This window comes from Xenopus laevis, chromosome 5S (assembly GCF_017654675.1).
Source record: "Xenopus laevis strain J_2021 chromosome 5S, Xenopus_laevis_v10.1, whole genome shotgun sequence".
NCBI lineage: Eukaryota > Metazoa > Chordata > Amphibia > Anura > Pipidae > Xenopus > Xenopus laevis.
Window position 1 is genome coordinate 93,240,576 of NC_054380.1, and position 72,089 is coordinate 93,312,664.

Sequence of the window (72,089 nt, forward strand, 5' to 3'; positions counted from 1 at the left end):
TAACTAAGAAAAAAGGTAATGTCCTTTAATACACAGCCTGTTTATCTTCAGCGCTCTTTAGGGTACTGTCCCTTTAAACAGGATACTCACAAATCCTCTTTGGATACTTCAGAGCTCTCTTTAGGTGAATCCAGCACATTCAGGCACACAGTGCGATTACTAACCCTTTGGATGCTCAGATAGGAATCTCCTGCTGTTTGTTCCTCCAGTCTGTATTCCTTTCACACTCTCTGTCTTTCCAGGCACAGTATGTGGCTTCCCTGTGCCAGCCTGATCCAAATGAATGCCTTTGCTGCAGCCTCTCAGCTCTCTGGTCCCACCAGCAGCTCTCTGGCTTCCTTCTCTGTCCACCATGCGGCTCTATGCCAGGCTTTCTTCTTTTGCCAGTCTCTGTGACTTCCTTTTCCTGCCTGCCACTCCTTAGCTGCTGTGTCACTTCCTACTGCACTGAATAGCTGGTTGCTAGGTAACAGCTTACAGCACACAGACACAGGCTCTCTGCCCTTACAGGGATAAGTGCAATGATTTTGCACGGATTCCCTACATACTTGTCAGTGAGAATGCCCACTGGTCTGTGCCACATATGCAAGGTGTGAATGCAGCTCTGCAATTTGTACCAACATGCCTTGTTCTCAGCTCCATAGATGTAAACAGTAGCAAGCATTCCTGCAAACTACATTTCCATAAACCAGGGATCCATTAACCACTGAGCCCCTTTGTCATAGTCCTATTTATTCTACCATTTTATAGAAGGTGACATAAGAGAATAGCACACAATACATACTGTATAACATTCATTTCTATATGAAGAAGAATGTGGCAGTATGTACCTAATATTTTAGTTAAGCCAGTTATTCCATGTGTAGAAGTAGATGGCTTATTTTTGCATTGCTCTTCATCATTAGCCACGTTTTTTCAAAGAACAATTGCATTCAATCTTATTCAGGCAAGAATTTATATCACATTAACTCATAGGGCTGGACTCCTGGATAATGCTTTCTGTATTGTCCATTTCCTCATCCCAAAACTTGAAAAAATAGAAATATAGTGCACATAGAGAAGCCATACCTGCAGTGCACGCATGCATATTGTGAGAAAGCATACATAAACACTAGAGGGAATAATCACTAACAATCAGTTCATTCTCAGAAGTCTGAAATATACAAGAGAGACTTATCTAGCACCCGCATACTGCATCCTGTAGCACATTATCTAAACTCACCACTAGACTTGGGCATGTGCACAAATTCAAACATCTTGACGTTAGAGACTGCACACAGAAATGCCCTTATTTTACAGTGCAAAATGTATACCCTTTGCCTCTATCAGCATGTAACAGAATGTAACAGGGACACTCATGAACACTTAAAAGACATCTTTCTATTCAGAGTTATGGAATAAAATTAGTAATTTTTTAAATGACAAATTGGACATTGATCTTAAGTTGTCTTCTGAATTGGCATTACTTGACTCTCAGGCCACTCTTTCGAGTTGCACGGGTACACTGGGGGTCCGGGGCACTCTACAAGCAGTTTTAGCCTGGCCACAAAGCCTTAATACACAGCAAAAGTACACTCAAGGGTGTGCTACACTGGTATACCAAACTGTTACCGTTATTAGGATAATGAGTCTCTATGTGGCAAGGTATGGACTGAATTTTTATGTTATCATAGAAAATGAATATGAGTAAAATCCAGGACCATATGACTGTTTCATTTTGGGATAAAGGACACCTACTGTATGTGGCAAAACACATGCCTTGTGCAATTAACTTGACCATTGTCAACCAAGCCATATAGTCAATATATAGTAATATAATGATTACATATGCTGTTTAACTTTGGAAGCAATGGGCTATATTTTGATTGCTATGACTTGTGTTGTACACTCTACCCTGGATATCACATAGTGGAAGAGCATTAGCCTATTTCTGAGAATTACAAGTATTTTGCTGGTATGTTACCCTTGCAAGTATTTGTAAGAGTTGCTTAATTTATTAAAGCAGGGTCAGACTGGACTGGCAGGACACTGGGCAAAAACCCGGCGGGCCCAGCAGACCCAGGCCCATTCCAACACTGGAAACTGTCGGCACCGGCATCCCCCCCCATCTCTGCAGTATGCGATGTAACAGTTGGGGGGGGTGTATGTGTGTATTGGGTGTTGTTGTGTTTGGAGGAACTGGAGCTTGTGACTGGTGTTGGGTCCCCCATGCAACAGCCCAGACGCCCCAGTCAGACACTGGTAGAAAGGGACAGTGTATTTCTTAAATGCTGATGTACTTGTAGTATGGCTGAATAAAATAGAGTAAGCTGCCTTATGTACTGTGGGCACTTATACTATTCGCTACTTAATTATTCAGATTTACATTTGGGTCCAGCATGACCACATAATGTACAGGAGTAGGTGCAGCTAAAGGCTAACTGTTGGACTTTCAATCTAGTTTGCTTCCTACTAGCACAATAATACAGGGTCAACTTCATCAGAAGTCACTTGCTCATTTATCTGCACATATTTGAACATGCTCACACATTTGAGTGGGGAAATGATCTTATGAACCATGGCTCCATCATGTGGACAATCCTAGTAATACATGGATAACAACATTTTAACTTAGAAAAAAAAACCCTGCTTTTAATATTGTGTTGCAATGACTGGAGTATACTAATAAAATTATGGACTAGCCTCCATGCACTTAAATAATATTAATGTTTTGAGCTTAATTTTGAATGTAAACATTGATATACAGCATGCAGATGCTTTCAGGCTTGGCCATTCTGTATAGTTATATGCTTATCAGACCTGTGAGATGGCAAAACTGAACAACACTGCCAGCTCCAAAGGAACATATATGTATGTTAGTTCCTCAGCTAAATTATTCTGGCAGGGAATAAGCAAAGAATTATTTTATTGTTTACTCCTTTGTACTTATTTAACCCTTCTCAGCAGCATATGAAGCAGCCTGAAGTGAGAGTTTTGCACAATTATTAATTGTTCTGTCAACAGGGACAAGGATATAACATTAGGATAACAGCACATGGGACATTTTGGCAGTCAAAATGCCTCTGCTCATCTGTCACCCCTTGTAATGTTATTGAATGTAAAGTGCCCAGTCAGATGGACCTCCATGCTAAAAATGTTCACTTATTTTCTTTGTGTGGGGGTCAGACTTTCTCTTTTCCATATGCAATTTTCATTCAGTAGCATAATGAGTATAGATAGGAGAATATGGTTATTTTGAAAGCAGCAGTTTTAAGCCACATGGCATGGAGACCCTTTTAAGTGCCAGCAGACATTAGCAAAGGAGAGCTCACATTCTCTTCATATGTAGAGACACAGAGAAGGTCAGTGATATTTAAAATGACACTGAGGTCTGCTATTGTTTCTTCCATAAACTAAGCTGCTGTCAGGTGAAGTAAGGGATTCAATATAGGGAAATCTGGGGTAAGTAGTATGTACTGTATGCCTTGGTTTCCCTTAGCTGAGGACAAGGGAGTGATAGTAATAATATAGCTGGCGATAGAAATTGTGTTTGTTTTTCTGTTCACCTTTGAGTTTACTTCAAGTACGTTATTATTTATATCTTATTAGCAGATTTTCAAATGGTCTGGTTGCTAGAGTAAACGTGACCATAACAGCCAAATAGCTGCTAAAATTCTAAACTGGAGAGCTGGCGTAAAAAAATCTAAATAATTCAAACACTGTAAAAATTAACAATTAAAACCAAATAGTTAAAATAACAATGAACCAATTTATTTACACCATATGAAAGGCCATGTGCACGTCATCTTTTTTCAAAATTCATAACTGTTCAATATAATGTCCCTTTAATCGTAATATTTCCTGTTTGTAAATACAAAGGTAAAACCCAGCAAACAAAGTAATGATAAACTCCTTTATAAATGTACCTAGAATCATTGTAGAGAACACAATTATGTTTCATTGTAATAACTGTAGCTTAGTTTAGAGTACAATACAGTCTCTTTGCCTCCATGATTATTCCAAATTATTCAGATAATTACATTATTATTTTGAGGCACTAATAGTTTGTTTCCTCAGATTAACAAACACCAATTACCCCTTTTCTGGTCAAAGGGGCAGAGCTTTGGGTTATGTTACCACTTGGTCTTTTGGACATATTTTTTCATGACAAGAATTTTGCAACAAATTACCCTTATAAACCATATATTATATTATAATAGAATATTATATTATATCATAAACCATATATTACCCTTATAAATATATATATAAAATCATATCATGTGTATGTTTAAAGGGATACTGTCATGGGAAAAAAATAATTCAAAATGAATCAGTTAATAGTGCTGCTCCAGCAGAATTCTGCACTGAAATCCATTTCTCAAAGGAGCAAACAGATTTTTTTATATTTAATTTTGAAATCTGACATGGGGCTAGACATTTTGTCAATTTCCCAGCTGCCCCTGGTCATGTGACTTGTGCCTGCACTTTAGGAGAGAAATGCTTTCTGGCAGGCTGCTGTTTTTCCTTCTCAATGTAACTGAACGTGTCTCATTGAGACATGGGTTTTTACTATTGAGCGTTGTTCTTAGATCTACCAGGCAGCTGTTATCTTGTATTAGGGAGCTGCTATCTGGTTACCTTCCCATTGTTCTTTTGTTTGGCTGCTGGGGGGGGGGAGGGAGGGGGTGATATCACTCCAACTTGCAGTACAGCAGTAAAGAGTGATTGAAGTTTATCAGAGCACAAGTCACATGACTTGGGGCAGCTGCGAAATTGACAATATGTCTAGCCCCATGTCAGATTTCAAAATTGAATATAAAAATCTGTTTGCTCTTTAGAGAAATGGATTTCAGTGCAGAATTCTGCTGGAGCAGCACTATTAACTGATTCATTTTGGAAAAAAATGTTTTTCCCATGACAGTATCCCTTCAACAAACCTAATTTTGTACACTAGTGGCTACAGCTGAATTGAACAGCACATCATAGTAAAGGGAAGGCATACAGCCATAGGCAGAGTGTGAATTTTTTGTTTGGGGAGGCTAAAAGTGGGCCATTCATAGACTGACCTAAAACTACTGTGAGGCTTAGTGGATGTGCCACTGGAATGAAAATTAAACCCCCCCAACTACCTCTAGTGGTTCTGTTGGTTTCAAATAAAGTCATATTATAGTATATGGGTTCTCCATCCATTTGTGTTCACAGATGTCCCCTTAATTTTAACAAAGGGGTGATATATTGGTGAAGAGTTAAAAAGTGCTTAGCTTAGCTTATGGTTTCCACCTACCCAATATTTTACAGGCCTGGTTGGTAAAAATGTTCTCCTATACCAATATTATTTATAGGGCAAAAGGTTAAAAAAATAGGAAGGCTGGTATTTTTTTTCCAGAAAAGGAGGCAACCCTATATGACATCAGATGTAGTCTATGTTTAAATAACAAGCATATGCCATGCAGTGAGTTGCAGTAGATACTGCCCCTCAGGCACATTATATCCAGTGTAATGCAGTGGTTACTGATGGCAGATATTCAGATATTTATGTAACATTGCCTATGAAATGCAACACTGGCTTGTTCCCCAGCCACCTTAAAGGGGTGGTTCACCGTTAAGTTAACTTTTAGTAGTGACATACAATGGTTAATTCTAAGCAACTTTTAAATTGGCCTTAATTTTTTTTTTGAATTATTTACTTTCTCTTTCTGACTCTTTCAATTGGGGTCACTGACCCCTTCTAAAAAAACAAATGTTCTGTAAGGCTACAATTTTATTGTTATTTGCACTTTTTATTACTTGTATTTCTGTTCAGGCCTCGCCTGTATTGGCTTCTGGCAGATATTATTTAACTTGTGCTGTTAATTTATGACAATCCCTAAGCAGGCCATGCCACACTGAGCATGTGCACAGTCTTGGTCTTGCAAAGATGCTTTACAAAGTTACAAGATGGTGACCCCCTGTGGCCAACTGTGAAAGCATACATCATTTGATTGGACTTGTGGTGCAGTAAGTTCATGTTTATGTTTAGTATACAAAATTCAGCATTTCTAGCCTTATTCTATTTTAGACTTCCCCTTTAAGGTGTATTCCTGAAAAGCCTAGCCTTCATTTTCTTTTGTGATTCCTGTTGCCGTTCCTGCTTGTTATTCTGCTTGTGACCCGACTCTGAATGTATGCTGCCAGCCGTTGACCAAGTTTTTCACCTACCCCTGGTACCCTGCTTATCTGTTACTATAGCCTGGCTTCTCTCCACACACTGTCCTACTTTCTCACCTTCGTGTAGGATGTGTTTTTGTGAGCCACTTGTGGGTCATTATCAGCTTAATTTAATCTGTCTTCACTGGAAGCTCTGGTAAGCATGACATATGCCTCCTTCTGGGGCTCCTCCTATAAACCACAATGCTGTAGGTACCTTGGTGGATACACATCAATGCTGTTGCTTACTCTTTTCCTCCTATGCCAAGTAACTGTATTCAGGGCCAGAACTAGGGGTAGGCAGAGTAGGCACGTGCCTAGGGCGCAAAGCTGAGGGGGCGCCAGGCACGTACCTGCTCTGTCGCCTACCCCGTGTCTGGTCCTGTCTCTCCCCGACTGCCGGTGGTGTCTTTCGCATAATTTCGCTTCTGCGTGCACGCATGCGTGCTGGAGTGAAGTTTTGTGCATGCGCAGTCGTGCGCGCACTGAGCCGGCGCCGTGGCCCGCCAGGTTGCCTTGGGCGCCTGGCTGGGTTGGCCCAGCTCTGACTGTGTTTGACCTCTAAAAAATTGCAAGTCGTTTCCAACAAGTGCTGTGAGGTCCTCAATGTATTAGATAAAAGAGGAGCATATATAGTTGCATTGCATTAAAGGTCGCCCCATTGATCTTCTTTCTGGGTATCTGGAGTTAACGGAACATTAGGAGAAGGGACTATACCTTCTATTCTTGTATTAACCATGTTTGGGTTTGTTAACAAAAGGGGTCTCATCAAAAATTCCATGGTCCGTTCAATTATCATTATGATTAGTCCTCTCTAGCCAAACTAGAGACTTAAGAAAATCAAAATAAAATGAAACTAGGGAGCCCTGTCAGCTTGGCCCAGCCCTGAATATAGTAACCCAAGAAAAAGTCCAAAAAGTGAAAAATCAGCAGAAAATGACCTGCCCCAGTTGGCTGTATACAAAAAAGAATTTGTCAAAATACTGAAAAATTAAATTAATTTCTAGAAGGGGGACGTGTCCTCCATGTCCAGGTCACCCGATTCCAGACTCAGACTAAACTGTTCCAATTATAGGCTAATATCAATCATGAATAGTGATGTGCAAATTTATTCATCAGACATGGATTCGCAGCAAATTTCAGCAATTTCATGAAACTGCTGCAAAAATTTGCTGCAACAAAAAAAATTGTTGCACACCAAAATTGTCACACGTCAAAATTATTTTGACAGCCATTGACTTTAATGCATTTGGACAAAAGAGTCACGCGTGTAAAAAATGTCACATTTTTCACAGTTTTGCAAATTTTTTGGCAAAGTGAAATGTGACAGATTTTCTCATCACTAATCATGAACATAGATGTAAAAATAGTTAATAATGAAGCCACTTACTACCTTACCTAATTTGATTCATATATGTAGTAAATTTGCTGACTTCTCAGGCTTTAGGATTAACTGTACTAAAACCTACATCCTGTACATCAATCTCCCCCCTATGGTTAAGTATGAAGACTCACCCTGGTGGTCTAGTGGGCCGGCGGGGACGCCCACCACGCTCTCAGCAGAAACATGATAGAAACTAGACAAGACAAAGCAAGGCAAGGTAAGGCATGGAGCATACAGGGGCAAAAGCACGGGGAAAAGTGCCAGGGATAGTGTCACAGTACACAGTACTACAAGTTAGGCCAATGCTCAGGCACTGGTGGTGAGGAGGGCTGGCTGACCCAGCAATTAGGCTCCTGTTTGGAATAGGCTGAAAAGGCCAGGTGATATGTAATAAGCAAGCCAGGTAGCTGCTCATCTGACCCAATGGTTAAATTGTGGAGCCCGACTTACATTGTATCCCTCCCCCTCCCTCCCTCTTTCTACCCCCTTGAGTTCTGTCTCCCCTTTCCCTCCCTTAAGAACGAGATATAGGACAAAGGAATTTATTAATACAGATCTGTACTTTATTGATGTTGTTTCATACAAATTCATGTAAACCTGTACTTTTATAAACAACTAAGCAATGATTGGTTTCAGTCCACCCACCCACCCTTCCAATCTTTGTGCAGCTTTGTTGTATATCTACGAACACCACTGTGTGTTTATGGCTCTGATTTGCCCCACTCTCATGCTGATCCATCGAAATACAAACTAATTTTTTAAAAATCATTTTTGATGTTACTAGTCCTTTGATGTATATTCCTAGTTGTCTATCTAGGTTTTTAAAAATATTTTTTGATGTTACTGGTCCTTTAATGTTTCTTCCTAGTTGTCTATCTAGGTTTTCTTGTTACTTCTTGATTGTTTCAGAAAACCAAATTAGTAATTCTGACAAGAAAAGCGCAAAACGAACAAAGTAAAATAGGGCCATTGGTTTGTAAATGACCTCTTTAGCTTTTCCATCTCTTTTGGCTCCTTCTTTAGATTCGCTTACAGCCTCTAGGGTCTTTATGGCTTGAGCACCAGTATTGGCTGCCGTTGCTGTGATTTCAGTTTTTGGGGTGAAATCAGAAATGGATAACTGTTCAAGAGCATCAAAGAACAGTTCTTCGTCTGAGCTATCTTTGGCTTGTGAGACCGGCTCTGTAGCATCAGATGTCTCTATATTGCACTCAGTGACCTTTTCCTCATCATTGGATAAGGCGTCACTCACCTCCTTTTTGTCTACTGAAGCTGGTTCCTCAGCATTTGCTGAGTCAATTTCAGCTTGTGAGGCCAACTCTTTGGAATCAGTAGCATCTTTTTTTGCTTCTGCATTCAGATTCTCAGCATTAGCATCACTTTTGTTGCCCCTCTGGAAACTTTTAAGTTCAGCCATTGCTTTCTCAAAGTCTCCCATTGATATATTTTCTGGTTGTTCTTTAGGTTTGACATCAACTAGAAAGAGAGAATACATTTATCTAAATATATTATTTAAAAGCCAACACCGAAGTTCCTTAATCTAATTCGGATCAAGTTGCTGGTGTCAATAATAGGCATAAGCATGACATAGAAAAATAATTTGTATGCTCCTTAGAATATAGAAGAGAGAAGAGAGAGATAATTACACCTAACACTGTTTTAAAATACAATATTGCCATAGAATCTATCAGTCATGCTTTGCCAACTATATGAAGTAAATAATATCCTGCTATATGTCACATCAAATAAGTGATAAAGAGAATGCCAACTATTTACCTTTCTTAGATTTGGCTGCTCTAACCCTACAAATTACAGCTTGCATCTCTGCTCTGACCATCTTTACATTCTCTAGGTTCCTCACAAATGGATGTTTGAGCAGCTGTTTGGCACTATGTGTAACTTTTGGGTCCTTTTTAAGACAGAGTCCCAAAAAGGAGTTAAATTCAGTAGACCTGTAAAAGCATGGAGCAATAACATAAGTATCTGTACATACGTAACGCTTTCTTTACATATACATTACCTTAAAATATCTGTTGCATCTGCAGGGGGTTACATTTGAATAGTAGTTTTTTAAATCATTTTTTTAAAGATTCAGCTTGCACACTGATGACTGTAGCACATAGATTTTCTTTAAAATAGGTTTTACTTTGCAACACTTTAGGGATTATTTATAACAACCCGGCACTTACATGTCTCACCTTCCGGCCATTATAAATATCGTGTTGCCAAACACAGGTGGTTGATTGCACCCCTATTACCTCTTTTGTGCTACAGCCAGCATGGAGCCACAGTGCATCAATTGGTAAAAAAATAATATGTTGACTTACCACTTGCTTGGAATTCTTAGTTTGGGAGGATCACAACGTTTGATGCCAGCTAGCAAGCCATCAAGATTGGCCAGTGCTAATGGAAAAAGAAACAATATTTTAGAACCATTTTTGTTTTCAATAAGGATTGATTATATCTTATTTGGGATCAAGTACAACTGTGTTAATATTAATTAAATTAATTATATTGATTAAAATGGAGTCTATGGGAGATGGCCTTCCCGTAATTCTGAGTTTTTCCGTAAGATGTTTCTGGATAAAGAATCTTGTACCGGTACTACTATGGATAAACTCAACTTATCACCCCAATGTAATGTATAAATTATAAATATCCGTCTTGTACGACTTACAGTCATATGGCAAAACCCCCCCCCAGCAAATTAAGTAATGCAAAGTTATTCAAAAGCTCTTTCTCTTCTCTGATTTTCTGCTCACAGCTTTATGTTTTTTGCTTTGCAGCACGTGAGGAATCATGTAACAATACTACTCGCCACAGACACAGATACAGTATAGCCAATTGTTATTGTCCCTAGTTACAGTACTTCAAACTAACAACATATACTGCAGGAAACAAAGTCTGGCTTTTACTTACGGTCTCTTCCTTCTGCCATCTCTATGGCCGTGATCCCCAAAGACCATAAGTCGCACTACAAATGAAAAGGAAAATTACTAAATACAGTAGTTTGGCCTTTAAATAATATTCAAATAATTTGTCAGGAATCCCATGTGTCTCCTGTATCCTGAATTAATCTCACTAGTATTGATTTCTGCAAGTAGTAGCTATGTAGGGCTTACATGAGCTAACATTTCAATTTAAAGGGACATTTTACAGTCCTTACTACTGCTCATTTGTTTTGCTATACTCCACAATGTGAAAGTCATAATGGCCCTGATAAGAGACCCGAGACAGATGAAAATAATTTTTATGTCCCATTTGCTAGAAATTTAGATAACATAAATAAGTCAGCACTTATATACTTCAGTAAACTACTTTGGCTTTTATACTTGCAATCCACACACTTCTTCTATTACCAGCTAAACTGAAAAGCCATTTGCAGGCCCAATGGCAGTATGGTATGTAGTAATTATCTTACCTTGCAGCCGTATGATTCAGTATCATCCTCTGAACATGTCCAAACCTCTGGCGCAAGCCATTGAGGTGTTCCAACTGGGTCCTTACAGGCACCACGTAGGCCCTTCAGCTTCTGGCTGATTCCAAAATCAACTGAAATCATAAATCATAACATAATTATATATCCCAGATGCCAAATAGAACATTTGAGAAAAATGTGCAAATAATCAAAGGCAAATCCCCCAATATAGTGATTTATACAGGTAGTATTAAAAGGGCATCAGCTAATTGTTTTTTCTGTATTTAAAATGACAAAACAAAGTGGACTAGAAATAGTATGCATTATGTTAAGTGTATTTTCCTTTAGCAAATTTTCACTTACTCAATCGAACACTAGCATCTTCGGTTAGTGCGATATTATGACCCTTTACGTCGTTGTGCACAACACGATTATTGTGAAGGTATTTCAAGGCCTGGTAGAGTTAAAAAGAAAAAAGTCCAAATTAAAAAACATATATTTCCTTCTACTTAAACTATAATAGACCATAATAGACATAATAGACCGTAGACTATAATAGACATATTGTTCTAATGCCAAGAATAATCCTAAATAGGTGAAAATTGACATACCTTTAAAACTTCCCGAATTATGTAGGCAATCCAATGCTCAGGAAGTGTCCCTGTGATTGTATTCTCCATGATGTCTTTTACTGTGCCACCTCCGCAATATTCCATTGCAATCTACAGTATAGATTAAAAATATACATATTTTTAAGGTATGGTTCTGATTTTATTTATTAATTAACACAAGGTAATAAATGTTTTCATTTAGTTAGTCAACCTTTATAGCTGAATAACATCAGAAGATAACAATGTCTTACCCATAGGTTACCCATTGGTTGCAAATACACTCCAAAGAACGATGCTATGTTCTCATGCTTTGAATATTTTTTGAGGAGTTGAATCTCGTTGTTGATTTCCTTTTCGGTATTCTAGGTAAAAGAAATTCCAGTTAATCCAGTGCAAATTTCTCATATTTCAAAGTATAGTAATAATGTATCACACATACAGTACTCCTTACAACTAGACTATATTTAATGGAAGAATACCCTTCTTAAAATATGATGTAATATTATCAATTTAAAATTCATACCGTTTTATCATCGAGAACTTTGATGGCTACTGTTTCATTGGTTTCAAGATGGCGTCCCTGTAAAAAAAAAGATGTTTGTTATTATGTTCATCTATACATATTCATCATTCATGAATCACTTTATTTAATATATTAAACGAATGACTAATAAGGGGGATAAAAGGATTTGATAGAAGGAAAAGGATAATCAATTGCAGGTTTCTAGCTTCATGCAATCTTCTATAATAACAACTTGATAAATTATTTTTAAATTTAGAGCACCACAAATATGGAATGAAGTACAGGGTTGGTGTGTAGCCAGGCATAGCCCAACTGAAAGCAAAAAAATTTATTTTTAAACTATTAAAATTCAGCATTTAGATGCTGGCTTAGGATGCTCACCTTGTAAACCTTGCCAAATGCACCTTCTCCAACAATGTTTTCCAGCTCTAGTTTTCCACTAGGATCCTAGAAAATTAAAATATGTCAATATTGTCAATGTTTTTATACTTTGAAACAAAATGAAAAAAGGTCACCAAACTCTGACATGCACTTATTTATATAAAAACTTTTTGCATAAGTTGTGAACAAAAAATGGTTGCAGTCAGTAATTAATCACCTTGATTTAACCGCATCATTAAGGATTTTATAAAGTCTTTTATTGTTATAGAAAAGAACAGTCAACGCGTATCTGCTCACCTCATATTCAGTTATGATTTTTGATGACTTTCTTCTTGTAGACAAACAGGAACGAACTATCTTTCTAAGTCTTCTTAGCATTTTTTCTTTGTAAAGTCTCTTTTACAGTTTAAATAATATAACAAATAAAAGATCTGTAAAGGAAAAAAACAATAATGTTTATGTTTTCAGCTTTATTTTTTAAACCTAAATAAAGTTCCATGATTAATATAGATGAGAGATACCATAATGCTTAACTGCAGGCACCAAAAGCAAATTATCATTGCAAGAACAAAACTGATATTGTGATATTGTGCACACAGATATGGTATCTATTATCCAGAAAGCTGCACAATAATAAGTTTCCTACAGAGTACACTGAAAGCAAACAATGATTCATATTTGACAGATTTTGGGTTTTTGTTATAATAATAAAATAGCACCATGTCCAGGTAACAAGAAGACCATCTTCCATAAAGCCCATTTTAAGTAAAATAATTGTAATTCTTAAACATTTCCCTTAGCATAAATACTTTCCATTTAGTTTTATGAAATGTCTGAATATTTATATTTTATTAATATAGTGTAGAATGAGTATCTATCACCTATCATTTATCTATCTATCTATCTATCTATCTATCTATCTATCTATCTATCTATCTATCTATCTATCTATCTATCTATAGTCTATCTATCGATAATTTATTTTTCTATCTATATTCTATTTATATCTATCTATTATCTATCTATATTCTATCTATCTATCTATTGTATCTATCTATATTATCGATCTATCTATCTATCTTTTATCTATAGCTATCTATATTCTATCTATCTATTATCTATCTATCAATCTATCTATCATCTATCTATCTACATGCTATATCTATCTATCTATCATCTATCTATCTATCTATCTATCTATCTATCTATCTATCTATCTATCTATCTATCTATCTATTGTATCTATCTATATTATCAATATATCAATCGATCAATCTATATATCATCTATCTATCTATCTATCTATCTATCTATCTATTGTATCTATATTATCGATCTATCTATCTGTCTATCTATCTCTCTATTGTATCTATCTATTGTATCTATCTATCTTTCTATCTATTTATCTATCTATATTCTGTCGATATCTATCTATCTATCTATCATATGTCTGTCTATCATCTATTGATATTGCTGTTAATAGAATTATATTCCAAATCATATTTAAATAATTAATAATATTACCATTAAACCAATATTATAGTTACAGTATATATAAACTGTAGACTAATAAACTTTTTTTCTTAAGTCTTATTAAATCCCTGGGTGCATTTATTATTTTTGTATATATATAAATAGTATATATAGGTAATGATTGCATTTCATTTATTTTATGTTGCTTAAAGCAATAGTCAAAATCAATAGTGACATAAAGAGCTATAAAGTATAAACTTATATCACAATTTAGTCTGTTTAATCAACACAATATGTACTGTATATAGAGAGATTTTGCTAAGGTCTTTACCTTTCCTGTGCAAGACAGAAATGATCTCTGATCTCTGATAATGATGATATCTGTTGTATTTCAGGCATCAAGTTAACTCTGTTGACTCTAGGCTCCGCCCCTTACATTGTGATATCATAATGATGACAATCCATTTGCTCTGAATGATCGTCACATGATCGTCACATGATCGTCACATGATCGTCACATGACCATTCCATTGTGATGTCATAATGTCAAAATGCATGATGTAATACAACATTAAAGGGGCTCTTTATTGAATTTAAATTTTTTCTAGTCATGAGTTTTTATTGAGAAAACTCAAATTTTTGGTGAAAAAAAGTCATGTAAAAGTCATGCTTAAGTCATGTAAAACCAATGGGAGATGATCCTTTTACAATTAGAAGATGTTCTTTGCCTTAATGATTTTTGGCTGTTTGATACTGGTTTTCGTTTGAAAATTTGAAAAATTCTAGGTTTTCAGGAAACATTTCAAAAAAGTCTCACGATTAAAATTGTTGCACAACTTTGGGCACGTACAATTTCTGTTTATGTTTTTTAAGAAATTAAGCCAAATCCTGGTTGGGAGTTAGGTCAAATATTTATTTTTAAAATAATGAGTAAAATTTGGGTATTAATAAGTACCCCCCTTAATGTTTTGCTTTGCCAAACCAAGCTACAGCCTTAAAATAGCAGAGTTTTACAAAATTTTCAGTGGTTTCATAAAAATTTTTGTGAAGCAAAATGCATTGTAGTACAGGTATAGGATCCGTTATCCAGAAACCCATTATCCAGAAAACGTACAGAATTTAAAAAAATAATTTCTGTTTACTCAGTCTTAATAAAACAGTACCTTGTAATTGATCCAAATGAAAATATTATTAATCCTCATTTGAAGCAAAATCAGCCTATTGGGTTTATTTCATGTTTAAATGATTTTCAAAAATTTCATGATTTATCAAAATGTAAAATTAGAGCTCACCGCAGAAAACTTTATTTACTTTCTTTTCATTCCTATGGGAATTTTAGAAGTGTTTTTATTGATGGCTGGAGTTCACTGTTTGATAAATATACTTCTAAATATCCCATAGGATTAATGGATCGCTGGAGCGAAGTTTTGTGCATGCGTAGTCGTGCGCGCACTGAGCCGGCGCCGTGGCCCGCCAGGTTGCCTTGGGCGCCTGGCTGGGTTGGCCCAGCTCTGACTGTGTTTGACCTCTAAAAAATTGCAAGTCCTTTCCAACAAGTGCTGTGAGGTCCTCGATGTATTAGATAAAAGAGGAGCATATATAGTTGCATTGCATTAAAGGTCGCCCCATTGATATTCTTTCTGGGTATCTGGAGGGAACTGAACACTAGGAGAAAGGACTATACCTTCTATTCAAACCCACACAACACGTATTCTTGTATTAACCATGTTTGGGTTTGTTAACAAATTAAAAATTCTCATAACTCCATGGTCCGTTCAATTATCATTATGATTAGTCCTCTCTAGCCAAACTAGAAACTTAAGAAAATCAAAATAAAATGAAACTAGGGAGCACTGTCAGCTTGGCCCAGCCCTGAATATAGTAACCCAAAAAAAAGTCCAAAAAGTGAAAAATCTGCTGAAAATGACCTGCCCCAGTTGGCTGTATACAAAAAAGAATTTGTCAAAATACTGAAAAATTTAATTAATTTCTAGAAGGGGGACGTGTCCTCCATGCTCAGTTCACCCGATTCCAGACTAAACTGTTCCAATTATAGCCTAATATCAATCATGAATAATGATGTGCAAATGTATTCGTTAGGCATGGATTCGCAGCAAATTTCAGCACTTTGCCAACTGCAATTTTTTTCGTGAAACTGCTGCAAAAAATTGCTGCAACAAAAAAATTGTTGCACACCAAAATTGTCACACGTCAAAATTATTTTGACAGCCATTGACTTTAATGCACTTGGACAAAACAGTCGCACGTGTAAAAAATTTTCACAGTTTTGCAAATTTTTTGGCAAAACGAAATGTGACAGATTTTCTCATCACTAATCATGAACATAGATGTAAAAATACTAATGAAAATTCTAGTTGAGCGCCTGAACTCCTTCTTGCCTGTTATAATACGTAGAGATTGAGTGGGTTTTGTACTTAAACGCCAGGCATCGAACAGCATGAGGAGGGCCCTGAACTTATGCATATACATATGATCCATTCCAAGACCACTCCTGGCTTATTGCTGTCCTTCGACCATTCCTTTTATCATCAGGAGACAAGGATACCCGCTATCCCCAAAACTGTTTATCTTGGCCCTGAGCTCCTGAATGTACTCATTTGGGATAAGATTAATGGCACGGATCATTTCAAAGTATGCAAATTGTATCCTCATGTTAATAATGAAGCCACTTACTACCTACCTAATTTGATTCATATATGTAGTAAATTTGCTGACTTCTCAGTCTTTGGGATTAACTTTTATTCCATTGCCACACAACATGTAATTGCCTAATTGCAGTTAAGCTGCGTTTGTGAGTGTTTCCAAACTTTGCTACAAATTGAATCTATAAGGGATGCCAGAGGCGGAGCATCCAAGGAACCACCACAAGAATCGTTTGAATTAACGCTAATCAGTGTAAAAACCCTTTTTGGAGAAATCCGTATTCCGACCGGTGCCTGTCTGACTCTTCTGATTGATAGTGTCCAAAAAGAGATCTGGCTCTCGCACACCCTTGTAAGAGGTAATTATAATGCTGTCTGGTGCACAATGGTAGAGGTCCAGGAACCCCAAATCCAATCTAGAAGTCAAACAATCCAGAGGCACACAGAACTGATGCAAGCAAGGAACACCTTGCATGTTTATTGCGGAATAGCAGTGCAATTCCACAATAAACATGCAAGGTGTTTGGAATAGGCTGAAAAGGCCAGGTGATATGTAATAAGCAAGCCAGCTAGCTGCTCACCTGACCCAATGGTTAAATTGTGGAGCCAGAAATCCAAAGGTCTCTGGCTTGAATCCCAGCAGATCCTTACACAGACCACACACTATCGGTTAATAGAATCCTGAACATAAATAGATATACAATGATTCTTATCACTCAAATCTTCACTGCAGTAGAAGTTAACCATTGCCAGATAATAGAAATCCCCACTATTACCTATACAGTAACTAAATAATCAGGGGTGATCCTGGCCCCTCCGCTGCCTGAGGCAGCTTGGTGTTGCTGCCCCCCCCCCCCGGTGCACTCACTTTTTTGGTACGGGGGGGTCCACGAGGTCGGTGGAGGGGCCAGGACACTAGCGCAGAGAGCATAATTGCGCTCTCTACACTAAATTTCTGATTGAAAAACCAGAAATTCAGCTCTTAAAGTACCAGGAGCGGCATTTTTGGTGGAGAGCCCCAGTAAATAATATGTTTAATTGGAAAATGGACAAGGATCCTAAATAATGATGGGAGCTCTGTTACCTCTTTTGGTATGAGCTCTACCTTCCACTCTAATTAAATACTTGGGGAAAGAAAGACTGGTTACATCAGTGTGGAAGCTGAAATCCTGCAGAATAAAATATACTGCATACATTTTCCATGCAACTTTACGTGCATTTTGGGAAATCTTTTACTGATATATGCTCTATTAATGATTGATTTTTCATGTAAACCCTGTGACCTAAAGCTGGTGGAGGCTCCCTTTTGTTTTGATCCAAATAATTTTCTTCTTTACTCCTTTACTTCCTTAGTATTTGCCCTCTAGAACTAGGGGAAACAATTTTTTTAGCTCTTTAATTTATCAAAAAGTTTATATATTTTAAGCCTTTGTTCTCTGTTTTATATAAATGCTGTAATCAAATGAATCCTATGCTACCAGATACTCTAAACTTTAAATCTTTTTGTCAGCTTGGCACTTTGAAGCTCCCCATAGAAGCGACGATTCTTCTTGCCGAACGACCGATTTTAGGGAAGCTCGACCAATCGTTCGAAATTATCGTGCGGTTAGTGAGATTCGAACGATCGTACATCTTACGATTTTTCGGCCGACATCTGTGAGGAAATTGTTCGGCCAGGTCAAAAAATCTTTGTCGGTCCCAGTGCAATCTATCTATGTTTGCAGGGCCAAGCAGGCAGCTCCCCTTTGTTTTCCTGCCAAATTGGTCTTTTTAGTTGATGGTAAATTCATACGATCGTACGATCGTTCTGAGAAGATCGTGGTCTCATGATCAGGATCTGATCTTTTAAAAATCTCAACATCTATGGCCAGCTTTAGTATAAGAATAATCCCGACTTACATTGTATCCCTCCCCCTCCCTCCCTCTTTCCACCCCTTGAGTTCTGTCTCCCCTTTCCCTCCCTTAAGAACGAGATATAGGACAAAGGAATTTATTAATATAGATCTGTACTTTATTGATGTTGTTTCATACAAATTCATGTAAAACTGTACTTTTATAAACAACTAAGCAATGATTGGTTTCAGTCCACCCACCCACCCTTCCAATCTTTGTGCAGCTTTGTTGGATATCTACGAACACCACTGTGTGTTTATGGCTCTGATTTGCCCCACTCTCATGCTGATCCATCGAAATACAAACTAATTGTTTAAAAATCATTTTTGATGTTACTGGTCCTTTGATGTATATTCCTAATTGTCTATCTAGGTTTTTTAAAAATATTTTTTGATGTTACTGGTCCTTTAATGTTTCTTCCTAGTTGTCTATCTAGGTTTTCTTGTTACTTCTTGATTGTTTCAGAAAACCAAATTAGAAATTCTGACAAGAAAAGCGCAAAACGAACAAAGTAAAATAGGGCCATTTGATTGTAAATGACCTCTTTAGCTTTTCCATCTCTTTTGGCTCCTTCTTTAGATTCGCTTACAGCCTCTAGGATCTTTATGGCTTGAGCACCAGTATTGGCTGCCGTTGCTGTGATTTCAGTTTTTGGGGTGAAATCAGAAATCGATAACCGTTCGAGAGCATCAAAGAACAGTTCTTCGTCTGAGCTATCTTTGGCTTGTGAGACCGGCTCTGTAGCATCAGATGTCTCTATATTGCACTCAGTGACCTTTTCCTCATCATTGGATAAGGCGTCACTCACTTCCTTTTTGTCTACTGAAGCTGGTTCCTCAGCATTTGCTGAGTCAATTTCAGCTTGTGAGGCCAACTCTTTGGAATCAGTAGCATCTTTTTTTGCTTCTGCATTCAGATTCTCAGCATTAGCATCACTTTTGTTGCCCCTCTGGAAACTTTTAAGTTCAGCCATTGCTTTCTCAAAGTCTCCCGTTGATATCTTTTCTGGTTGTTCTTTAGGTTTGACATCAACTAGAAAGAGAGAATACATTTATCTAAATATATTATTTAAAAGGCAACACCGAAGTTCCTTAATCTAATTCGGATCAAGTTGCTGGTGTCAATAATAGGCATAAGCATGACATGGAAAAATAATTTGTATGCTCCTTAGAATATAGAAGAGAGAAGAGAGAGATAATTACACCTAACACTGTTTTAAAAGACAATATTGCCATAGAATCTATCAGTCATGCTTTGCCAACTATATGAAGTAAATAATATCCTGCTATATGTCACATCAAATAAGTGATAAAGAGAATGCCAACTATTTACCTTTCTTAGATTTGGCTGCTCTAACCCTACAAATTACAGCTTGCATCTCTGCTCTGACCATCTTTACATTCTCTAGGTTCCTCACAAATGGATGTTTGAGCAGCTGTTTGGCACTATGTGTAACTTTTGGGTCCTTTTTAAGACAGAGTCCCAAAAAGGAGTTAAATTCAGTAGACCTGTAAAAGCATGGAGCAATAACATAAGTATCTGTACATACGTAACGCTTTCTTTACATATACATTACCTTAAAATATCTGTTGCATCTGCAGGGGGTTACATTTGAATAGTAGTTTTTTAAATAATTTTTTTAAAGATTCAGCTTGCACACTGATGACTGTAGCACATAGATTTTCTTTAAAATAGGTTTTACTTTGCAACACTTTAGGGATTATTTATAACAACCCGGCACTTACATGTCTCACCTTCCGGCCATTATAAATACCGTGTTGCCAAACACAGGTGGTTGATTGCACCCCTATTACCTCTTTTGTACTACAGCCAGCATGGAGCCACAGTGCATCAAATGGTAAAAAAATAATATGTTGACTTACCACTTGCTTGGAATTCTTAGTGTGGGAGGATCACAACGTTTGATGCCAGCTAGCAAGCCATCAAGATTGGCCAGTGCTAATGGAAAAAGAAACAATATTTTAGAACCATTTTTGTTTTCAATAAGGATTGATTATATCTTAGTTGGGATCAAGTACAACTGTTTTAATATTAATTAAATTAATTATATTGATTAAAATGGAGTCTATGGGAGATGGCCTTCCCGTAATTCTGAGTTTTTCCATAAGATGTTTCTGGATAAAGAATCTTGTACCGGTACTACTATGGATAAACTCAACTTATCACCCCAATGTAATGTATAAATTATAAATATCCGTCTTGTATGACTTACAGTCATATGGCAAAACCCCCCCCCCAGCAAATTAAGTAATGCAAAGTTATTCAAAAGCTCTTTCTCTTCTCTGATTTTCTGCTCACAGCTTTATGTTTTTTGCTTTGCAGCATGCGAGGAATCATGTAACAATACTACTCGCCACAGACACAGATACAGTATAGCCAATTGTTATTGTCCCTAGTTACAGTACTTCAAACTAACAACATATACTGCAGGAAACAAAGTCTGGCTTTTACTTACGGTCTCTTCCTTCTGCCATCTCTATGGCCGTGATCCCCAAAGACCATAAGTCGCACTACAAATGAAAAGGAAAATTACTAAATACAGTAGTTTGGCCTTTAAATAATATTCAAATAATTTGTCAGGAATCCCATGTGTCTCCTGTATCCTGAATTAATCTCACTAGTATTGATTTCTGCAAGTAGTAGCTAGCTATGTAGGGCTTACATGAGCTAACATTTCAATTTAAAGGGATATTTTACAGTCCTTACTACTGCTCATTTGTTTTGCTATACTCCACAATGTGAAATTCATAATGGCCCTGATAAGAGACCCGAGACAGATGAAAATAATTTTTTATGTCCCATTTGCTAGAAATTTAGATAACATAAATAAGTCAGCACTTATATACTTCAGTAAACTACTTTGGCTTTTATACTTGCAATCCACACACTTCTTCTATTACAAGCTAAACTGAAAAGCCATTTGCAGGCCCAGTGGCAGTATGGTATGTAGTAATTATCTTACCTTGCAGCCGTATGATTCAGTATCATCCTCTGAACATGTCCAAACCTCTGGCGCAAGCCAATGAGGTGTTCCAACTGGGTCCTTACAGGCACCACGTAGACCCTTCAGCTTCTGGCTGATTCCAAAATCAACTGAAATCATAAATCATAACATAATTATATATCCCAGATGCCAAATAGAACATTTGAGAAAAATGTGCAAATAATCAAAGGCAAATCCCCCAATATAGTGATTTATACAGGTAGTATTAAAAGGGCATCAGCTAATTGTTTTTTCTGTATTTAGAATGACAAAACAAAGTGGACTAGAAATAGTATGCATTATGTTAAGTGTATTTTCCTTTAGCAAATTTTCACTTACTCAATCGAACACTAGCATCTTCGGTTAGTGCGATATTATGACCCTTTACGTCGTTGTGCACAACACGATTATTGTGAAGGTATTTCAAGGCCTGGTAGAGTTAAAAAGAAAAAAGTCCAAATTAAAAAACATATATTTCCTTCTACTTAAACTATAATAGACCATAATAGACATAATAGACCGTAGACTATAATAGACATATTGTTCTAATGCCAAGAATAATCCTAAATAGGTGAAAATTGACATACCTTTAAAACTTCCCGAATTATGTAGGCAATCCAATGCTCAGGAAGTGTCCCTGTGATTGTATTCTCCATTATGTCTTTCACTGTGCCACCTCCGCAATATTCCATTGCAATCTACAGTATAGATTAAAAATATACATATTTTTAAGGTATGGTTCTGATTTTATTTATTAATTAACACAAGGTAATAAATGTTTTCATTTAGTTAGTCAACCTTTATAGCTGAATAACATCAGAAGATAACAATGTCTTACCCATAGGTTACCCATTGGTTGCAAATACACTCCAAAGAACGATGCTATGTTCTCATGCTTTGAATATTTTTTGAGGAGTTGAATCTCGTTGTTGATTTCCTTTTCGGTATTCTAGGTAAAAGAAATTCCAGTTAATACAGTGCAAATTTCTCATATTTCAAAGTATAGTAATAATGTATCACACATACAGTACTCCTTACAACTAGACTATATTTAATGGAAGAATACCCTTCTTAAAATATGATGTAATATTATCAATATAAAATTCATACCGTTTTATCATCGAGAACTTTGATGGCTACTGTTTCATTGGTTTCAAGATGGCGTCCCTGTAAAAAAAAAGATGTTTGTTATTATGTTCATCTATACATATTCATCATTCATGAATCACTTTATTTAATATATTAAACGAATGACTAATAAGGGGGATAAAAGGATTTGATAGAAGGAAAAGGATAATCAATTGCAGGTTTCTAGCTTCATGCAATCTTCTATAATAACAACTTGATAAATTATTTTTAAATTTAGAGCACCACAAATATGGAATGAAGTACAGGGTTGGTGTGTAGCCAGGCATAGCCCAACTGAAAGCAAAAAATATTATTTTTAAACTATTAAAATTCAGCATTTAGATGCTGGCTTAGGATGCTCACCTTGTAAACCTTGCCAAATGCACCTTCTCCAACAATGTTTTCCAGCTCTAGTTTTCCACTAGGATCCTAGAAAATTAAAATATGTCAATATTGTCAATGTTTTTATACTTTGAAACAAAATGAAAAAAGGTCACCAAACTCTGACATGCACTTATTTATATAAAAACTTTTTGCATAAGTTGTGAACAAAAAATGGTTGCAGTCAGTAATTAATCACCTTGATTTAACCGCATCATTAAGGATTTTATAAAGTCTTTTATTGTTATAGAAAAGAACAGTCAACGCGTATCTGCTCACCTCATATTCAGTTATGATTTTTGATGACTTTCTTCTTGTAGACAAACAGGAACGAACTATCTTTCTAAGTCTTCTTAGCATTTTTTCTTTGTAAAGTCTCTTTTACAGTTTAAATAATATAACAAATAAAAGATCTGTAAAGGAAAAAAAAATAATGTTTATGTTTTCAGCTTTATTTTTTAAACCTAAATAAAGTTCCATGATTAATATAGATGAGAGATACCATAATGCTTAACTGCAGGCACCAAAAGCAAATTATCATTGCAAGAACAAAACTGATATTGTGATATTGTGCACACAGATATGGTATCTATTATCCAGAAAGCTGCACAATAATACCGTTTCCTACAGAGTACATTGAAAGCAAACAATGATTCATATTTGACAGATTTTGGGTTTTTGTTATAATAATAAAATAGCACCATGTCCAGGTAACAAGAAGACCATCTTCCATAAAGCCCATTTTAAGTAAAATAATTGTAATTCTTAAACATTTCCCTTAGCATAAATACTTTCCATTTAGTTTTATGAAATGTCTGAATATTTATATTTTATTAATATAGTGTAGAATGAGTATCTATCATATCTATCTATAGTCTATCTATCGATAATTTATTTTTCTATCTATTCTATTATATCTATCTTTTATATCTATCTATTATCTATCTATTGATTTCTATCCATCATCTATCTTATCTATCTATCTATTCTATCTATCTATTCTATCTATCATATATCATCTATCTATCTACATGCTATATCTATCTATTTCATCATCTATCTATCTATCTATCTATCTATCTATCTATCTATCTATCTATCTATCTATCTATCTATTATTTTTGTATCTTATATTATCGATATATCTGATCTCTATCTATCTATCAACTCTTCTATTTATCTATCTATTTGTATCTATTCTCTTTCTTATCTATTTATTTATTCTATTATTCTGTCTTCTATATCTATTATTCTCATACTATTATCTATCTATCATATATGTCTGTCTATCATCTATTGATATTGCTGTTAATAGAATTATATTCCAAATTATATTTAAATAATTAATAATATTACCATTAAACCAATATTATAGTTACAGTATATATAAACTGTAGACTAATAAACTTTTTTTCTTAAGTCTTATTAAATCCCTGGGTGCATTTATTATTTTTGTATATATATAAATAGTATATATAGGTAATGATTGCATTTCATTTATTTTATGTTGCTTAAAGCAATAGTCAAAATCAATAGTGACATAAAGAGCTATAAAGTATAAACTTATATCACAATTTAGTCTGTTTAATCAACACAATATGTACTGTATATAGAGAGATTTTGCTACGGTCTTTACCTTTCCTGTGCAAGACAGAAATGATCTCTGATCTCTGATAATGATGATATCTGTTGTATTTCAGGCATCAAGTTAACTCTGTTGACTCTAGGCTCCGCCCCTTACATTGTGATATCATAATGATGACAATCCATTTGCTCTGAATGATCGTCACATGATTACGTCACAATGATCGTCACATGATCGTCACATGACATTCCATTGTGATGTCATAATGTCAAAATGCATGATGTAATACAACATTAAAGGGGCTCTTTATTGCATTTAAATTTTTTCTAGTCATGAGTTTTTATTGAGAAAACTCAAATTTTTGGAGAAAAAAAAACTTGAATTTTTATAAATGTGTTATGCCCCAAAGTTGTCTGAATCTGAAGAGGCTCCATCTAAAACCTGTTGAGTTCATGAACCTTCACGAATTTGGGGAGTTTTGGGGTGGTTTTGAGTAGGGATGGGTGAATAAATTCACCAGACACTAATTTTGTGGCGAATTTCTGCATTTCTCCACAAGAAAATTAATTCACCAAACTGTGGTGGCAATTAGCTGGCAAAAAAATTGGCACGTGCATAAAAATTGTCACGCGTCAAAATTATTTGGGCGCCCATTGACTGTAATGCATTTGGACCAAATAGTCGCGCATATAAAAATGAACACTCACTGCAAAATTGACACGCGTTAAAATTATTTTGATGCCCATTGACTTCAATGCATTTGGACCAAATAGCCGCATAACTAAAAATGAAATTCTATGTAATAATTAAATGTTAACTAAGCGATGAAAATTAATTAATGTAATATGTCTCATTGATATTCCAATAGCGATTGAGCAGAACAGGCTTTTTATGAGCCTTATTTTTCTGGACGTTTTTACAGGGGAATAGAATCTGCTCAAAGCTCAAAATCTAAATAAAATTCAGTAAAAGCTGCTTAATCATTAAACCAATGGATGAATACAATTAAGAGTTCTTACTAATTTTGGCTGTATTGAATGCGTTATAAATCTAATTTTCCTAATCTAATTTTATCATTTTAAATACTATCCTTCAATAATTAAGCAATGCAAATGAAATCCTCACAGTATCAAACTCTGAACTTAAATACGGAGTGAGATGACACATGACTGATCTTAGAAAGCTAATGCCATAATGATAAAATGCAGGCCCACAAAGTTTAATGTAAAAATAAAATGTTCTCAATTATATATTCCAAATAGTGATGAGCAGAACAAAGGGGCCTATTTATGAAGCCTCACATTTTTCTGGTGAGTTTTTAAGGGGAAAAATCTGATGTATTTATTATGCTCCAAAGCTGCTAAAAATCTAGATCTGAAAATACTCCAGCTAAAAGCTGCTGAAGTCATGTAAAACCAATGGGAGATGATCCTTTTACAATTAGAAGATGTTCTTTGCCTTAATGATTTTTGGCTGTTTGATACTGGTTTTCGTTTGAAAATGCGAAAAATTCTAGGCTTTCAGGAAACATTTCAAAAAAGTCTCACGATCAAAATTGTTGCACGACTTTGGGCACGTACAATTTCTGTTTATGTTTTTTAAGATATTAAGCCACATCATGGTTGGAGGTTGGGAGGTCAAATATTTTTAAAATAATGAGTAAAATTTGGGTATTAATAAGTACCCCCCTTAATGTTTTGCTTTGCCAAACCAAGCTACAGCCTTAAAATAGCAGAGTTTTACAAAATTTTCAGTGGTTTCATAAAAATTTTTGTGAAGCAAAATGCATTGTAGTACAGGTATAGGATCCGTTATCCGGAAACCCATTATCCAGAAAACGTACAGAATTTAAAAAAAGAATTTCTGTTTACTCAGTCTTAATAAAACAGTACCTTGTAATTGATCCAAATGAAAATATTATTAATCCTCATTTGAAGCAAAATCAGCCTATTGGGTTTATTTCATGTTTAAATGATTTTCAAAAATGTCATGATTTATCAAAATGTAAAATTAGAGCTCACCGCAGAAAACTTTATTTACTTTATTTTCATTCCTATGGGAATTTTAGAAGTGTTTTTATTGATGGCTGGAGTTCACTGTTTGATAAATATACTTCTAAATATCCCATAGGATTAATGGATCGCTGGAGCGAAGTTTTGTGCTTTAAATATAATAATTTCTGTTTACTCAGTCTTAATAAAACAGTACCTTGTAATTGATCCAAATGAAAATATTATTAATCCTCATTTGAAGCAAAATCAGCCTATTGGGTTTATTTCATGTTTAAATGATTTTCTAGTAGACTTAAGTAATGATGAAGATCCAAATTATGGAAAGATCAATTTTGTGGATAAACCAGGGTACAGAGCATGCTGGATAACAGGTCCCATGATAGCGGATTTAACTCATCACTATTTAAGAATCATGGTTTTTGTTCATTCAAGCTGAAGGGTAGAAATAGATATTGAGCCCTGTTTCTGATGTAGAATAAAATTGTTCAGTATGTTTTACATTGAAGATCAAATCTGGCTTCTGTACCAAAACAAAAGGTCTACTGGTTCTGTAAACCCTTCCCTTTGGAAAGGAGGTATAATACCCCACTGGACCATGAGTTGTACCTCATTCCTGTCCCTTGTTTATATGAAGGGAGGAAGAACATGTTGTGCATCTAGTAGCAGGAGTGTATGTACTGGGAACTTAGAGCTTAAGGCCCCAGTATCAAGTCCTAATGTGATCAATTTAAGAGAAGTCAGGAGGAGGGACCTGATGCATGAGGTAAAAAGAGTGGGGAGTCAGTTATCTTCTGCAAACTCCAAGGAGATGATGGGGCAGATTTATCAAAATGTAAAATTAGAGCTCACCGCAGAAAAATTAATTTACTTTCTTTTCATTCCTATGAGAATTTTAGAAGTGTTTTTATTGATGGGTGAAAGCTGGAGTTCACTGTTTGATAAATATACTTCTAAAAATCCCATAGGATTAAATGAAAAGTGGGTGGATTTTTCTGTGGTGAGCTCTATGACTTGGCAGTATCAGCAGGGGAGGGTAAAGTGGGTAAAACCTCCTAACTCTGATCATAATACCCCAACTAGTGACGGGCGAATTTATTCGCCAGGTGCAAATTTGCGGCGAATTCCCGCGATTCGCGAAACTGCCGCAAATGTCCGCCGGCATCCAAAAAAAGATGCCGGCAGCCAAAAACAGACGCCGGCATCAAAAACGACATTGTAAACCGGAAATGAAATCATCGGAAGTAGGCGTGATCAGAAATAAAGGAGTAAAATATGAAGTCATGTCATTGTAAACCGGAAGTGACATCATTGAAAGTGGGCCTGATCAGAAAAAAAGAGTCTATACCCGTACCCGGAACTTCTACCCGCAGGGTACCGCAGGTTTTTGTGGGTAACCCGCGGGTACCTGACCCTCTGCAGGAGTCTACCCTCTATTGATACAATTGTTGCTAATGTTCCAGCTGAGAAATGTATCAACTAATGTAGCCACTAAGGGGGTTATTTATCAAAGGTCAAATTTCCACGTTATTTGAATTTTTTTTTAACTCTACTAAATTCGAATGTACTCATAAATGGAATAGGAGGTTATTATGTAAAAATTCGAACGTCTAATATTCAATCAAAAATCCGAATGGAATTTGAAACGAATTTGCCTCCAAAAAAAACTTCAATTTCAGGAAGGCAATTAACATCTTCAAAAGGTTCTACGGACCTCTGCCATTGACTTCTACATGAACTCGGCAGGTTTTAAATGGAGATAGTCGAATTAGAACTGTTTCCAGGGTCGAGGTGTGATAAGTCTCACATTCAAGTTCAAATTCGAATTGGTGGTTTTAAATTTGAATTTGTGCGTCTTGACCAAAACAAATAACAAATTCGAATTTACCATTCAAACCGTAGTAAATCTGGCCCTAAATGCAGCAAATTGTAACAGTTCAGACGCTTCTGGATCTCTGAGCTGCCAGAGTGAAACACCAGAGACAGGAACATTAAACTATAAACTTCAATTTTGGAAAAACAATAACATAAAAAATGGAAAGCAACTGAAAAAAGTCTTTGTTTATGATCTGAAAACAACTGAACTGAAAAAAGTTTGGAAAACACAAAAACCATATGTTTGTATGAGAATGAGCTCAGTGATGTTCCAGAAAGCTTGTCTAGATAACAATCCAAGCTAACAACAAGATAAAGTTTTGGCGCACAAGACTTCTTGCCAAATCACTCAACCCGGAGAAAAACTTCCTGGAATAAAATATAATTAAAGAATTTCCCAACTGCCCATTCTCTGGTCTAAAGAAAATGAAGCAGCTGAAAGTGTTTAATAATATACTTCACAAATTTCCAGATCAAATGACAGATCATATGCCCCTTCTCTCAGAACCCGATTTGAAGGAAAATAAAATCAGAACAATTCCACATGGGGAGTTTAAAAAAACTTCAAATCTTTAAACAAACTGATTCTTTCTTCCTACAACATTGACTATCTCAACAAGAATATGTTTTTTGGGCTTCAGAATCTAAAGGAACTAAATTTAGAAAAAAATGACCTCAGGTCTGTACAAGATGATGCTTTTTCTTTGCTCCAAAATATGAGGATTCTGAGACTCGGTGGAAATCAGTTTAGAAATTTGCTTTTGGGTTTTCTCCAGCCCTTGCCCTTGCTCTCTGCTCTTTATTTAAAGGATAACCCATGGGTGTGTGATTGTCATCTGAAGAGTCTTCATAACTGGATACAGAATAATAAAGGCAAAGCTAAAGAAACAGATGAAGTTATATGTGCTAGCTCAGTTCATCTCAATGGAGCAGCGATCACATTCTTAACAAGACAAATTCATTTGTTTGACCACACTTTTTGAAGCCACAACTATGAAGACTACAAATGTCTTGCCCACAACACTTCCACTTATTATAACAGGTCACAACTCAGATTACATCAAGATTACATCGTCTGCGACCGAAACGCGTAAGGCCGAGTGACGTCAATGGAGAGCGTCCCACCGACAGACACGAAGAAAAGACACTACAAAGCGTGCGGTCAAAATATACATCAAAATGGGAAGCTCCATTCTAAATTATTAATAGATTATTTTCTATATGCGAGCATAAAAGCAAGTGTTTGTGAGTACCCATCTGTACAGAAATAGGATTTTCTAAGGAAAGTTATTCCTACTATATCATAGTTACATAGTTACATAGTTAAATTGGGTTGAAAAAAGACAAAGTCCATCAAGTTCAACCCCTCCAAATGAAAACCCAGCATCCATACACACACCCCTCCCTACTTTTAATTAAAATTCTATATACCCATACCTATACTAACTATAGAGTTTAGTATCACAATAGCCTTTGATATTATGTCTGTCCAAAAAATCATCCAAGCCATTCTTAAAGGCATTAACTGAATCAGCCATCACAACATCACCCGGCAGTGCATTCCACAACCTCACTGTCCTGACTGTGAAGAACCCCCTACGTTGCTTCAAATGAAAGTTCTTTTCTTCTAGTCTAAAGGGGTGGCCTCTGGTACGGTGATCCACTTTATGGGTAAAAAGGTCCCCTGCCATTTGTCTATAATGTCCTCTAATGTACTTGTAAAGTGTAATCATGTCCCCTCGCAAGCGCCTTTTTTCCAGAGAAAACAACCCCAACCTTGACAGTCTATCCTCATAATTTAAGTCTTCCGTCCCTTTAACCAATTTAGTTGCACGGCTCTGCACTCTCTCCAGCTCATTTATATCCCTCTTAAGGACTGGAGTCCAAAACTGCACTGCATACTCCAGATGAGGCCTTACCAGGGACCTATAAAGAGGCATAATTATGTTTTCATCCCTTGAGTTATCTATTCTCTAAAGGTGGTGTTGCATCTGGGAGGAGTCTAACACAAAAAGTGGTGTATTTACCAATCCTTTTGAAAGCACATTTTGTTTAATTTATCAAATAATATTACCCTATATTTATTTTTTCTTGTTTGCTCCTATGCCTTTGGTGCTGGCTTTTATTTTTAGATATTGAGTTTTGGACTTGAAGGGATACAAGTACTAGCCGGACAAGGAGTGTGAATTTGCCTGAACCTTGGGACTTTTTTTTTGGACTTTATCCATTCTGGATATACATAAGCTCCGCAAATCCATAAAGTCTTTGAAGAAGCCAACACATCCTGTGAGGCTGGTCTATATGTACATGATAAAAGAGAAAACCTAGGTATATGATTATACTGTATGTGTATAGGATATATCTATTGTATACACCTTATTTGGATATTAACATTATTTCTTTGCTTTACAGCAATGTACACAGCTTCTCTCCAGATACAAATGAGGGCAGTGATACCAGCTTAGCAGTGCAACCACCAGGAATCACAGTTACAGCATATTAATGGATGTTTTCCTAACAGAGAAATCCCTAATGATGTTACTCACTTGTTAACAGTGATGTTTTTTTTTCCGCAGAGCAAACATCAAAAAAGACAAGGCACCAAAAGTCAATGGGACCTGGCCTGGGGCTGTTAGTGCATATTTCTATGTTAAGCCACTCCCAGATTTATTATCTTTATACAACTCTGCTTGTCATTTTTGGGGGGACCCCAATTTACTGTGGTTTAGAATTCATTGTGCATTTTATTTTAATTGGCATTGTCTATTGTAGCTGGGTGTTAAAGGGGGATCATGGAGACCCACAAAAATCACTGGGACCCATAGGTTAAGAATCACTGCATTTGAACGATGCATAATAGGATCTGTTCTGTTTTTTTATACAGTACACTATATACGGTATATCACATATTTCTGTAGATATAACTAATAATATGCTAAACAGCATAAATTATAAAATATATAATGTTGTATTTGGGTTCCATGATCATAACAAGACACAGTGGTTCAGCCTTTTCAGTGTTCTGTATGCTGGCACCAAAACAATTACAAATGCAGACTCTTCTTCTTCTTCTAATTAACTGCTAATTAGGAGTGAGTTGGCAACCATAACAGTAGTGGGATATTGTGGAGTGTATATGTATGCAGACATCACACGTTTAATGTTACATGATTAGGACAAAGTATTATTTCTAAAGAAATATCAACATTGATCAACAAGCTTTACATATATGCCATATGCTAAAGCTAAGGAATCTATTATCTGAAACCTGTTATCCAGAAAACTCAAAAATACAGGAATGCCATCTCCAGGCCCCCCATTTTAGTTAAATAATTCATATTTCTTTATGATTGCCTTTATTCTGTAACAAAACATCAGAACCCTGTACTTGATCCTAACTAAGCTACATGAATCCATATTGGTGGCATGGGGGGGGGCATAATTGTCCTTATGTTTTTTTTGAAAGGGAGAGTAAAGATTATATAATAACAATATTATTATGGAGTATAATGACACTCGCTTCAAAAGCTTTGTTTTGTAATCATTAAGATGCCATTAGTGCTCCATATATCAGTTTTTTGTGTGAGTGTAATACATAAGGTTTCCATCTTTTAATAACAATATGTGGATAGTGTGTCTTCTTTATTCCATTGATTACTAAATGTTTTTTAGGGTGCAATACATATGGTTTAAATCTTTTAACAATAACATATTAAAACATAGTGTGTCTTCTTTATTCCATGGATTAGTAAAGGTTACCACAAGATGGCGGTACAATCCAGCATTTCACAGTAACGCTCCAGTTTATAGCTAATGCAGGTATGGGAAGTTTATAATCCAGAAAAATGCAAATTACAGAAAGAGCATCTTCGATAATGCTCATTTTAAACAAAGTAAACAAATTTTTAAAATGATTTCTTTTTTTCTCTGTAATAGTAAAACAGTACATTGCTCTTGATCCTAACTAAATTGTATGAATCCTTATTGGTGGGGAAAACAATCCTACTGGCTTTATTGGTTTATTTAATGTTAAAATGATACTTAGCAGACCTAACCATAAGGTATTGGTGATCCAAATATTAAAAGATCCCTTAATCAGTTCCTAAGCATTCCTGATAATAGATTGCATACTGTTACAGTGCAAACATCAAATATTATAGTGTAAACTAAACTATACCTGCACTATACTTTCATTTTGGAGCTATGGCTAAATGGCTGAGAACAATATTTTATTATTAAATATAGCATCAAAATGTCCAAACAAAAATGATATGCAGAAAGCAGTTTTTAAAGTGTCCATTGTTGCTTTTGCACTTTATACACCTTATGGTATTTGATGCTGGAAGCTGAACAAGTGTTTTAGGCAACTTGCTTGCAACGTTTTTCAGTTGTGGAAAGACTTTGCATATTGTGCCTCCTATAAACCCATATTTGTTTATGTATAATGGTGCCATGTTGCTTATTCCATTATAGTTAGTTGGCTAAGTTTATTAATAATTGTCTTATCTTTTGACTGCTGGTTGATTCTAGCCCTACCCATATTAGAATATGGATGACGATTAGTTTCCAGAAAGTCTAGAACACTTCAGGACATCCTGTTGTTGAGTATGATTTATACATAAAAACTGTCCATCTGTCTAACACATAAAGTATCATATAAATGTGGCTCAAAGAAATGTATAACATGTCAATATATAGTTCTTTGCAATGCGTTTTCTTCCTTCAACACTAAAGAAACCTTTAAGATTAAACAATACATTAATTGCAACACAAGAAATTTGATTTATTTGATTTCATGTAAGAAGAGTACAATATGTTGGCCAAACAAGCTGTACGATAAAAGAGAGAGCACGAAAACACATCAATAATATAAGAAATAATACAGAGATCATTTGTAGCTAAACACTTCCCCACCTGTTGTAATAATGATCTGGACTGTTTCAGCATATGTGGAATCAAGAGAGTTTATCTGAACCAAAGAGGGGGAGACATAGGTAAAAAATTACTTCATTTGAAAACAAAAAAAAAAAATCAAATTTCAAAAAACAAAGTCGGGTGAATAGGATCAGCCCACAAACTCAAATCGAATTCTAATTGAATAGAATTTTAAAAACTCAATTCTATTTTTTTCTCTCATACAGCCCCCCTACCTGTGCCAGCATTCCCAGCAGCCACCCATCATACAGCCAGCATATTGCCCCCAATCTTTACCTGTGCCAGCAGCAGCCAAAAATAAAACAGATCACAATTATTGCCCCAACTTATGGACCTGTGCCAGCAGCAACCAAACACAACTCAGATCACTGTGATCACATTATATTGCCCCCAAATATTTATTACCTGTGCCAGTGACAGCTCAGCAGCAATAGAAAATATATGGCCCACATCTGGAAGTGTTGAGTAATAGAAGAATATAAATCTTCCTTCAGGCAGGCTGAACTCAACTCAACTCTGAATTCTGAGCCTGAGAGGAAAGCGAACGGCACCGCAAACCACACCAATGCACCTAGGCTGCCAGCTCTGTGCCTCTCTCCATCAACGAAACGCGTTAGTGACGTCATTGACGCACGTACGTACGTTGCGCCGGCAGGAGCCGTTACTTGCCGGCAAGAGGTGGGAGGAAGAAGGTGAGGGAGGAGAGGGTATTGGATGGATGGATTCTGCCCATGCCCGGCCAGGATTACTTCAATAAATTATCAAATAAGCAAAACGAAAAAAAACCCCCCAAAATAATAATAATAGTAAAAAAAACAAAAAACTCAACTTAAAAGTGCGCCCCTCGGTGATGGCGCCCTAGGCAGCTGCCTACCCCTAGTTCCGGCCCTGGGTCACAGTCTTGCAAACCTTAGTACTTTAGCACTTTCACCATGGGGTACCCCTGTTGTCTTTTCCATATTCTTGTGTAGGGACCCCTACTGGGTAATCTGCCCTGCAGCTTTAAGGCCCCCACCTTTTTTCTTAGAGTGATCTGCCAGGAGAGAATGACACTCCCCTGCTACACTGCTATATAGTGTGTGTAGGGAGTGGCCACTTCCTCTTTGGCCTGTGGATGGTGATCCAGCTGGGTGTGCTCAGGGGAGCCTGGGCACAGCTAGGCCCAGAAAGGCCCATGTGCTTTGGAGAAGAAGTCGGGGACCAGGTAACCCCGTGAATGAGGAATAGTTGCACTAGGGCAGACTTGTTATAGTCTCTCTAGGAGAGAAAGGCAGAGAGGTGAGAGAGAAAGAGCAGCTGAAGCTCCAACAAGGATTTGCAGTAAGGGAGTAGCTTCCCAGAGGCTTTATGTGTTGCCTCCAGTCAGGGACCTCAGTGAAGAGGGACTGTAGGGTAGAAGCTGCTTTCCTGACAACTTCCAGGAGGGAATGTGTGTGAATACTGCAAATGCCTAATGGAGATCTTTCCTCTGTGAGAAATGCCTAATGCCTGCAGCTCTGTGTGAGAAATGTGCTATTGCCTCAGCTCCTGCGTGACTACTAAACCTGTGGTCACTTGCCTTGTGCATAGTTCAATAAACCGTTTTCTGTTTTACTGCAAGAACCTCCTGGCGCCCATCTTTTGTTGTATGCACAGTAGCCTGGGGGATGTAGTTGCACTACACCATAGAGGGAACACTTCCACATGGCGAAGGCCCTGACCCTGTTGTGTGAAGTCGCGTGTAACCCATGCTTCTACTGCTAGCTGGACAGTTTAACTATTTGTGTGCTATGCAGCCCAAATAGGTGTTACACTTGTTTGGGTTTTCAAGGAATCAATAGACAATAGGGGTCATGTATTGTTCCCTGGAGTGCCAGTGCTAGATTGTTAAGGGTACAAGAGCACATCCCTTAGTGCTCACTTACCAAGCACTTATTATTCTCTCTACCAAGTGCCAGGTCAAAAAAATGCACTCGGTGCAGAGAGCAAGAGTTGCAGCTGAGTCCTGCCCTTACTGCCTGCCTTAAGCACCTCCACACCTCCACCCACCCCTATTAGATCCAGTTCTACCTAACACACAGGCAGTGCTCTGACCAACAGACCTTTGTGCTTTGTAAAGGGGTCATTCTGCACAAAGCAGTATGCAAAAAAATTACCAATTGTGGCCTTTTTTAACTATGAGTACACACTGAGTTTTTTAAACCATGGAATTAGCCTAGTTTTATTTTACTTCTAGAGAAATCTTTGATGTCTCTGTAACCTGGGTTAAGCACTTCAGAAGGTCAAAGGTCCCTCTTGGTGACTTGCTTAATGACTACTAGCTGATAGAGGGGAGCCAATTTATAATGAATATTTCAGCACCAGAACATAATCTATTGTGTGCACTGCACAGCAGCCAAGATAGTCTGGAGGAAGGCTTTACTTCTATTCTGATGTATTTAAATACCTGTCTCTCAGTAAAAGCCATTTGAGTGTTTCCGTTTCCTTATCTCAATAGGAAAACAGCAGATGTATGCCCATGAACAACGCAGACTGTATTACAGGATGTATGCAAACAGGGAGGTGAGAGCACAGGACGGCACATGGACAGCAGGGAATGGGGGGCGGGGATGTTGGGGCATTAACAAGGTCCTCTTGTTGTTACCAATGATTTTTATAGTCAACATCCAAGTAATAATTTAGATAAAATAAATATCCATTTTTTTGCTTGTGTTATCCCAATAGTAGGGCTGTGCTAAAATGCTAAATGACTCGCCGCCGCTCTGTGCACACATCCTGGAGGAACTCTAAGCCCTGTGCTTATCACCTGTTGCTTACTCAGACGTGACTATTGTACATACACTATACAGAGTAGTGGTTATATGTGCAGGGAGTAGTGAGATAGCAAGGGCAGTTTAGGAACACAAATTCTAAATGGATGGCATGGCGTCTCAGTGTGCCCTGAACAAATACACACATTCTAAATAGTTTTTAATTCCTGATGTATACTGCAGCATTCTGTAACATGAATTGCTTTTTGTTCTGTTGGCTTCCATGTTGGCATTTAGCCTGCCTTCTTGATGCTTAGGACCAGGTCCTTAGCAATGAGCCCATACACAAATGACAACCTGAGACATGAACTAACAAAGGTCGATAATCATAAAATTCTAGCCTGTCTTTCAACTTGAGCTGCTTTCCATTTTCCATCTATAATTAGTTAGCTAAACTTGCCTTTAAAATTGTTTCCTTCCTTTAATATCTGCTATGCCTCTTTTTAGAGGGGCAATACCATCTGGGAGCTGTTACCAGATATACTTGTATCTGTATCTAATGAACAGTCAATGGGCTTAGATATGCAGATAAGGGTTGTCATCTATAGGGAACACTATAGATGACAACAAACCACAACCTGCAGCATTCTAACTGTTGTGGAGCTACAACTCCTAGTATTGGGTGTAATTGTGTTAAAACACCTGAATAACCTTTGCATGGGGATTACTAGATGGTAGGCATTTCATTCTTGTCCACGATTGGGGACTGTTGGTAGTTATAGAAAGGCTCTAAAGGGTTAACCTTGATAAATAAGGGTTTTTATACCTCATCTAATATATATATGTTATCATTTATGTATGAACTTTACTATGTATGGCATACAGTAAGTATTTTGGGCATCATAGCCTATATGATAGAATAGATGTAATCTATTCAAAATCAGAATTCGTACTTAATAAAAGAATGACGTAATTTATATGGAAGGATGAGTGTTATATATTTTTCTTCACATTAAATAAATCCAACTGAATACCGAATCAGAAATCCTAAGTAACTTGACATGCACTTCAGCATTGTTATGTCAGGGATATACGCTCTTATATAAGCTCTTATAGCTCTTCTGCTTAGACCACACACTTAAATACACCCCCTGGTGTTAAGTTACTATCTGTTTGAACATATGCCCCTTTGTCCACTTGATTTTCATACACGTTCCCCATATCAAACATTATCAATTGCATTGGTTCCAGATAATCTGGTCGAAAGTCCCACATTGCTATCCAACATTTGTTTATCCGCCCCCAAGTTGTCCATTAAGTAAAGCTGACCAATCACAGGCCAATTAAAACTTCTTATTCTGTTGATTGAGTTGGCAGCTTATCAGCCAGAGTATGGGGTGCTTAGCGCTTCTGCTGTAGCTACTTTAGCTATCTATCAAGCAAGTACTAAAATCTTGCTAATTGAAAAACACATCAGCACATTGATGCAATCCAGTGGATCTCCATATACTCTGGGGCCAATCATTGGCTCTATCTAATTTGACTACCCATGTGTGGGGCTAAAGATATGCTCATTCGGGGGTTCACCAAACAAGTGGACCTTTAAATGTAAGGCCAGTTAATGTTTAAAGAAAAACAGGGAGATTTGTCCAGCAGCAACGACCCACAAACCTACTCTAATTTTGCTATATGATGAATTGAAGTGTACTGCAAAATACAGTATTAATAAATTAGCAAGTTGCTTTAAGGTTTATTGCTAAAGGATTGGGTCTGATCACACAAATATATTTTTTATTCTGATTTTAGTCCAACATAGAGTTGTATAGATGCAATACTAAAAGCTGTCATAAGTAATACTAATAGACACAAGCCATAATTTCACATCACACAAGGTAGCTGTTAAAGCCAGTTTCATTTGATAGATGTGGTTGGACTGAACTTCTCCCCATTCCGTATCACAAGACACAGACAATGGGTATGTTTGAGGCAGAGGCCCTGTAATAATGCTGAAGATAGACTGCAAAATACCTGCCAGCATGTTTTTACAACACCTGCATCCTGCCTGCTCCAGACGTACTGCTGCTGCTGCAGGCTTCTTACAGCCAAACTATGAGGGAACAGCACGACCTTTAATGTGGTCACTGCTGGTAAGAGATACACCTGCAAACAGGTACAAAGAAAGGCCGATATATATGAACTATTGAAACTATTAAGTACAAAGCTAAACAAGAAGCCTTAACTTACACACTCAGGTTTCCTAACGCTTTCTTTTAACCACATTGCCATTCTTAGAGTTGCTGCTGTCAGAAAACATTTCTCCCAAAGGTTAGAAATTTGTTGTGGCTGTTCTTTTTATAGACTTGAACTGAGCGTGGCCATGGTTTATACAATATATACTCAACTGGGCCTAAAAATCCTGGTTTCAATGGGACCAAACGGCCTACATTTGTCATGGGTATCCTATGTTAAAAGTCAGGTAAGGCCATTTGTGCCTTTTCATTCATGCCAACAAGTCTTCTTTGTTATTTTCCTACTGCTACTTAAAAAATACAGCTCCATATTGGGTGCAATTCATTCATATACAATAAAGAAATGTAGGCATGTAAGTGGTTTGAACCAGGGCTGGAGCTGATGCACGCAGTGGAAACTTAAAGTGAGTGAAAGCATATCAGGACTAAGATTCAAAACAAACACTGACATTTCAAGTACACAGAAATTCAAACAGCCTCCCCCAGGTCCAATATAAAGTGATGGTCTATAACAGCCTACAGCAGCCCTTCTTAGATGTGCCATCATTACCAGTCTGGGCCTAAGTGAACGTCTTGCACAGTTGTTTATTATGTGCCATGATTTATGGGGGCCGATTTACTAAAGGATGAAGTGGCTAACGCTACCGACTTTTCACCAGCATTGCCACCCGCAGGGACATCGCCAATTCACTAACAGAAAGGCACCAATTCGCAAGCGAAAGGGACTGTCACTAGCGTTCATTCGCACTCTATCACCAGGCAAGCGATCGTTACTCGTCAAATTCACTAAAGTGCGGATTTTACTACACGGTACCTCTTTCGCCATAGTGAAAGCGAAGTGCTTAAAAGCAGCTAGATCTTTCTCAATCTTCTGTCACTTACATAATTTCCTGTGTGCCAAAAATGCATTAAAGTTCCAAAAACACTGGCGACTTTTCTTTTTTTGAAGTGGAATTGCCTGCAAAAGTCCTGACTTTCAAGCGGTTTTCTCCAGACATTTCATAACATATGGAGCATTCATTTTACAGTGGGCTCCTGTGTAGGGCATTATATTAACTCTCTTGTCTTTATTAAGGTTCCCTGGACATATATTTGAAAAAGAGGTAACTTCAAGCATTTGCACCAACATTTATAATTAAGATGTCCATACAACTTTAAATTACCCGCCGTATGCAAATTGACCTAAGCACAAGATCACTAGAGAATTTTCACTAGGCACAGATGAACGATAGCGCGTCTTCACTATAAAATGCTCGCACAGTTGAAGTAACGCTAGCGAAAAGTCGCCAGCGTTCGGTGCCCAAGGCAAACTTTGCATATTAGTGAATTAGCATAGTGGTTTAATCCTCTAATGTATTGCAGTGTGTTACACATCATGCCTTTTTTTTACATGATTGTAATGTTTGTGAGAAAATGCCCCAATCCTTCTGACGTCCTACAGGTAATAGGGATATAAGTGCTGACAATAAGAAAGGGGTAATGCAGCCGGGCACCAGGATAGCACAGGTGCATGTGTAGGTGGCTATTATTAGCATTGCCCTTGAAGTCTTCATTAGATGTTACCTAAATGTCTCAATTAGTTCCAGTTCTGCTCTTGGCAGTCACTACGTGCTTCTGGGCACAAATCTGAATTTTGAACGCATAATGAAAGTCAAAGTTTTTGCTGGTTTCTTCTTTATGGCTAAGGAAATCATGGGTTTCTCACGTGTCACCGATCATTATTGCAACCATCTGAAATCAAGCAGCTATTTTTTGTAATCTATTGAGGATTGAAGAGAAACATAAATTAATTAATTTAATCTGTTTGATATGAAACAGCTGATAAATTAATTGATAGTGGTAAAAAGTCATTGCATTAGGTTATCCATACTAGTAATTGAATAGAAGGAATGAAAATGCTGCTTATCATCATGAATCTTCATTTTTGTGCCATCCTGCTAGTAGGCTGTATGCAGTGAACTTAAAAAGACAGCAGCTACTATAGGAAGAGATCCATTCTCTCCAACACTATATAGAAACAATTTATATTTTTGCTTTAAACTAATTTGGCTAAAGCTATATAACACTCCTTTAATCTTCAAGGATTTTGTGAGGTTTTCTTAACTTAAAATTTGTGTTTTTTTCCTTGTCTATGTGGTTTTTCTGCTGGTGCTCTGGTTTTCTCCCACACTCCCAAAAACTTACCAATATATAGGTTAACTGGCTATAACTGACCTTAGTGTGTGTGTGAAAATGATAGTGACCTAAGACTGCAAGCTCCACTGGGGCAGGGATCAATCTCTGTAAGGCTCTGAGTAAATGAGTCAGTGTAATATATCTAATAATAATATTTTTGATGGTTCGGCATGTCTAATTGGTCAGAGTATATTGAGGGTATGGTCTAAATGTGGGAATGTTGGGCGATAAGTAGAATCCTATTTGGGTAAAGAAGTTTAAAGTAACATAAAACTTTCCATGCAACTTTTTCATTTATAGGAATGCACTTACAGGGGTTGCTCACCATTAACTTCAGTTTCGGTATGTTTTAGAATGGCCAATTCTAAGCAACTTTTCAGTTGGTCTTCTTTTTCTATTTTTTAATAATTTGACTTGTTCTTCTGCTACTTTTCAACTTCCATAAGGCCGTTACTGACACTGACAGTTGTTGTTGTTACTTTCAATTTGCATTGTAAATAGGCAGGCTCAGGTTCACAGTAAAACAATATGTAACGTATAAAGACAAATAGCAGCTGACCTGTATGAGTAAAGCATCACCAGCCCATAACATTGTAGCCACATACTATATGACTTCTTCCACTCAACTTATCATCTGTTGTGGTGCTTTGCCTGGACGTCAGATGGTTTCCTACAATGCACTGTTTGCATTTACTTGGTTATTTATCCTGTGGGTGGTTTTCTTTGTTTGCAAGTGGACCTTGTAGGGTGTGTAATTTTCCGGCTAAACTATATAGCATACTGTAGCTGTAATAATGACATGTTATATTCTGTATCTTCTGTGCCTGTGCTAATATTTCTTTCTCAAATATTCTATATTTACCCTCTGCACTACCAGCAAAGCTGCTAACCAAGGCTGGATTTATGTTATGGTGCCCCGAAGCCAAGATCCTCCGTTACCCTCTCCCCACCCATCAGATTGAGTGCATGAGCCTCCTGTTTTACCAACAGCTGGAACACAGGGACAGGGCTCTTAGTCTATAATGCTCCATATAAGCGCAAACTACAAGTGTGCCTGGGCTTTATGCCACCATAAGCCTGGGCCTTTGTGGTTTTGCCACAAATCCTTGTCTGATGCTAACAGAAATAAATACTGTGCCTGTTGGCCAAATTGCCAATGAGACTGATATGGATTTGCTACACTCCTGCCTCGTCCTTCTCTTCCTCACTTATATCAACTCGAAGATGACTTTGCTAGGAGCAATTGCACATGCAACACCTAAAGAACTCCCAATACCTTGAAGCTCAGATTGTATTGTGTGAAATTAGTGATACATAATCAGTTTAAATCAGAGATAGTGAAACTTAGTTGAAAAAGACAATGAGCATGCAGATATATTTTTCTAAATTATTGATAAAGGTAATTTAAGTTTAAGATTAGAAGGGGAGATTTTGATAGGAGGCTTTCCATGAGAGAGGTCTATTGGATTTACCAATTGAAAACTATAGACACATATGGTGGAATGAAGAGAAAATAGGAACTCCCTTGTTATTATTGTTTTCAAAGTATTTTAAACAAATGTCATTTTTCTTCTTTAGGCTGCTGTTTTGTATATTTTTAAGGTATCTATTTGCAGTGTTTTGCTTGAGTTTTATATGTCCTCATTGTATTGATGTATGTTTTGTACATAGTAGCTGTGCAACCGAGGGTTAAATGTTTTTATGGGATGGGGCTCAAGCTGTATATTACTGGAAATGATAGGACCAATTCCTCCGAAGAAGTGGTAAGATGCCACGAAATGCGTTAGTGCTGGTCCTCTTTGGATTTATGCCCTGGTATGTTTTTTGTTGGGATACAATAAAAAATACTATTTTTAATTACACTGCTTTAACTCTGGTGCTCCTATGATTGAGTTTTTGTCCAGCTCACTCAGCCTCATGCAGGAGACATTAGTAGCTGCATATTTGGTGTACCCAATACTGTTATGTGAGCTTTGTTTATACAGATGGAAGGTGGTTTTCTAGTTGAAAACTGTTTTGATGTTTTCCGAGACACAGGCACAAAAGAAAATGTCCTCTAATCCATGCTTATGTTGTTTTCAGCTACACCCAGCATATAACTTGTTGCTATTGGCATAAAGATAAATATTCATATTTTGGAAAGTTGAGCTCCTCCGATGAGCATACCTGTACAAGGTGCATGAATACATATGTAACACAGTAATACTGGCCTTACAGAAATAAGTCATTCTTTTCCAAGCTTGGCACAGTTTCTTTCTTTAGCAAAGGAATCATGCACTGCTTGGGAAACATCAGACAAAGCGATTCTGGCCCACTGTCACATGCAGCCTGTTTGTTTAAGATACAAGTAAATGATGTTAATCCTCGCCCTGTTTGTATTACTTTAGAAGGGAGTTATAGAAGTGCAGACTATATAAACTTTCTATATTGTGCTAGGGGAGGGTCCAGCCTTTCGGAAGTCAACTTAGGAGCATTGAGGGCAGATGGAATCTGCTTTACGAATGAAAGATTTATTTCTTCTATTTATGTTAAGTAATGAGAAGTCATTTCGGAAGCATTTGGGTAGAGTGAGCAATGAAGCTGTGTAAAATCGGCCTGCTTTGTTCTAGCCAAACCACAAAATTGTCTCTTTGCAACTAGTTCCTTTTAGACCCACTGCCATGCCAGATAAAAAGACACAATGAGTAAGCAGTATTATTCACAGATGAGAATACCCTATTCTTTTGTCTTCATAGGTCTTTTAAATTGTGATTTTCTGGGTTATAAAACATAGTGATCACTCATTGAGTTGACGTGAACACTGTGTAAGGATTTTGAGTAAAAATTATTTTAGACACAATCTAATTTTTATTCAATGAAATAATAATTTGCCAAATAAAAAAAATCATGAACAGGTATGGGATCCTGCCTCCAGAATCTGTAGGACCTGAGGCTTGAAAGTTAAGGTGACGTTCCTTACATTAAAATGTATTCTTTGTCTATTCATATCTGAGAGGGTTAATAAGTAAACCCCTAGTAAATGTTGTTAAGCTAGTTTTAACATCACTTTTGCACAAAGCAACATTTTTGCTATGTTTTACTGTGATAAAAAGAAAAAAAGTTGGGCATTGGATGAACATTGAATAAATATTTGATGGAGGAACTTTTACATAGTTCATAACAGAAAATTAACCACAAGTGGTCAAAAGGCCTGAACTGGCACAGGTAATTCATAACATATACTGTCTCTATTCTTGTTCCATTTTTCTCACCAAAACTGCTGCCTTGTGCCATTCCTCATACTCCTATAACTGTTGTTTCATTTCTAAAGTAATTTTCTAATTATTCCATTGCCTTGCCTGTATTTTTCTTTTTTTTATCTATGCCTTTTCAGAGATGACCTTGTCAGGCCAAATCATTTTCACATGAGAGAGTACCCTCAATTTGAAAAATGTGTACAGGGACCATTACCCATAATGGTCCCACAATCTGCTCTATAAGGTTCCTACCCCTTTTTTGTTTGTTATGGGGCTCTTGTCTAATAAAAGTCACACTGCCATGGGATGCCCCGACAATAATTTGCTTTGAGCTGCTCACTGCAATAATGGTTTGGGGGGGGGGGGTGGATGATAACCTATATTATTATTATCTATTATTTATATAATGTGGTTACATTTTTTACAGTGCTTTACGGAGATCATTCACCACTTCACTCCAGCCCAATAGAGATTCCAATCTAAGGGCTCTATCACATTCACACAAGTGCACCATTTTTATCAGGAGCCAATCTACCTGCCTGTAAATTTTTGGAGTGTGGGATGAAACTTGAGCACCTGGAGGAAACCTACATAGACACAGATATAACTTAGGTTCGTGTTTAACTGCATACTAACAAAATGCAGTACTACCTGGATTTTTAAGCATTTCTTAATAGCATGCAGTATTTTACCTTCAGACAATATTAAACATGCTAGCAAAGTTTTTAACATGGGCATTGCTTTCTGAACTATTTCATATGATGGGATTTATGTTATTTACCTTCACTGTAATCCCAGCTTGTTCATCAATTCTGAAAATATTGTAATAAAGATTCATGTTTAATTAATGAAACCAGGACTCTTATGTGCCTACGGCAATGGAACGTTACATCATGCTGTAGCAGTGACAAAAAGTAATACTAGTGATAGATTTACTTTAAGTATGCCTCATAAAATGAGCCAAGTCTAAATAATTCAATCATCTGTATACATCATTTGGCTTACTGTGATTTCAGTGGGATCTTCTCAAGACAACAGTTATTGCCTGCATAGTAAAATTACTTAATGAAACACATCTTAGTCAGACTATTTTAGAAGAGTTACAATGCCATTGAAGTTGGTACCATTTTACTAAACTCATGATGTATGGTATTACTTTGGCCTGCACATTTGTTGGCAGAAACACAATAGCTCAATTACTACATAAAATTTGTAGCCTCCTAAAGAGAGTTTAATGATCCTTTAAACAGCTGCTCTGTGCCATGTACACTAATCAAGTTATCATATTAAGCCATCTCTCAGCTCCTCAATCAGCCATTTCAATGAGGAAAATTTGCAAACAAATTTCTATCAGCAGGAAGTTGAGGCTTTCCTGGGAAGCTGGATAAAGACTACCTGTAACCTCTCTCCAACCTTGCCTCTGTGTCATGCTGGGAGTTCACTTCAGCACAGCACCATGCTGACTCTTTAGGTCGTTATGAGCCTGGGAAAAGCAAGACAGTTTGAATAAGAAGTCAATTATTTGTCTGTACATAATACATGAAGTCAATGACTACAATATAGCTATCTGTCTTGAGCTGATTCTGTTGCCTCTAATTTGACAGGACACTCTCCTGCTGTTAGATGATATATCTTTCAGTTGCATGGTCAGTTAAAATTCCACCAGAAGAAATTCCTATTATTAAAAGTTAACCTCCTCTTTTGCCCTGATGCCTACAGGGTGCTTTAAAGGAAAACTATACCCCCAAAATGAACACTTAAGCAACAGATAGTTCATATCATATTAAGTGGCATTTTAAAGAATCTTACCAAACTGGAATATATATTTAAGTAAATATTGCCCTTTTACATCTCTTGCCTTGAGCCACCATTTCGTGATGGTCTGTGTGCTGCCTCAGAGATCACCTGACCAGAAATACTTCAACTGTAACAGGAAGAAGTGTGGAAGCAAAAGACACAACTCTGTCTGTTAATTGGCTCATGTGACCTATCATGTATGGTTTGTTGGTATGTTTGTGAGTACAGTGAATCCTACGATCCCAGGGGGCAGCCCTTATTTTTTAAAATGGCAATTTTCTATTTAGGATTACCCAATGGCACATACTACTAGAAAAGTATATTATTATGAAAATGGTTTATTTACATGAAGCAGGATTTTACATATGAGCTGTTTTATGCAATATCTTTTTATAGAGACCAACATTGCTTGGGGGTATAGTTTTCCTTTAAGAAAATCTGTGCCAAAAGTGATAAAGTATTTGGGGAGAAAGATAATGGCGTTTGCAATCAAATAATAGATACCATACATATTTGAAATGCTAATTTATTTTCTACAATGGTTAAACAAAGGATTTTATAATAAACTGAGAATGTCTGCATTATGATGATGAGTGTTGTAGCTGTAATACAAGATGAGCCTTGCAACTATCATTCCTAGAGAGAAATCAACGATTTGGAATAATGTTAAGCATTTTGCTTTAATCAAAATGAGATCAGCTTGAAGCACAGAAATGAATTGCCAGACTGGTTATACCTAACTTTACCCAAGGTATGAACCTATTCTTTTATTTTTATAACAAATGATTTCTGTATGATTTGGCATGCCGCTATAAACAAAAGCTTAGGTGGGGAGCTGAGTGCGGGGATGACCTTTCACATGGGTAGATGGACTTGCAGTGTGCAATGGATGAAGTACAATGCAGGCTAAAGATGGTCACTGACCCAGCCAGCAACAGCTACATGCTGCTAACCACAATAAGGCAGAGTTCCAGAGCCTGCCTCCTGAGATAATAAAAAGGGCCAAAATAATAATAGCCCCTCTGCTGCTGCTCTCTTCATACAGCTGACTCAAGCCTTTAAGAAGAAAAAGCTCTTGGATAATAAAGAAATAACAGACTGGGAATTAAGGCCTTTAGAAGACATCTTAACCTTGCAATGAAAAAAATGTCAACATCTGTGGACTTTTCTATCCAAACAAGCGAGAGCGTTAATGAATACATTCCCCCAAAGGCATTCACATTTCTAAAGAAGGGGAACATTTTTGTTATGGAAGCAGAGAGATTTTTTTTTTACAATCTGTCCTTCTTTCTTCTGATGCTCTTAAACCAAATACTAATATCCAGCTCCTGCTTTTATTTGGAAATCAAGAGCAGCATGAAGGGATTATTTAGAAGTAGTTCTTAAGAACAACAGATTTAAGAAGCAGATAGATTTCTACACTGGCCTGTCGGAAGCAAGAGTAATTTGCTGGGACAGGACGTACTTTGTAGCCAGACTTTATTCGACTAGATTCCTATGGGTCGTGGTTCAAGTAGCTGTAATCCTCTTAACACCACCGTCTACATGTTTTAACAAAACAGAAACTATAATGCGTATGTAACAATCACTATTATGCAGGAATTGTCTCCAGGAAGGTCTATCTGCTTTAACTTATCTATAAATCTTATGGAGAAACAGATGTCTAATATCCAAAAGTAAGCAAGTGTTCTTCATAGGATGAAGAAGAGCAATGTATGTTTATTTAAGTATCTATTTCTTGACACACTGACACTGCGTATTCTGTGTTTAGCAAAAATGCACTTTTAATAGAGTGTCTATTTTATTTGGCAGAGTAAAATGCAAATTATGTGCCAGGTGAAAATAGGTTAGCTCTGGTTACATGAAGTAAGTTAAAACGCAAATCGGAGATAGCAATTTATATCATTTTTATTAATCAGTGTGAAATGAAAAGCATTACTTTATAGCCATAGATACTGAATGTAAATGCAACACATCCCTGCCAACATAACAGACAAGACTAGAAAGTAAGTGTGGCAAAAAATGTTTATAGGCAACATAAATTACATTAACCACTGTTATACAGCATTTGGGACCTGGGCCAGGAACTGCTGAATGATAGTGCTAGATGTTAGGAAATAGGGATAAGAATTATGGGTGTTGTAATTTGCACAACTCTGGTAGGAGTCAAAGGAAGTTAAAAGGGAAAAAGAGAAAGGATGTTACCTTGAATATCACTCACCTACCTTTCCTAAAAAAGGGGGTATTGAGGGAGGAAGTGGCTTATGGGTAGGTAATATGTCACAGCAGTGGGAGAGACTCCCTGGGGGAGAGGATGGGGCATGGCAGGGGATAGGGTTGCCAACTTTCTTCTTCAAATATTCTGCCCATTTCAATATGGGAGGGCAGAACCATGAGAGACAATGTAAAATGAGCTGGGCGATTATATAAAGGGGCAGCCATCAGGTCCAACAAAGCAAACATTTGGTATGTTGGGTGTGCAACAGAAGGAAAGGGCAGAAGGGGCCAATCTGGAAGGAATGATTAGGGCAGAACACCAGGTAATTACAACTTTGCTGGCAAATACTTGTAAATTTGTAATTCCAGCCTTGGCTGGTATTTTATCAGCTAGACTGATGAAATAAAGGGGACAGGCCTTGGGCAAAAGTGATGGAGGGGGTCAGGAGGAAGGGGTGTGAGTTATAGAGGAAAGTCACGATCTACCAGTTGACCTTTAGCTCGTGTTCAGTAGACCTCAAGACACTGTGAACAAACAGATTGTCTAAATCACCAAATCATCCTCATGCTTTCCATTCAGATATTTATTAAGTCAAGGATACATAAGAAATGGTTGTCTTTTAAATATAGCAATATAGATTTTCTCAATATTTAAATAAAATTTCCCATGGAACAGAATGCTAACAATACTTTTATGGATGTAGATCCTAATGGGACAACATCACTAAGGCAACCAAAGTATCCTGCTTCCCCCGGTTCTCTCCTGTCTGCGAATGTCCAGTGCTGGCTGGAGGGGTCAGCGCCTCTCTCAACGATATGGATACACAAAGATTTGCCAAACACAAAAAGCAAGAGTAGCAGGAAATCCCCTGCATGTTTATTCAGTCATATGATGTAACGTTTATGTCTGAAGAAGGGGCACGCCCCCGAAACGTTACATCATATGACTGAATACACGTGCAAGGAATTTTCCCGATTTTCCCCGCTGGGCGACTAATCTCCCCGAATCTGCCTGTGTGCCCTGACCCTTAAAGTAGACCTCGCATTAGTAAAGTATGGGCACTCCTGCCTTAAGGCTATTGATTTAAATAGTAAAAACAGTATTGTAACAGTAGATTGGCCCTACAATATATGAGGAGCAGCTCACATACCTAAACATTTACTTATTTGTTAAATCGGGATTATCCAGATACTTATCATAAGGTTGTAACAATAGTGAAACTATTAAGTACATAACTATCTGATTGAGCTGATAGTACTGCTAATTTGCATCCATTTCCACTGCAGCCATAATTGCTAATAATAGGTGTGACAGAAACTATTTAAAAAATCTGTGCTTGCATTTAGAAGCTGCAGTTCCAGAGAATTCAGACTGGAGAGATAAAGTAAGCTCATGTTAAGATTTTTCTCTTCTTAATGGTACATTCCATTATACAGTACATACTTTCCAACAAGGAGAATGCAACCTACCAATGTAGTAAAAAATACACATTAGTACAACAAGATCTGTAAGCCCCTACTCTTGTACCCACTCCAACCACTTATCCCAATTTTTTTGAGATTTCTTATTGCTACCTCTTTTTTTTTTTTATAAATCAGGGTCTCCAAATTGCACAGTTATTTAATCTCCTGGCGCCATTGTGCCGAGGTGGGCGGCAAAGGGTCTTTCCACTTCCTTGTAATTGTTTTCCTAGCAAGGAATAGGCACTGTTTAACAAAAAGAAAATGCAGGTACGTAAAGGTATCATTAAGGCCTATACCGAAAATACCCACTCTGACAGTTCTAGGGAGTTTCGTCTCCATAACTGCATTAAACATATCAAGGATCTCTGTCCAGTTCGATACCAGGGCAGTGCACTCCCATACCATGTGAGCAAGTGAATCATTTTGAGCGTGAAACCTGGGACATTCGGAGGAGGACTCAGGGAAAACGATGTAATTTAGCTGGAGGGTGTATTGAAGAGTGATGTATGCAACCCCGCATATAGCTTAGATATAAGGCCCTTAGTGGAGCCCTGTAAAAGACAATCCACCATACTATATTGGGCTAACTGAATTGGATGCAGACTGTGCTGATGCTTCAGACTCCTCTCAATTTGCATATACCGTAACCATTGATGTGGGGGCAGATGCAGACTGTCTCGCAATGTTTCAAAAGGGACCGTTGCGCCCTCCTGCCATACCTCCCCTATAGTATGGATCCCACATCTTTCCCACATCAGATTCCTACCAATCCTAGCTATACCTGGGAACCAGTAGTTATCCCACAGTGGCGTCCAGGGTAACATTTTATTAATCAATGCCATTTGCGAAGCCTTCCCCCAAATTGTACACATATACATCATAACCTGATTGGGATACTCAGCTGCCGGGGGCTTTTTAATGAGAAGCCATTGGAATGGAGAGACTGTGCCTCCTAGCAATAACCCATGCAATTGATATAATGACTGATGAAAAGACCCCTCAAACCAAACCACAAGATGGCTTAACTGTGCTGCCATAATACAAAAAAAATTTGGGAAGGAAACCCCCCCTGGAATTTCTCTCTACTTAAAGGAATTGTTCAGTGTAAAAATAAAAACTGGGTAAATAGATAGGCTGTGCAAAATAAAAAGTGTTTCTAATATAGTTAGTTAGCAAAAAATGTAATGTATAAAGGCTGGAGTGATTTGATGTATAACAGTCAGGACACTACTTCCTGCTTTTCAGCTCTCTTGGTTTACACTGACTGGTTACCCTGGCTACCAGACAGTAACCAATCAAAGACTTGAGGGGGGGCCACATGGGTCATATCTGTTGCTTTTGAATCTGAGCTGAATGCTGAGGATCAATTACAAACTCACTGAACAGAAATGTACCATGTGGCCCCCCTTCAAGTCGCTGACTTACTCAGAGTTATAGAGCTGAAAGGAAGTTGGATTCTGGCTGTTTTATTAGACATCTGTTCACTCCAGCCTTTATATATTACATTTTTGGCTAACAAACTATATTAGAAATATTTTTTATTTTGCACAGGCTATCTATTTACACAGTTTTTATTTTCACACTGGACTATTCCTTTAAGGTACTCAGACTCAGCTAGCACGAGTACCCGCCCAGATCAATTGCCTAAAGCAAGTGTCAATTTTGGTAAAAAATATTTTTTTAATCCAGATAGGAGCTTGAAGAAGAACATAAATCAGTTTGGGGAGAAGTATCATTTTTATGAGCTGTATTCTGCCCATTTGGCTGAGCATCAGAGACTCCCATGCTTTATTCTTTTTCTCTAAAGTCTCCAGCATGGGCAAAACATTTAAATTATAATATTCAGAGATGGGTAATGTAATCACAATCCCCAGATAGGTAAACTTTTTGACTATAGGAAATGGAGAATTCACCACTCCTCTTTGTACTTGTTGTCCATCCACCAGCATTATACTAGATTTAGCAACACTTGTAACCAGTCCAGAAAGATGAGCAAATTTGGATATAACCTCTATCAGGCACTGTAAGGAAGGGCCCAGATCCCCTAAGTATATCAGAGTATCATCTGCGTATAGCTGTATACGCTCTTCCCTATTCCCTAGCTGCCAACCCTTGAAGTCTGCCTGCTGTCTGACTGCCTGAGCAAAAGGTTCCATGGCTAGTGTGAAGAGAAGGGGGGACATCGGGCACCCCTGTCTCCTACCCCAGTGGGAATTGTTTGGAGTGTATGCCGTTAATAATTAGAGCTGCCTTGGGAGAGTGATACATAAGCCGTATCCATTTGCAATAAGTGGGGCCAATATTTAAATGATCTAATATGGACCATAAGTAGGGCCACTCTACAGTGTTGAATGCCTTAGTAATATCCAGCACCGCTAACACCCTCTGACCCGAATTGTCATGATTAGTGGCTAGGTTTAAGTAAAGCCTTCTAATGTTAAGAGCAGTTGATTTCCCTTGCATGAACCCAGTTTGATCATCCGGAATCACTGTGTGAATGACCTTGTTTATCCTGCGCGATAATAATTTCAGATATTGGCTGATACACATCCATATGCGTGGGGTCTTTTCCTGCTTTATGTATTAAAACTATGGAGGCCTCATACAAGGACGGAGGGAGGTATCCGTCTTGCATGGCACACTGTAGCATTTGCAATAAATAAGGGCCAATGATTTCTTTAAACCTTTTATAAAGTTCTATTGGAAGGCCAACCGGCCCTGACGCTTTCCGACTCTAAGCGTTATTTCTTCCTCCAACTGTGCCCTATCATCACGTGACAACTGGGGTAACCTCAGGCTTACTAAATAATTTCCCCTCTCCTCCACTGATGCAACATTTTTATACTCATAAATTTCAGAGTAATATGTTGTCATTAAATCCTGTATTACTTCAGGTTGTGTACACCTTCTCTCCTGTTGGTCAACCAGTGCGGTTATTACTGGCGTAGGGGTGTTACCTCTAGAAACGTAAGCTAACAGCTTACCTACCCATTCCCCATGTTCAAAGAAGGAAGCCTTAGTGAACAGTAATTTACGTCTTGCCTTGGAAGTGAGATATGCAGAGTATTCTGATGGTGCAGTTTGAAGATTCTGGTATTTTTGTGGGATAGGGTTGTTAACCACCTCGGCCTCACAATCTGCAACTTTATTAGCTAGGGTAATCTCCTCCATCCTTGAGTTACGTTTAACTGCTGTAATTTCACTTTGAAAGACCCCCCCGCATGTAAGCTTTGAATGAGTCCCACAACACTAATGGGTCTGCAGAGTTTACATTTACCTCAAAAAATTCCTTCATAATGGAAGCAATACACTCATCATCATCAATGATATCTAACCAGGCCGGGTTAAGTGACCATCTTTTATTCGTGCTACCCTGCGGTGCGTGCCATGTGGCCATAAGAGGATCTGAAATACCACGGGGCAGATATTCTATTTCTTTAAGCCCAACTAGAAGCCCTCCTGACAGAAACATGAGAACAATCCTAGACAGGGATAAATGTGAGGTGGAAAAGCACGAATATTGACGGTAAGCAGGGTGCATGTGCCTCCAGCCCTCAACCAGACCCATAGCCTCCACAAGGCTAGCCAAGTTTGTAAGTGCCAGAGCTGTATGCAGGCACGGACTGATAACCTGCCTATTCGGGCAAATGCCCGAGGGGCCGCTCTGTCCTGTGTTTAAATGGGCTGCCTGATGCAGCACTGCAATCATTAAACACTGCGCCCGTTTTTCTAAGCTGCAGGCATTTTATTTTTTTGGACTGTCCTGCTGCTCAGACTGAGGGGGAAGCACAGGGCCGGCAGACCACTCACCACTAGGACCCAGGAGCAGCTTTTCCTTCCTGCACACTGTTACAGAAGTTTGCCCCGATCGTCTTCCATCTGAGGCCCGCCTCCTGCTGGTGATCTTCCTTTGTCAGGGGAGAGCAAACGAGCGCCAGAAAAGCAGAACAGCCAAAGAGCTGCAGGCACCCTCACATTTATCTGACCTGCCCACTGTTCCACTGTCTATTTAACTCTGGGCTCTGGAAAAACTGGGTAAGTTAGTGGCTGGTTTATGGTTTTACCTATTGTATGTATATGACATGTTTGTGTGAAAAAAATAAAAAACACTTTGGAAAAAAAAAAGTTTGTGGCTGACTGCTTTCCAGATTCCCCCTCTGCCCTCAACCCCCCCCCCCACACCTAAACTGTATGCAGGGAGAATAGTGGTTAGAACTATAGCATTTTTACTCAAACTACTGTATCTGCCAGTGTTAATTTACTCTTCCACTTTCCCCAAGCACTGCCTTTCTGTATGTGTGTGTGTATAAATATATATATATATATGTTTATGTATGTAGTTGCTGTACCATGTTAGCCTGTAAAATATGTGTATATATATATATACAGTCCGCCAAAGAGCCAGCACTCACAATAATGAAAATAATGTGCCTGGGTGCAGCATCAATAAATAAACTCTAAATCCAGCAAATAAGATCCGTACTCTCAGGTCTCAAAAATAATAAAAATCATAAAAATAAGTGATTGAACAATACATTTTTATTATTTTTAAGACCTGAGAGTGGGGATCTTATTCGATATATATATAATATGTGTGTGTGTGTATAAGTAAAAGGCCAGCACACATTTATGCGTGGGCTGTTTTGATTTTTTTTGCCAGGGCTGATTTTTACTCCCAGTCCGGCCCTGGCTGTATGGGGTGGTTGTCTATGAAGCCGCCTGTCCAATTGAGGGTTCATAGTGATAAATGAAAGAAATGTGATGGATACACTCATCAGAGTCGGGGGGGAATGTACATGTTAGCTAGAATACACTCTTTGGCAGCAATGAAACAGTGAATAAATACAAATCAACCCCGTGGGTTTGCTTTAATAGAAAGGGGTCTAAAACATACAGACTTTTTAACTAATATGGACGTGTATATGCAGAATACGCCGAGTGATAACACCACCCTATCCAAGGTTTCTTAAGTGTATTCACTTTACTACCTGTGAGATGGGTCTCTTGTAGAAACACAAAATCTGGGTTACGTTTTTTAATGTAGTCCAAGGTCAGCCTACGCTTCACCTGATCATTTAGCCCCCTCACATTCCAGCTTAAAATCGAATGACCCATCATTTACCATAAAACAAGCATTGAAGTGTAAGAAACATTCGCTGTAAATTTAACATAATTGGGAGCCCGGTAAGATTTGTACTGTGCCTGGTCAACATTGCAAGTAATGAACGTAGTAGTTTCTGCTATCCCAATTCTACCACTGAGTTGAAAAAAGCAAGTAATGCAGTGCCTGATATAATTTCACAACTTAAAACTTCCCCACATAACATCCCCCTCCCCTTCCACCCATTCCCAAATTTGGGTAGAACTCTGTCCCTGAAACAATAAGTAAACATTAGAATCAACAGGGTGGGCTTGCCTGCTAGGGCCCCAACCTAGAGCTTGTGACTTGACTAACAAGCTCCTGCACCTTGCCCCTATTCCCAGACAATTAACAATCGCCCACACACAGTTCTTTGCCCCCTACCACATACTTGCCCCTATAAAGACCATCAGGATTGCTGGAAAGTCCATGCGACCTTTAAGGTGAAAAACATCGCAACATGCCCCTTTTTAATAAACTCCGGGCAAAAACTCCAACGTGTGCAGTCAAAGTCCTTGTAACAGTTCAACGGCCGATTTTAATGCGATTTGACAAATCCCTCAAATTATCATGAGGCTAGAGTGCACCGGCTGATTGTGCATCTAACAATTTTGCTCGACATTGATCAGAAAATCGATGGGCAAGTTAGAATATTTTAATTGGAAATTTATCCATTGTCAAACAGTTTGCAGGGCCAAGAGGGCGGCTACCTGCAGTTTTCCTATCTCCAACTAGACTATATTGCTTGAAATGATCTTTTTAGTTGATGGACAAATTATACATTTAAAGGGGACTCGTCACCAAAAAAAATTATTAAAAATCCTATTTTATCACATTAGTCAAGCAAAATGAACTTTAATTACTCTATATAAATTATTTGAATCTTGTTTCCTTCAGTCTGGGAATTGAAAATGATAGTAAACAGGCAGCAGCCATTTTGTGGACACTTATATCGTCTCAGAATCTTATTTGTGCACCAGAATGGGGAATCCGTTGTCCATTCCCATGCCCTGGCTACACAATCAAATGGTAAAGAAAACGGGGGATTGTGTGGAGAGCAATTACATCTAGGAAGTGCTGAATGGAAAGTAAAAATAATTGTCCTCCCTGCCTCTATGCCGAGGGAATAGAGGAGGGGCAGAGAATATTTGATTGACAGCTGTGATTTTTAAATGAGCTTACAACAGCTATGAATGCTTTAATAAAAAAAAGAATTTGGATTTCATGTTTAATTTGAAAAGGACTTTTATTATACAGATTTTTGTGTCTGGGTGACAGGTCCACTTTAAACAATAGTTTCAAGATAAGCTTGGTCTTACGATAACTAAAATATCTTTTAAAAATCTTAACATCTATGGTCACCTGTACCCAAGGATCTTTGGGAAACTTTGTCTCTCACTTATAATAAATACAGATTAATTTAGATAAAACAAGTCACATCAAATATAAAATTCAATCCCAGGGGTAAATGTGTCTCTAAATAGAATATCCAATAAACTTCTCTTTTATGTAACAGTCAGAATATCTCCTCCTCTAATGCCTATTTTTATCTGTTTGATTACCTGGACTGAAAAATATTTCAAATTTCTATCATTACATTCCGTAAAGTGTCTAGTGACATTGGTTTTGTTACAATATTTAATATTACTAATTTGTTTAATATGTTCCCTAATTCGCTCTATTGCAGATCGCATCATTCAGCCTATATATTGCTTATTGCACTTTTTGCAAGTTATTAAATAGATTACTCCTGTACTGTTACAATTTGCAAATTGTCTAATATTGTAAATTCTAAATTCTTGTGAAACTTGCAGATATTTGCAGGTAATGCAGCGATTACTGCCACATCCATAACAGCCTTTGAGATTCAAGAAATGGGCCTTTTTAGTTGTTTTATCTGTGTATAGGACCCAGTGACCTTGCAGCTCTGCAGCCCGAAATCCAAGCCTGACAACATCACTTTCTAAAGGTACTACCAAGATAAAGAAAAGCTTATTTATAAAAGAAAATGGAATTATGCAGAGTTCATATTATTTATTAGTTTTTAAAACTGGAAATAATAAATTGGTATATGCCACTAAATATAATTTCTGCAAATCCTAACAGACTAGGTACTTGGTTACTCTTCTGTGAAAGTTCACTTGTACCCTTCTTGCTAAAACAGCTTTTGTCCCAGCCTACACGATCCACTTATGAATAGAAAACCAGTGAGACAGCTAGCTCCTTATCTGAATGAATAAGAGAGTGGAAAGTCATTGTCTTGTTGCGATCTGATAATTAGGACCAGTGGTAGTTTTTCCAAGACTTAAGTGTGATGCATTCTTGGCTAATCATGCATAGGTCTGAGGCACTCTAATTTCCAGGGTTGTCCCTGGCTTTCTTTCTATAAAAAACTCTTTGTTTTTACATTCTTACAAACAGTCCATCTGTATGCATTATAGTCCAGGGTTGCACTGAACTTTCTTGTGCTTGTAACTCACTCTGCATATGTATTTTAGACAAATCATAATAAAAAGGCAAACTGTGCTTAGGGAAATAATAACAAAACTACAAAAAAATTAAATTAATATCCTTGGGCCTCTTTGGGGGCCTGAGTACAATATATATATATATATATATATATATATATATATATATATATATATATATATATATATATATATATATATATATATATATATATATATATAAACAATATATATAAGATAAACAAGTCCAAGGGTTGCCAGCACTCTCGATACAGTTACTTAAATTTCGCACTCTCAGGACTTATAAAAATCATAATATTTATTATAAATGACTAACGGCTACTTTGAAAAAGGCTAGGGACCTAGCCGAAACTAGGGTCAATTTAGTAGTTATATATAAAGATAGATAGATAGATAAATAGATAGATCATCAGAAAATTCATCAGACAATTCAGTTTTAATGAGCACCTTTTAAACCCTGTCAGAAATTGCCCTTTGTGACTCTTCTGCATTTGATTAGCAAGTTGTTTGACAAAAGTCAAATTTCCCTTTATCTGCCCCCTTTTTCGACAAATAATGAAGCTTATTACTCAAGCCTTTATTTGTTTTCATGAGCCTCTAAATCACATGATGCTTTGTCCTAAAGCACATGACAAGCTCTGTTCTAAAGTTTTACAATGTCTCTTGTGTTAATCTGGGGAATAAAATAAACACGGAAGAGTGAAAAGTACTAGAAAATCAGAAAATGATTTCTGACCAAATCTCTACAGGTATATATTTAATTATATACATAAAAGAATTTGTTCAATGGTTCAGAAATGGAACGCTTCCCATTGCCTATTTTTATTACGTTTTTACAGCATTAAGTTACAGCAGAAAGGAATTGTAAATGTTTCAAAGGGCAACACTTCAGGCCAGCTCAGATAGTTTGAGGGTGTAATACTACCCAGGCATTGGGAGTTGGGTTGAGTGACAAGAGTTCACCCAACAAAAAAAGTTCTTCCTTTAAGACTAAACAAGCAATGAAAGGCTGGCTGCCTCTTGTACCTGCGGGTGCTCATTACCTGATACCTAAATCCTTTTTATCATAGTGTTAAAAGATAAACAAGGGCTTGTGGAAAGGTTTGTGCTTCAGGGCTGAAGTGTTGACTGAGGTCAAGGGGTTAGCTCCATGCCAGATGAGCACGTGTTGCCTTTTCATATTCTAGCTGCCAGTGAAACCACCTGCATGTCTTTGGTTAAGCCTCCTTTGCATTTTGCAACTGCATTTCTAATGAGATTGAATCCATAGAGTAAGTAACTACTGAATATATCCAATAAATGTGTGTGTTCTAAAAATACTGGTTGTGCGATGCAGCTGCCCATTATGGGAATCCAAAAATCACCAGTTCTTATAATTGCCTTAATTCTGAATTATCTCTCCTCAGTTTTACTTTACTTCAAAACCAACAACTTTTCAATTGGTCTTCTTTTTTTTTTTTAGTTTTTGCCTTATTTGGCTTCTTCTTCTGACTCTTTCGAATGGGGGTCATTGACCCCATCTAAAAGATGGGCTATGATAGGCTATGAGTCAGAATTGCAAAAATGTGCTCAGCCTACTCTGCAGGACACTCGAAGCAGACTGGATTTGTAACTCAACTGCAGTGTAGTTACTGTAACTGGAGATCTGCTTCACTTTCCATTCATCCATTAGGCAAAGTAAAGTAACATGCTGGTAAGGGATCTTTCTGTAATTTAAAATCTCCTTATATTAAATCTACTAATCCAGTCTGCTTTGAGTGTCCTGCAGAGTAGACTGAGCACATATTTGCAATTCTGACTCATAGCCTATCATTAAAAATCATTTAAACATTAATTAAACCCAATAGGATTGTTTTGCCTCTAATGATGATTAAATATAATGTATCTTAGTTTGGATCAAGTACAAGGCATTGTTTTATTATTACAGAGTAAGAAAATAATCTTAAAAATTTGAATTAATTAATTCAGAGCTACTTTGATCGATCAATTGAAGTAAAAATCATTTGATCGAATGATTAAATCCTTGAAACGAACGATTCTAATCCATCTATCGAACGACCTTCCCCATAGGCTAACATAGTACCTTGGTAGGTTTTAGTTGGCGAAGTACGGGGGTTGAAGTTTTTTTTAAAGAGACAGTACTTCGACTATCGAATGGTCGAAATAGTTTAACGATTTTTAGTTTGAATCATTAAATACGAATGTCATAGTCGAAGGTCGAAGTAGCCAATTCGATGGTCGAAGTAGCCAAAAAAACATTCGAAATTCGAAGTATTTTTTCTTCTAATCCTTCACTCGAGCTAAGTAAATGTGCCCCCTAGACTAGCATAAATCATTGTTGTAATTTTTAAATAGATTTTTAATATATTTTATTCAATAGATTACATGCCTGTAATATGGCTATTTACTAGCAATAAGCAACATTTCTGACAGTACTTCTACATAAAAACTAATTATAACAATAATAATAATAATATAATGGTGTGAATGTTGCAGTCTGACCATCTAATTGTGAAATGTATAGCTAAGCAAACTGCTCAAAGGAGAATAGATTTGTGAGAATTCAGATATAGATAAATGTTATCCATTGTCACATTATTTGAATAGTAATTAAGTACTGTAGTGCTGTAATTCATTAAAAACTATTTCCCTCGGGGCATGGTCTTGGAATGATTGTCTGCTTGTGAAAGGTGGAAAGTAATTTGCCACAAGGAGGAGATAACAAATTATCAGTCGTTAATGAAAAGTCATTATCAGAGGTTGCCATCTTTTCCTGTCCTCAGTCCTTAAGTGAATCTTTCATCCAGCAAGTGAAAATTCAATAAAAGGGGCATTATTTCCTCTAAAACTCATTCACTGTTGAGGGATCAGTGAGGATCAACTCTGAACTTACACCAGCCTGGCCTATGGAATTATCACATGGGATCAGGCTGGTTCAGCAAATGACTCCTTTGTCTTCTTTATTTTTAAAACCATTCTGTGGAAGGACTTATTCCTGCTTACCCTTTTCTGCCATGGGTCCACTAAAGTTTTTATGACACATATTTTTACAGCAAGAAAAGTGTGTAGTTAAATGACCCCTCTAGGGTCCACAAACCTGTCAATATTAATAGCAAAAACATAAACTTGTATAATGTGTGTCTTAGCTTTGCTTAGCAAACTCCTCTTTCTATTCAAGGATTAGCCTTGCTTTTATGTTCTATTATTCAGTTTCTAAAAAGATTCTGCTTGGAAACATCTGAGTTGGTACCTGTAAATACTGTAGCTGTGTGTATACAGGCTGATGATGCAGTTGATAACTGATAAAGATTTTAAAAAGCTTCAAAACGTGTTTCTCATAAATGTAACTGTCTAAACATGTGTGCTGTACAAGCTGAACTGAGCAAAGTAAAACAGAAAGTAAGCAATGCCATGGGTAATGTCACATGAGGCAATTTGGGCTACTGCAATTTTTTTATGTTTCAATGGTATTTATTTGTTTTTAAAGAAAATTAAATATCACATTACATAAAGAGTGATGTTGGATATTAGATTCCCATGCCTAGTAGGCTCAGTGGGTAATAAACACAGAAAAACATGTACATCATTGCTATTTGATTTGCATGTGAAAGATACTTCTGTAAAGTATTCGACTGATATACCAGGAAGTATAACGTTTAGTACTTACACCTAGATCAGATTTAAAATTAAAGAAAATTAAAGAGAATTAAAGAGAAACTTTATTAAGAAATTCGGCGACAGGGCGATGATCCATAATGTGGCGCTCGATTTCTCCTCCCTATATTCTATAGGAGATAGCCAGGGAGGAGAAACAATGGATTGTCGCCATTTCTGAAGAGGAGCGCAATGTTAGTTTGGGAATTGGTCAGAATAGTTCCCCTAAAATTGTAGAAATAGGTTAGAAGGCGTTAACCCTTGACTTTTGCACATAAGGGCAGGTCCACCACATATATAATATATGTTAGCTGAATGGCCACATCCTCTTCATCAGAAGTGGGATTGAGAAGTGTTTATTTAGCCATTCTGGTAGGCAGGCCCAGATTTACATAGCGTGTGCCCCTAGGCCCCCTGCTGTTCGTCGCCCCTGTCCCCTTCCCTTTATTCATGCAAATTATAATAATGGGGATCAGAGCAATGGGTATTGGCCCTCTCCGGTTTACCAGTCGGGAGGGGAGGCAGGAACTCTAATGCGGAGAGCGCAATTGCGCTCTTTCGCATTAGTAAAGCCGAATTTCCGGTTTAAAGGTACCAGGAGCGGCTTTTTGCCACCCCTGGAAACCTCTCCGGCGTGCCGCCTGAGGCGAGTTTCTCAACTTGCCTCATTGGCGGCGCGCCCCTGACTCCACCACTGCTCAGCTGTGATAGATCAAAATATCATAAGCCATTGATATACATTTCATGTTTTTAGATGCTCCCTTAAAAAATTGTAGAAGTGAACTGGGATTATGGGGTTCATACATCTTATGGAAGGACTGACTGATGTGCTTCAGCTGGAGGTATAGAAAATAATACTGGTTTTCGATGTTAAGTTTATGTTTAATTTGTTTGAATGACATAATATTTCAATCCATGTGACTTTTATGCCCTTGCTTTTACACTTTGTGATGCAATTTTTACTAAACCAGACAAATGTGGCAACCATGGGCGTCTACAGAAGGGGGCAAGAGGGTTGCCCCGCCTGGAAAAATTCAGTTGCCAAAAAAAAACTTGCCTTTAGCTGCCTGCAGCGGTGCAGCCTGTAACCCCGACTGTCACTGCTGTTCCAGACTTTGAGAAGAAGGGCACAGCGGCAGCAGCACTCACAGGGCACAGAGGAGGAAAGGGCCAAAACACAAAATCAGGGACAACAGGTCAGTGTATCCTAGTGGGAGCTGGGAGGCCAGGTAGATGGGTCATCTAGGGTTTATTATTACATAGTGGGTTCAGGTTGGATCTGTTGCTCACTCGCTGAGCCATCACTCCCTCCGGCCCAACTCTTCCCAGCACCGTTACTGACGAAGAAGCCGCCTGAGGAGCAAAAATACAAACTCTAGGATTTTGATGTGCAGGCAGAGAATCAGTTACTGGAAATCTTTTGTCAAATTAAAGGGAATCTCCAACCAAAGCTGTTTTTATTTCCTAAATGACATTTAATTAATGTATTGTGAAAAGTTACTTAGAATTAGATTTTCTTGTACTTTGCAAAAAAAAAAAGTCACCTCATGAGGAAACTTCAGGCGACTTCATAATCCGAAGCTATTTCTATGCCATCCCGCCGGCGATTCGTATTCTTGCCAGTGGGATTAGTAGCTTAGTAGCCCGCAATAGAGAAGATTTGTCGCTGGGCATCAAATATAACTGTCTGCCACCACCCTCAAGGTGCCCATAGATGTTAAGATTTTTAAAAGATCTTTTCTTTATCATAAGACAAAGCTTATCTTAAAAAGATCATTTAAATGTACAGTTTGTAGACCATTTCAATCAATATAGTATAGTTGAAGCTAGGAGAACTGTGGGTAGCTGCCTGCTTGGCCCTGCAAACAGCTGGACAATAGATACATTTCACTGTGATCCAGTCTATTTTCTGACTGATGTCAGGCAAAAAATTGTTAGATACACGATCGTTTCGTTCCCACTAGCCTCATGATAATTTGATCACACTAAAATCAGTCATCGAAGAGAGAAAAATCTTAATGTCTATGGTGAGCTTAAGACAATCTACAGGCACATTTATCAAGGGTCGAATTTCGAATTCACATGAGTTTTTTTAAACTCCCATGAATTCTAAATTCGACTAGTCAAAATGTATTAATAAAATTCATTTTTTAATACTTGGACAAATTGAAACAATCCGAAAACTCGAATCGAATTCGATCAAACTGGATTTGAGTTTTTTCTCGGAAAAAAACTTGAATGCCAGGAATGCTGCAAACATCTCCACAATGATCACTGCATCCCTCCTATTGACTTAAACAGTAATTCGGAAGGTTTAGGTGCCAAATAGTCAAATTCGAATTCTTAAAGGGCCAGAGTATGATAAATCACAAAAATCCAATTTGAATTTTTAAAAAAACTCGAATTGAGTTTGGATATTAGACACTTTTGACCATAAAAAAAATCTGAAAATTCGAATACGAATTTTCCATTCAACCCTTGATAAATCTGCCCCTTAGTCTTCATATTTTACTTTTTTGTGATTTTAAGTTCTTTGTCCTGAAAACTGGTATGGTTACTTGTGCTTAATTAGCCTGGCAATAAGAAAACAGCTTTGAAGCTAGAATAGAAGATGAACAGGGGATAGGAACAGAAACAGGAAGAACAATAGCATTGATGCCTTGCATTTATTCTGTATTTTGGTCGCCAGTATAGTTGCCACATTAGTTCCCCTGCAGTTCATTGTGGCAGGTGTGATGGCAATGTGAGGTGGGATGATGATGTATTAGGGTGGATGGTGACATCATAAGGAAGGACAATGATATGTAGCCAGTGATTGGCTGGGTGCCACATAAATCATGGAAGAGTTCTGTCTGCTTTTCAAAGCTTTGAACTGAATAGCCCGTGTAAAAACTTGACTGATGGTTAAAAACAAGTACAGGTGGTAAGCTTAGTTGTCAGGTTAAGTGACCCAAACAACCAGTTACAGGCTAAAAAGAGGCAGAATAGGAAGGCAATTTAAAATATATTTAAAATATGTCCATTTAGAACATACCAAAAGTTATTTAAGTTTTATTATTCATAAAAACTGTCGTTGTCTGTCTATGAATTTGGCATATGTGTGTGCTTGCATGGAATCTTCCTTCTATACAGTTGTATAGCTACAGAGGAAAGAGTTCTTTATCATTCCAGTTTCTTATCGAATTCCAGTGTTTTCAGGCTCATCAACAGCTTTTGGAGCAGACACCTCCACTCAGTAACATAGAGAAAACAGGAGCTGGAGAGCCTTCAATGTAGTTAAAGGGGACCCGTCACCCAAAAAAATTATTCAAAATCCTTTTTTTATCAGATTAGTCAAGCAAAATGAACTTTAATTACACTATAAAAATTATTTGAATCTTGTTTCCTTCAGTCTGGGATTTCAAAATGATAGCAAGCAGGCAGGAGCCATTTTGTGGACACTGTTATTAAGACAAGCCTTGTATCATCTCATAATCTTGTTTGTGCACCAGAATGGGGGAGCTGATGTCCATCCCCATGTCCTGGTTACACAATTAAATGGTAAAAAGAACGGGGGGAATATAAGGAGAGCAGTGACATGTAGGAAGTGCTGAATGGAAAGTGAAAGTAATTGTCTGCCCCGCCTCTATGCCACGGGCATAGAGGAGGGGCAGACAATATTTGATTGACAGCTGAGATTTTTAAATGATCTTACAGCAGCTAGGAATGCTTTAATAAAAAATAGAAATAGGATTTCATGTTTAATTTGAAAAGGACTTTTATTATACAGATTTTTGTGTCTGGGTGACAGGTCCACTTTAATGTTCTTTATTTAGGAAGGACCTTGTTGTCCGAAACATGTAGTGCTAAATAAAGAACATTAACTACATTGAAGGCTCTCTAGCTACAGAGGAAGCATACCCTGCGGCCTTGGGGGCTGCTTCCTTGGTAGTCACCCACTATTTTGTGAGGTGGGGGTCTGGTCCCCCGAATTTACGCCCCTACTTTAATATGCTGTATGCTGTCATATTGCTTATCTTGGTATAGTCTCAAAATCAGAGAAGCAAAACATTTACAGCACCCTTAGTGATTAAGTGTTGCTATTACTGCATATGGAAAATTATTTGACTTTTGTAGTAAAAATCAATACAGCAGCTGCCACCCATATTTAAATATGCAGATATAAAAACGAATATTCTGTGCACGCAGTGATAAGTGATAATAAATATAACCTATTTAGGGGATATTATAACAAAGTTAAGCAATTTGCTCCCCAATGCAAGGGCATTCTGTCTTGTTTAACAATATATGATACTTTCTGAAAGTAATGTATATCAGCCAGTTACATGCTTGCATATATCCTACTCACACCTTTGGCAGAAAAAGAAGTTTATAGGGCACAGGGTTAAGGGAGGTGTGCAGAGGCCTCTATAAGGATGAAGAAAGTTCTCAGTTACACACTAAAGAGCAGCACGGCACGCACACACGTTGCTCTCAGCAGATGCTGTGTGCTCACATAACTCACACTGTAACATAACCCCCTACTGTGCCCACTCTGACAGAATCAGATGGCAGGGCCTTAATCCCACCCTAGTGTCACAGCACGAGGTCAGAGAAACTGCCAACCTCTGCACATTTTCATGGGACACCTGCAGGGTAATATTATCTTGCAGCTTAAATGTATAACACTATCTGCTGAATGTCTAAAGTCAGGATACTCCAGCACTTTTCTGGAAACCCCTTTTGCATAGAGAGTAACCAAATACTGATTGCTAGAAGATTTAACTCCACTTATACCAAAGCCATCTAACGTTACCAGAGATCCCCCTTGAGTAGGAACACTAAGGAACCCATACATTAAGCAATTAAGCATTTGTGCAGAATAACTTCATTGCATAAAACTTCACTATCACTTCTTTAAAATATTTAGGATAAGGGATTGTTCTGGGTCTAGCTATTTATTAGTTGGTATGTATAGACTAAGGACATCAAAGACACCCGTGGGTTCCTTTTCTATGCAACCTACATAATAATCCGGGGAACCAATGTGAGTCCTGACAGCCTATCAAAGGTCACCCCTATTTCTAGAGAAGAGAGAGGGGATGAGATAAGCACAAGTTAGTAAAACTTGTCATAATCCTAGAACTGTATATTTTCCAGCTCGATCCACTGCATTTCTCCTCACACATCTGTTTCCCTCTGGAGCTCTGTGCCCCAGGCTTTTTCCTCTTTCTTTAATAAAATAAACTAAACACGGTGTGAAACAATTTCCTAAAGTGGGTAAGACCAGTGCAATCCAATTTTAAATATTGTGTCTTCAATGAATATATGATTGACGGCTGCTAAGATCTTAAATTCTGGATTAAACAAATTCCTTATACCAAATCTCCATCCTGCTGTTATGTGCAAAAACAGTATTGAATTTTAAACATAGTACTTAGATTCCCTAAAATAATTTTGGTTTATATGTGGAGTGTGATTGTGTGTGATAATGAAATAATGACTTAAAATGAGATGCCAATGAAATGGAGATGGAATTGATATCAAGAATTCTGCTTATATAAATACAGTGATTACAGGAATTTGGGGGTTTAAGTATAATCTGCCTAAATGTATACTAATTTGTCCAACACAATCCCATATTGAGGACATGAACTGGATCAGAGCTGAAGAGAGTATGAGCACTGATACATATGGTGTTAAGAGTGTAGTTCTGCGCCTTCTTGAGATACAAAACATATATCAAAATAGTATAGCATTGCTGTAGAAAGTAAATATGTTGATTATGTTTTATTTTAATTAAAAAAAAAATGTTTATTTTTTTAATATTTAAATTTGTTAACGTTTGTGTATATTTTACAGTTAAAAATGTTACAAGGGAGCTTAAATGGGTTAATTAATGGAAACTTCAAAGTATGCAATGAACAATAGCATCAGAAGGCAGGAAATATCCTTTTGTACTCAGCCATTCAAGCAGGGTGTACTATAAACACAGATTATGATTATGGAGTTCAGCAGGTACCCAGACTGAAATGCGGAACATCACACAGATATGTACGTGCTTGGACTAAATCAAGTGGGTCATAACAAAAGCAAAGGTGGCTATACACAGTCAGATCTGCTGGGTTCTGGCAAATGCCAGAGGGGCTGCTGTAAGTTCCCATAGACAGTCACTATTAATTGGGCTGGTGGGGGCTGCTTGGGCCTCTGTGTACTTGGAAAGCCAGGGCCTATTTTGATTCCCACTCCAGACCTGCTGCTGGTTGATATCTAGCTGATTGTTCAGGCATATTGGTGGGCCACATACAAAGGCAGATAATCTGCTGACTCGACCTACAAGGAAGAAACGGCCGAATTTTCAGTTTTCAGCCAGCTAACTAAGATTCAGTGGGAATGCAGGATGGTCCTTCCTATATTGCCAATCACATGATCTGAAGGTTTAACAGTAAGGTTGAAACTGGCAAAACAAATCATTGCGGGAATGATCATCTCAGGTTAATGTACATAGATTATCCTATCATGATTCCATCTGAGCTAAAAATTAAGAAAAGTATCATTAAGAAAAGGAGAATAAAAAAGAATCAAACGTGACCTGTTCTGTGCTGTGTTCTGTGGCATACATATAACAAGCCAAGCGCTGTACAATGCAGAGACAACATAGCATTACATATGCATCTGTTAATCACTAGAGGACTTTTGTTTTATTTTTGGAGAAAAAGACATGAAAATATGAGAAATTTCAGAATCCATAATTTTCTAAACCACAGAAAGCATGTCTGCCAGCTTGTGAATAAGAAACTGCATGCAAGGGAGTGGACAGGAGTTGTTCCTGAGATTTGTCTAATTCTTTCCTGTGCCTTGTGTGTTCTTGTGCCTTGTGTCTGCACTTCTCCACATCCTTCTCAGATGTCTTTGCTGAGAGCTTAACAGCTCAACTCCAGCTGTGCTACAACCAGGGCACATCCGCTAGTGCAACTGAGCAGGAGCTGACAAGAGAACTCCAGATCATTTTTCCAAATGGCCAAAGGGTGGGTCTGGCTTCCAGCCTAATTCCTTGTAAATGCTGCAGCAACATGTTTCTCATTTAAATCACAGCTCTCGTTTTCCCTTCCACTTCTTTAAATAACCGCAATGAGAACTTATAAGAGTAGCTGTTAACTAATTTGCTTATGTAAAATATATCGGTCATTGTCAAATATTACATCTTAATGCCTTTATTGTAAAGGTACATTGGTTATACAGTTTGTATGTCTGGGACATGTCGTGGGAATAAAGTGAACATATATATTCTTAGTGAAGAATTCATTAAAGCGATACTGACACGTCCCTATAAAAATCATAGGAACGTGTCAGTATCAAGTACTGTAGTTGCTGCTCCCGGAATATTTTCCCTCAAAGCCGCCCCCCAACCTTGCGAACCTTTGTGCAGCCGACCTGCTCACACTACTAACGGATTCTCTGCCTTGCTTACGGTTCGCTGGCCTGGGGGTAGAGCGATGCTTCCATAGGCTGAAGTCCTTTTTTCATTCATAATTAGCCTACAGAACATACCTACTACAGTACATACTGTTCATTCTAGAGCTTCCGTAGAGGTCATGGGAAGTTTCTGCCTTCATTACAGAGTGCTTACAGTCTGTATGGGGGAATTAACACCTTTCAATATTGAAACATCTTATGGGTAAGTGTTTCTCAGGCTGAAGCTCACCTGCCAGACATACTTGCAAAGCTGGAGTGGACTTTGCTTGTACATCATGATTGTAAAATGCAGGAATTTCTGACACCGTTGCCTTCTACTGACCAGTGCCTGCCTGTTTGCCCATAAGGCTGATTTGCAGTGGGCATCACTTAAAAGTCACGGTACAACATGCACAAACTCAATATCAAACTTGGTAGCTATAATCAGTATAAAGTGGCACAGAACTGATGTTGTTTTGAAACTTAAAATGGAGCTTTGCAGATAGGACAGAAAGTAGAACATAGTCAAAAACCAGTAGAAAGAACAGTAGAGCAAACAGTGGTGTATTGTTGGGCACACTAATACCAAAACCATATAAATACAAACTGGTTTGAAGATAATTTATTGTGTCCCTTCTTTTGGCAATAGCATCATACAGAATATACGGAAAGTGCAAATATAATGACAATATCAGCAAGTTTAAAATATATATATATATATATATATATATATATATATATATATATATATATATATATATAACCTTTGCATACAGGTTTATGGTCAAATAAAGAACAAAATACCTGAAGCTGAAATACAACAAATGCTCTATTGAAATCACAGTTGTAAGCCTATGGAAAATGTTAAATGTGATGTACAAAAGCTGCTTTTGCACTTGATCTTATACACTTTGGTGCTTTCAAATGTTTTTTTGAGCTATGCTTTTGGGATTCCTCATGTTTAGCAGGTTCAACAGTTCTTCAGTATCACCCTTTCCAGTAGAGCAATGTCTTTTAATCGTGCATGATCTAAATTGGGAACTGTCCTCGAGCAGCATGAGGTATAAAGTATCTACTCAAAGGTCACAGATGTGTCACTTCCCTGTGTCATTGCTATCGTTGGATTTGATTTGACATCCGTAATTCCAATATTTATGAAATTAATATCACTTGCATGTGTGATTGATTTAGAAGATTGGTTGTTGCCAGGTTCTGATTGCTGCCCTAGATACATCCACTTTTCTTCTTCAACTGTTCTTCTTCAACTATTAGTTGGGAACATGTATGTCCAGTCTTCGAACACCCAGTTGCATTACCATATGTTGTACCAGATGCAATTTGATGAGAAAAGTTAATCTCCTAATTCAACTCCATATTTCCACCAGGCCCTAAAATCACCTACGGCAGTGTTTGTGATACTGCCCCCCTCACCCCCTGTATTTACCTTTACATAGCCAGAGGGGTCGGAGGGGCCACTTCACTAATGCAGAGAGTGCAATTGCGCTAGTAGAAATTTGGCTTTTAAAGTAACCAGGAGTGGCTTTTTGTCTCCCCTGGTAACATGTGTGGAACTGGCATCTAAAGCAAAGTGCTCACCTTGCCCTTATGGTGGAAAAACCCCTGTCCACTGCCCATTTTCTTACTTATTGGGGGTCCTTATCTTAAAAAAAACGTGACTGCAGTTCAAATTAATGACAGCCACTTGTTACTTTTGGTGAGCTTGACCTACAATAAATAAATGACTATGCCCCCTGATCAGTTACCCTCTACAGCAGAGGGGTCCAGAGTACACAGTATGTTGCCTCCCAAATCTTGTGTAATCAGTCAACACACTCTATTTTTAAACTTTACCTTCAAAACAGAGGGGGCACTTAAATAGAAAATATTATAAAGGCTACGTTTTGTGACTAATAATGAAATGTCAAAAACCAGGAGAGCTCAGCAAATTCTATCTCTTTGCGACTCCATCTGAAGCCTCATCTATACAATGACTGAAGGTAATACAGTACAGGGACCATTTCAGATGTTCTTACATCATGTCTTTTCGTAATTTATATTAACCAGATGATATAATTGAATCCAAATTAACCAAGCACCCAGGACACAGAGAGTTGAGCAGGGGAAGGGATTCTATTAGCTTTTTAAATTACCAAAATATTGTAAAAGGGATTCCTAATTCTCCACAAATGACAAATGCTAGTCCTACATAGGGTCTATACAGAGCTCCAAATATAATTTCAAATAAGTGAGACCTGGGACTAGGCCACAAAAAGCAATAAGAATCAAACAGTAGTTATTAAATTTGGTATTTTAGGAGAACTATTCAGTTACATAACAGTTTAGTGCAAACATTTATTATAAAAGGAATGTTTGACATGAAATGTGTTCGGTAAATGAGTTTTCCCATTTGCTTATTGTACCATTATCTGCTAAAATGCACCTTCTCTAATTGTCTGCAGGTGCATATGGTTGTTCTATAGAACCACACTGCTTATGAGCAATTTGTTTGTCTGACCAATTAGATTTTACTATCCTGCACAGATGATTAATCTTTCCTTTTTCTTTCAGCCACAATGTTAATTTAAAGCTTCTATTGAACCATAATGTTCATCTCATCCCTCAGTGACTTGTTTCCCCTACTTACCTTCTGGACCGAGACGAAGATGTCACACTGAGGCCTTTGGAAAGAATCAAGTCATAAGCAGTTCCAATTTCTAATGCTTTTGTTATACATCACAGAACAAACACGTATTTGTGCCATCTAATATAGTCTGATAATCAAAACAAGATATGTGACTAATTATTGGTTGTGCTCTTGGTATCTTTCTCTACTTTAAGTTCAGTGGTTAACCCCTTACTTTACAAAATAACAACAAGCAGCATGTACAACACTACTGCACTTCCTTGCATATGTCAAAGTGTTTGAGCACAGGTTTTACCTGCAGTGGTATTAGATCAACTACTCCGCAGTAAGGCCCTTACAGGCCCCGTAACACAATTTTTTCACAGACTGACCTATCTGCCCACAGCAAGTATAAAACCATGCACCATCAGACCAACAATATTGCTGGGCACAAGTGCAATAATAGCTAGATAGTGAGGTTATAGAAATATATGATACTGTGTACGAAAGCAATATGGTAATTTTCATTGAATGGATATGTGATTGGGAATGTGGACTGAAATCGGCCAAACGTCATCATCTCTCAGCCTTCAAGAATTCTTATTTAGAGGGAGGTTACTACATACTAATCTATCTGTGACAAGTGCTCATGATTAATGGCCTCGTAATCTAATTTGGGCATCTGATAATATTCTTAAGCAGAACAAACATAATTAGGGCAATCCATCGAACTGCAAGGTGGTGCATCCATCTGATCAAAATGGTCCAGAATTATTCTCATCCATTCACATTTTGACGTGATAGAGGAATGAAAAGACAATAAAGTGAAGTCTCTGTGAAATGAAGTCGGAAGATCAATGAATAAACATGGAGCTTTCTCTGTTGATATTATGCTCAATGGACTGAAAGAGTGAGTGTATTGAAGTTTTGATGCCAAAGTCACTTTATTGTACAAGGGGAGTGACTCTCTCTTTAAAGTCAAGGTAAAGACATGCTATGGGCAGATGGAACCTGCTTTATTTTTGAAAGACTCTTTCTGCTATTTATGATAATCAGTGGGAATGCTCCTGAAGTATTTTCAGAATAGCGTGTAATGAGGCTGGGCATAATGTGCCAGCATTGTTTTCTTGGAACAACTACAAACTCCCACTTGCCACAATAACCACTCCTTCCCTCAGACAGAGTTGCTTAAAAGTTGGATTGAGGACAATGAATGGGGAGTAAAAACACCACCAAGACCGCCTTTTGTGTTGTGCTTCTTTGAACTGTCTCAAAGGGCCATTTCAAGGGGTGGTCTCCGTCCTCTTTTCAGCGTTACTGAACCTAAGATTGCCTGTTGTTTAGCAACATAGAAATGTGAACTTAATTGACTGTATTCTTTGACAAACTTTGTAAATCATTCCTGACCCATGCTGATATTTTCACATACGTTTTCTTTAAATAAACTGAAA

General features: G+C 37.5%; 2 protein-coding genes across 2 annotated transcripts; both read right to left on the reverse strand.

The window, feature by feature from the left end:
• Window positions 1-8,441: 8,441 nt before the first annotated feature.
• Window positions 8,442-12,863, reverse strand: LOC121394117 (traf2 and NCK-interacting protein kinase-like). Its single transcript, XM_041564122.1, has 11 exons — window positions 12,783-12,863; window positions 12,486-12,551; window positions 12,105-12,161; window positions 11,833-11,943; window positions 11,582-11,692; window positions 11,334-11,424; window positions 10,974-11,104; window positions 10,472-10,526; window positions 9,880-9,955; window positions 9,329-9,504; window positions 8,442-9,028 (listed from the first exon to the last, which is right to left on the reverse strand). The coding sequence occupies exons 1-11, from the start codon at window positions 12,861-12,863 to the stop codon at window positions 8,442-8,444; spliced, it is 1,542 nt and encodes a 513-aa protein (XP_041420056.1).
• A 6,096-nt stretch (window positions 12,864-18,959) lies between these two features.
• Window positions 18,960-52,469, reverse strand: LOC108717402 (traf2 and NCK-interacting protein kinase-like). The gene is made up of 11 exons (XM_041564123.1): window positions 52,287-52,469; window positions 23,010-23,075; window positions 22,629-22,685; window positions 22,357-22,467; window positions 22,106-22,216; window positions 21,858-21,948; window positions 21,498-21,628; window positions 20,991-21,045; window positions 20,398-20,473; window positions 19,847-20,022; window positions 18,960-19,546 (listed from the first exon to the last, which is right to left on the reverse strand). The coding sequence occupies exons 1-11, from the start codon at window positions 52,467-52,469 to the stop codon at window positions 18,960-18,962; spliced, it is 1,644 nt and encodes a 547-aa protein (XP_041420057.1).
• Window positions 52,470-72,089: the final 19,620 nt, after the last annotated feature.

Excerpts from the sequence above, each read along its gene's own strand:
- LOC108717402 (XM_041564123.1), bottom strand. The coding sequence starts at position 52,469 with ATGGAGGAGATTACCCTAGCTAATAAAGTTGCAGATTGTGAGGCCGAG. Across the intron at positions 21,949-22,105 it reads TAATTCGGGAAGTTTTAAAG|GCCTTGAAATACCTTCACAA; the intron begins GTATGTCAATTT and ends TAACTCTACCAG. Across the intron at positions 20,474-20,990 it reads GATGGCAGAAGGAAGAGACC|CACTGGCCAATCTTGATGGC; the intron begins GTAAGTAAAAGC and ends TTTTTCCATTAG.
- LOC121394117 (XM_041564122.1), bottom strand. The coding sequence starts at position 12,863 with ATGCTAAGAAGACTTAGAAAGATAGTTCGTTCCTGTTTGTCTACAAGA. Across the intron at positions 11,425-11,581 it reads TAATTCGGGAAGTTTTAAAG|GCCTTGAAATACCTTCACAA; the intron begins GTATGTCAATTT and ends TAACTCTACCAG. Across the intron at positions 9,029-9,328 it reads AGCAGCCAAATCTAAGAAAG|TTGATGTCAAACCTAAAGAA; the intron begins GTAAATAGTTGG and ends CTCTCTTTCTAG.